The following is a 71,547-nucleotide window of genomic DNA, read 5'->3' on the forward strand; positions in this document are numbered from 1 at the left end:
AAAAAGCTGAAAGTCGTGTGGTTCAAACTGCTGTGAGTTGTCGATTGTGAAAAGGTTATATATTGTCTTTATGCAAATTGACAATATACAATATTTCTTTGTGATGACCAAATTCTGTTTCCTTTAAATATTTATTTTTATATATATATGAAAATATTTGGAGTTAACTTTTTTATTTTTTTATTTTTATTTTCCTATATATGAAAAATTTTATTTTCTTATATATAAAAAAGAATTGAAAGGGTATATACGTGACCAATAGTAGGTGTTTAGTTTTCACAAATTCGAAAAAGCTGCAAAAGCAGGGTACAATCTGTTTTTAAATTTATCCTACAGAAAATCAGTTTTTTCAAAACAGCTACAGAAAAACTGAACCCCTTTGGTTCAGCTTCTACTTTCTGAAAGCAGAAGCAGTTTCCCAAAAAATTATTCTTAAGAGTTTTTTAAGATAACAGAAATTGTGCATGGTGTTCTTTGCTTAATATTTCAGTCTTCATGCACATTGATCATCTCACGAAGAGTAAAGATAAAGAAAATTATAGAGCATGTAACCTAGGCATTCGGATTGCTTAGCTATCATAATAGGAAGAGAAAATGCCACTACCACTCCATCCTATGAACTGCAAAATACAATGAAAATGATAGAAATTTCCAAGTAATAATATCCTTAGTTGCCTCGAGGAAAAAAACAAGCTTATTCTAGTCGTAGTAGTAGTGGCAGCTATGATGGTAAGCTAGTTAGAAAAGCTAAGGCATAAAATCAACAGCGTCACCGACAGCCCTAAATGGCCTCAAAAAAGAAGCAAACAACAATGGAAAATACACAAGTAAAAAATAGAAAAAAAGAAGACGAGACCCGCATCATCAGCCACGGCACTTTTGAGAGGGATACAGACGCAAGGTACGTTCCAGTCCGGCGTCCCTGTCACTCGCTGATGGTTGTGCCGCGGGTACATTGAAATAGAAAAGGGGCGAGGGAGAGAGAGGAGGGAATCAAATGATCATTGTCTGAATAGGAACTTAGGAAGCAAGCGGCTCCAAGGCCCTCCCTTTGGGGTCATCCGCGCTGTGTGAGGCGCTGGGATTTGGGCCTGGATACGCTGACAGCTTCGCCTCCGTCCTCTCTCCACTCGCTCGCCACTGGGACTGAAGGTGAAAGGTCCACTGGCGCAGATTCCTTGTCATGGTGAAATGAATTTCAACCGCTTGATTTGGACTCCGGAACCGTGTTGTTCGCGGACAAATATGGCAATGTCATGCAGCCCATCATTAGTTGGACTACTAAGAGTTTAAACAGAGATATTTCCAGAGTTTAAACCGTTTGCCAACATGGCGAGGCGAAGAATCAAATTCATACTGATTGCTAGATTTAAACCGCTAACTTATTCGGAAGTGTCAACCAAGACGAAGAACCAAATTCATACTGATTGCTCTAAACTAGCGAGACAGAAAAGAGAACTGTACGTATGATATTTTGTTAGGAACACACTGGCACACACACCTATGCGTGGAGTATATATGATTGGTGAGAGGAAGGAAGCAGGCGGGAGTAGCAGGTTGGTGGATGGCGGGCGGGGTGGCGGCAAACGTGGGCGATCCTCCATTTCTCATTCGGCGAGGGGCGCAATCCGCAGGCGCGCGCCATGATTGGCCCCTCGGACTCTCTCTTTTTGGACGCTTGCATCTGGTGGCCAGGCCGATCCACACCGCCGGTCCCCTCGCCTCGCGCCGCGTCGCTCTCCGACGTGAACCCGCCTGGCCGGCCGGCCGACCTTTCGGCCAGCCCCAGCAGCCACCAGCCAGGCGCGCCCGGTAAAAGTCTCACTGCAGCCCGTTTACTTTGTACTGCGTTGCTCTCCTAGCTGTGACCGTGAGCCTGTGAAGCTGTGATGGCTTGTGTGACCGGCGGTGCAGCGGTGACTTCTGTGGCCCAGGCGAACATCCTAATCCAGCTTCGACTACTACTGTGATCTGCTGACCACATATTGCGACGTTTTCTTTTTTTTTCTTCGTTTCCCTTTCACTACACCGAGCAGCTAGCTACTATTGACGCAAAAGCACTCCCCGGTTTTCTTCTTCTTTGAGTCTTTGAATTTAATAAGGGGACAAGCGGATGACCCAGTTGTTGTATGGAGGCAATGGAGCACCAGCTAGCCTCTGTGCTTTCTAGCTGACCGGAAGCCTAGGATAGGATGATTCCGAGGGCATTCGTGATTTTTCAGCACCATTAGATGTAGTGTTGCCGTGATGCTTATTACTAACACGGGATTTTTTCACAAATCTTGCCACTTATACATAGGAGTTTTAAGTTCACGACGAGAAGAGGGAACCGTGCAGTTTGCCCTCCCTATAATAATCTGAAAAACAGAAACGAAGTTAACCCGATTCATACTATAATCGTCTCAATATGAGATGCTGCGATCTGTAGCATTATTAGCTACAAAGGACACTGACAATTGTAGCAAAACAATGTGATATATATAGATTGCTTGTTGTCATTGTGAATATGGATTTTTAGCATCTTTCAGTAAAGATTAGCTATAATTAATTTAAAGACCTCCGGAAGAGTTGATATACAGTTCTAAACGGATCCGTAACTACTCATTTTATCAGTGGGAATTGAGCATGTGAACAATACATTTCAAGCACCAACTTACCACATGACCGCCCTTAACATAACCTATCCTGGCGATAATGGTTTTATCTCTGGAACTTTTTGGAAGCTCACGACAAGAACACAAGTAACCTATCCGATCATACTCAGAGGAAGTTCCTCTGCACTGCCCCAGATGCAAAACGGGAAGACAGTCCTTGTGACATGTTCTCCGGATCTAACGCAACCTTTTGCCTCCCAGCAGAGAGATCCTTCTCACGGTCCCATGGCTTCCAAGGGTGGTTTCCCTCCCATTCTTCTTTCTCGTGCTGCTTTTGTTTCTTTTTCTCCTTTTTGCTATCTCGGTGCTTCTGCACAAGAGACACTGATCTTTTGGAGGTATTGTATTTATCTACGATTGAAGCATCCAAGTTTTTGCTCTTTACATCATCTCCTTCTGCAATGGCCTTTGTTTTATTGTAGGCTTCTAAATAGCTGCATCAGACAGAGTAATCCATTAGCCCATGTACAGTTATATAAAGAAGCAATGAGGACGAGAAGTACCAACTTCAAAAAAATGGAAATGTCAGCAATATAGTGCTACTATTTTATGCCTTAATAGCAAAGGAAACAAAGGACTTAATTATAGTAGTTACCAGGTTTCCATGTTGTGTGCCAGCCAGCCCTTGGTAAGGCACATCAAAACATGATTGCCAAGTGTAAAACAGATGGTAATTGTTCTAGGAAAAAAAACAGTAGGCAATCATATCTGGTTTACATCAAGTTTGTGACATCCAAGTATCTATGACATTACATTTTCATCTTACTAAGAGCAAAATACATTATCTCATTATCCATGCCCTTAAATTTCTATACTTTGTGAGCCATTGATGAGTTTATAACTAAAAGCACTGCTGCATGCCTGTAATACTGTTAGAGCCATATACACATTCTAATGTGTTACTGGTTCAAACTATATGTAATGGTATACACACAGGATATAACACATACAGAATTTTCGACCTTGCTCACACGGTTACAATGATCAAATAAAATTTTGTTTTACAAAACAGATGATTTCATTTCTTTACTCATGAGTTATTAAAATTATTTTCTAGAATTTAGGCCAATCATAGTGGGAGGTTTCATTTTGCGTTTCCAAGAATGCCACATAAGTGTACATGTATTTGGTTGATGGTTGAAATAGTGCACTACAATGTATTCTTTAATTTTGTTGTTTCATAGGTAAAACATGAAAGAGGGTAAATGTGTTGGAAAGAGTGCCCATGTGGTCTCATCAAGATGAAACCCCTCTTTTCTCTCTTCATTATTTCTTTCAGCATCACAAATGCTGACATGGCAATGAAACTCCATTGGGAGTATCCTAGAAGAACTACTAGCATGTATACTGACACGACAATGTGCAATAATTGTGTGTGACATAATTATCTATGCAAAACAATGTTCAACATGATCTTGTAACGTGCGTGCCTGGTGTTAGCCGGCAGGGGAAAACTCTTCATAGTTCAAATTTCCAACAACACTTTAGCTAGTTCCAGAGGATGAACCAGTCCAAAAGAAAAGATAGTGCCAGCCTACACAGGTCGTTCAGAGACTGCAACCATATCATCCAGCGAAGCCACTATTTTTGCCTCGTGATTGCGTACAGTGATGCAAGTCCAACACACCCAAATAATCACCCAGTGCCTATTTGCTGCATTCATTTGCTTGGTAGTTCGCAATTTCATCATTTCTAAGAGCGAACATGATTTAGGCAACTTCTATATGGTGTAAAAGCATCTCTCTCATTGATTTATTTTTTGCAGCACCCAGCCTTAAGAATTTTAATATTACTTCGCGTGGTGGTTCTACATGTTGGTTGCAACACACAAATCGAACTATGCTATATGGGTTCTTTTGTCCTGTACTATGGACATGATGCCAATTAATTCCACCAGATACGAAGAATGTCAAACAAGCGATCATAGTCACAACTAAATACTATCATAATACTGACCTTTGTTGTGCTTTCTGTGCTCTATCAAGAGGAGTATCAGTCCAGACACTTGTGTCTCCTCGTCCTTCTTTACCATTCATACTAAATGATGTAGTAGAGTGCATAGGCATTCCTGCCTGTGCGAAGAAAATAATTTGTTTATACATGTAAGATAACACATAACATAAACATACATTGGTGAATTGTAAAACAATTGAACAGGTTATTATTTTTATCATTTACTTTTCTCTCAGGTGGCAACGTGGTCATCCATTCATCTCTCTTAGGTGCCTGTGCCTCTTTAGGACCTGCTAAAAGTTCCTCATCACCAGCAAGTGATATACCTGCAAGCAAAAAGATGCAATATGTCATCACATTTACCCCTGTTATTCAATGTCTTTACAATTACCAGCTGTGCCAAATTTGAACAAAACTAATTGACAAAATCAGAAGTCACTAGATCCAAGCGTGCACACGAACTCTCATAAAAAACAAGATGTTACAACATTCTTATGGTGGGTAAAGTGCATTAGGGCACAGGGCTACAGGCCATCAATCACTGCAGGTATCAAGTGAAGGGACTACCAAGTAGCACATCTAAAGTTTACAGTACTACAGTAAACGTCATCAAAGTATGTGCACAGGAGGGTAGTATGTGAAATCTCCTTATCTTACAGTTCAAGCTTGTGTAGAAGCCAATGGTCAAGTCAACAATATTTGATTTGGAAGCTAGTATGTATTTAGAGATTAAAGTCACTTTTATTATTATGTTGCTTAATTTGATAATATATGTGTTGTTTGCCTAAGTAAACCCCGAACAGGACTTCATAGCAAGCAATTGAGCCCCCTTCAAAGTCCAAACGTTGATTGAAATTTGGAAAAAAGAACATCAAGTTAATTCCACAAAACTACAACCATTCGCAATAACATAACAAGGAACTACATCGTCTAGTGACCATTTCAAGAAAACCACACTACTTCGGCCCCCAATAACAAGGAACCACGACTAAAAAAATTGGACATGGCCCACTTGTAAGATGGGGCCCAAAGTTGTTTTGTGAAATGGTCCCTATATGTTGCAGTTGCTAGAATGTCACACAGTAGAAACTTTTCAAAACTAACTCTTTTTTTTGCTACATTGCTACAATACATAGCATCAATTTTGTCTAAATTAATTTTTCGGAATATTTGTTCTAGATATAATATTACAACAGCTTACCTTGTAATCGTCTCCATTCGGCAGCCTCACGCATTGCTTTAAGCTCAATCTAAACAGTACAGGAATGCAATAATCAGCATAAAATACTTATCTGTTTGGCATCACTAATCATGCAACTAAGAGCAGTGGTGCCAAATAGGTAATCTTGAATAAACATTCTACAGAACAGAAGAAGTTTTTACCTCAAATTGTTCCATCTCATCTTTCTTCTTTATCTTCTCATCTATTGCACCTCTCTGCAAAGAAGAAAATACAAGTAACTAAAATTTAAGCTAGAAGGAGGGGAGGGGAGTTTATTAATCAACAAGTGTGACATGAATTATCAACTAAACCCAAGTAGAAGCAAGCTTCATCACACAAAGATGAACTCTACTCATAATAATATCTTATTTAGTTACCACATTATAAAAGCACCATTTTCTCCATAATACCCAAAAGAGGTTATTTTCTTACTAATCAAAATTCTGTCAATGAAACTTTGTCAGAATGATGAACCTAGATGCAGCTTATGAAAAGAGTGAAATTTCCAATTCGTATACCTTATCAGGGTCCTGTAAGTCTTTGAAGGCATTGTTCAATTTCACAAACGCCTCTTGTGCTGAAGGATGAGGACATTTGTCTGGGTGCACTAAAAGAGACAACTTCCAATACCTACAGTGTAAGATAGGAGGATTTATCACTCAAGCAGAAAAAAGATAAAAATAATTAATGTGACATTGTGTGACAAGTGTTCAAAATTGTTTATTAACATGGAGCCACAATTTTCATGGGCACAATAGTGAAAAGATACTGCAACAACTTTTTGTCATCTGTGTCAAAAATAGTCCCAACAACCCTTCTTAATGCAATGACACAGTTCTGTGTGATAGTCCCAACAACCTACAGAATAAATACTAAATGAAGACCTCAAGGTATTATTAATCTTGAATTATGTTACCACACCAAATTATTGAGGTAATAGAAAGAATTAGATGAACAGGTTCGTTGATATCACTGTTCCAAAACCGGCTGTTTAATCAGCAATTAACACTGTGCACCACGCCCCACCAGAGGCCTAGCACCTAGAGATTTTTAAATAACAGATAGAAATCAATTAGAACAGGTTTCAGAAACCCTCGAAGCACAACAGGTCTTGATAAGTTCGTGTCAGAATAAAATTTTAATCTACATCAGACAAACACCTAGCCCAAACTATTATGAGGTCAAAACAGTAGAGAAGATAAATTGGAAGTGAAACAGCAACAGATTAAAATGTTTGATTCCAACCGTTTCCATATTGTTAAGTTGAACATAGTAGTTCATTAGGTCTTAAATAGTTCAAATTTTTTGATATAGTGCTGACAAGAATTAATAAGTTTAATATATCATGAATCTCATATCTATCAACAGGCTTTAAATTTTTAGCTTGCTCTGCATTATGACATGCAATATGAGTGTGTACAAATACCACTCCACCCCAAAATAAAACGGCTTAGCCATTTTTGAGAGAACATTTTTATCATCCAAGCATGTTAGTATCAAGTCGCCACCTTTTCTTCATGTTATCAGTTGACATCTTCCAATTTACCCCCAGAACATCATATGGTGAATTTGTATCAGCTGCCAATATTCGAGTAACCTACAAACAAACAACCAAAAGAAAGGTCAACAAATTGACTTGAGCACATTGGAAAAAAAAACAGATATGTAGTTGCAATCATCATGCCATGCAGTTTGAAGTATAAGAAACGGCTTCTAGAACAACCAAATGGAAAGTTTCCCATTCAATAACAGATGCCCAAAGGCAAAGAAGAATTATACAAAGTATTTCTTGACTGCTTATAAGCATAACAATCACTTCTCTGTATGGATGCTCTCAGAGAAAGGAAAATAGGATTCAGATAATAACCATATGTTACTCAAAATGTTTACTTTAAGCCGCCGACACAAACTAGGATAAAAGAAGATCATGTTCTCAATAAAGAATCGAAGGAGTGTTCGAGAGGAAAATATTGTTGGATCGTAATCCCAACAGGCCCTAAAAGCCATTTAGCATGTTGATCAGATTTATAAGCAAACTGACTAACAAATATTGCTGCATGGTTTGTGCCAAGTATTAAATATTAAAATATATCCGATATTATCCAGAATAACAAACTAACCCATAAGACCTCATTTGGCACGGCTGCGGCTCCTCCAAAAACAGCTCCGGCTCCGGCTTCTCTTGTGGAGCGGCTTCTTTGGTGGAGTTGAAGCCGTTTTGATAAACGTTTGGCAAAACAGCTCCTTCAACTGTCAAATGTCCACAATACCCTTTTTCTCTATTTTTTTCTTTTTTTCCTAGTTTCTCTACTCATTTTTCTTTTCTTCATTCTCTCCCTTCCTTATCTACTCTTCTCGCAGCTCACCGCTCACGCCTGCTCCGCGTGTCTGCTGCTCGCCCTCCGCGTGTGCCCCGGCCTTCGCGCCACTCGCCCTCCGCTCGTTCCCCGGCTTTCACGACCCTACCGCTCGCGCTTGCCATGGACGCACCTCCGCGGCCGCACCGCCGTCATGCCTCTACGCGCACGCCACCGCTCGCTCTTGCTATCGTTGTACCTCCACGCCCGTTGCCGTCGCGCCTGCCGTCGTTGTGCCTCCGCCCCCGTCGCCGTCGCGCCACCGCTCGCGCCTGCCGTCGTCGTGCCTCCGCGCCCATCACCGTCGCGCCGCCGCTCGCGCTTGCCGCCGCAGTACCTCCGCGCACTGCCGCCTCCATCCCCGTCGCCGGCCACCTCGTGCTCCTCCCCGCCCGTCACTGTCCGCGAGGCCATCGCCGGCGACCTCGCGCCCCATCACTGTCCCCCGCATCTCGTCCCTGCTCACGCTCGCGCCTCTAGTCATCGGCCATCTCGTGCTCATGCCAGCTTCCGTCCCACCTCGCGCTCCTCGCCACCGGCCACCTTCGCCCTCACCCCCCTGCTCTCGCTGACCCTCGTCGTCCGGCCACCTTCACCCCCACCTCGCCGCTCTCACCGTTTCCCACGCCACCGTGGAGGGCAAAGAGGGAAGCGATGTGGAGGAGCTGCGGGGAGCCACATTTTTCAGCTCCAGCTGCACCGAATGGCTCCTATCAGCGTGATTTCGGGGGCTTCTCCGCTGGAGTCGTTTGCCTCTACCCCGTTTGGCAGGGCTCCAACAGGAGCTGCTGAGAAAGCCGGAGCTGGAGCCCTCCCAAAGAGGGCCTAAGTAGCTGAGAGTTGCTTATTGCAAGGTAAATAAACCAAAGCACAGAATTGTTGAGGACAGAAACTTTCCATTATTCTGTTTTTAGCACGTAATCGGAAAGGATTAGCGAAGACAATATACTTAATGGCAGGGTACTGCTAACATACAGAACTGATGCGAAATTACAAATAAGATGACGTGAGATATGTGCACAGAAAAAGCATGCAACAAGATGAAGCAAGAAGTAATCTAGACCCAATTTTGAAAACATTTGACTTGACTTCAAAATTATAGTTACTCGGGCCTGCATTGCTCCAAAATTATCAAGAGTAAACAAACATATCATGACTGACAATGTAACCATGTACCTCTTCAAATCGCTCAGCTTCATTTGCAGATGCAGCTTCTGCAACTACTGCAGGTGGTGGGGGCCCTATGAGCAAATCATCATCAGCTTCCAGTTCAGCATCCCTAGAGAAGGAACATTAAAGATATGCTCAATGACAAATCATGGGTTAACACATAACTCTGCTAAATATATCAGACTGCAAAGAACAAATCATTACCGGCACCTAAGAGCCTCTGTCATTTCAGCTGCTGCAGCCAGTAATTCACGAGATGGCATTGCAGGGCCAATTATCCTGCGCATAGCAAAACATTATATTGGGTAATAAGTTGGGTGTTGATCAGATAAAAAAGAATCTTATTATGTAGGGTAACGACATGAGAAGGAAATGAGCATTCCGTAATAATATTCCACCACATTAGGCAGCATAATGCCGAACATACTGATAAAAAACGTTGTAACTCAGAATTATTTTTTTTTGAAACAAACTCAGAATTATTATGTCAAGAGAAAAGACAACAGTCACAGGCATCTTGACTGCATGCAGAGAAGAACTGATAGCCACCACCACACTATACCTATAAGGAAATGAACCCTGCATTGCCCTTTGTACTGACTGACTGATACCTATAATCATTGTCAATGGTATGGACATGAGACATCATTCTAATGCTAAAATGAAATATGACAAATCAAGCTACTACATAGAGTGTCTGTCGCTGTTGCTTGCAGGGATGCCAATATACCATCAAAACCTATAGACAATGATTATAAAGGATGATAAATTTGTCATTTATCAGTCTGAAACAAAAGGGGCTGGCAACCATAGATGGTTTTTGACTAAAAGATGCTCATGCTATTTGTTATTATTAAGCTAATAGTGTTTGAACACCAGCATCAAGAAGATATGCAATCTGTGGGATAATCTGACATTATAGTCAAGCTAACACTAGCATTCAGTTCTTTAAACACACATACACTATTGTTAGCCTAAAGTAAATGAATGGAGGACACATCCACTAAAACTGATTAACCAATCAATATATTAATCTAAGTATATAGCAAGAATACTTGTAGCATATTAACAGGTATGTAGTGAAAATTGTATGGAAATATTTGCAGCAAGACAACTTGTGACACACAAGTGTTACCTTCTTTTAGGAGGTTCCTCTTCTACCCCAACAATTTTCAGCCCTGCAGCCATACTATCATCTTTATCTTTATTTTGCACGTCAAAGTTAGATGATGGTAATTCTTCTCTATTAGGTGATACTGACTTCCCATTTTTGTCGTCTGTAAGTTTAGAACTTGCTAACAATAATGGTCCAACAATATCAAGTGTAGGAACATTTTTTGGGGGCAGCAAGTAAGCCCCACTTGCACTTTCTTTCAGTCTCAGAGATCTGAAAAGTTTCTTCAAGCACTTCACCAATGGCTTGTCAGAGATTCCAGAAATATCAATGCCTTCACCACTGTCTATCATTTGGAGAAGCTGAAAGTTTAACAAATGTCATGAGAAATCTTGTGGACATAGAACATAAAGTTACTCTCAAAAGTGCATGTGGGACAGAAACACAAGTTAAATACATTCAGACCAAAAGAAGAAGGTATATTATTACTGCAAAATACACTGCAGTAATGTAACTTTGGACAAATGAAGCCACCACAGAAAATAAAGAGTGTAAAGATTATTGCTAGAATAATGTCAGTAGCTTTATTTTTAATGTAATCCTAAAAACTTGAACATAGTTAAGTAGCTTTATTCAACATTATATCCGAAGTTAAAAATCCAATAATTTTGGACAAATGAAGCCACCACAGAAACTAAAGAGTGTAAAGATTATTGCTAGAATAATGGTATCATTTCATATAACCTATTTTATACAGGTCTTACATATCATGCTATTATGTAACTGGAAGATGGGAACTAAATAACCATAACCAGTGCACAATTCATTTGTATGTTCCATGAGAAGGTGGCCAAACATTGGCCCAGCTCAGTTAGGGCGCGGTAAAGCCGCGCCAGAGTTTCTAGTTAGATGTCTAAAAAGGGTAGTATAAATATAATGGTTGCTAGAACTTTCAAAGACACAGCTCGATGGAAGATAAAAATATGTGCAACTTGGACATGCAAATTTATCAGAAGGACAAAGGATATCTCCGCAAGCCAAGTTGTTGATTTTCAGCATGATAACTGCTGATAGAAATGGACAAAGTTCAATAACTTCAACAGTGAAAGTTGGCCCTCATATAATTTCAGGAGACAAATGGTTAATTAACATGGATTAAGTTTACGATTAAAAAAATTGGATTAAGTTTACTTCCATAGTTCACCAGTGCCTGTGGTAACTCCAAGATGTTGATTTCCATTACATCTTGCTAGTGCATTCATAAGCAAGCAGCGTATGAACGCTGTAATTTTGTGGAACTCTAGTTAATATAGTTACCTGAAACAGTACCAGTAGTAGTTGGGTTCATATGTATAAATATGCATCACCGTATCGAATAAAGAGTGCCCAGAGTTGTGAACTAGAACTCCATGTAATCTACGTGAGTTAGCCCCAGAGAGTGTGTTGTGCTCACTGCTTGCTTGTGCATTTGAGAGTGCGTGAGTTTAGAGTTTGCTCTGGTTCTGGGTGTAACTTGTGTGTATGTTTAGTGGTGAGGATTGAGAGGCAATATTTCCAACAGAAATCAGTTCAGACTCATATCTCTCCCATTCCCCTAGAGTGAAACATCCGATTCTCCTTCACCCGATAGCTCATGCATGCTTTCACACCGACCCATCCCCCCACCTCTCTCTCCCCCCCAACCATATTCTTACAGGTAGTATTGTAGGTTATTTATGGCAGAGTAGCTGATTATAAATTTTTCTTGCACTTCAATTGACTTCAATTGTGGAGGTCTAGCCTTCGACGGTCGCTCATCTATCCTATAATGTAAACTGTCTCTGCACAATTTTATATTATAAAAAAAGAGACAAAAATGATAAGAAACCCTACCTGACGGAGCTCTCCGGCGACGGCGGGAAATTCCCCGAGGATATCACGGACGATCTCCCGCGCCTCCTCCGCGGCCGCCGCCCTATCCTCCTCCTCCTCGGAGCCCGAGCCGGAGGACCCCTCATCGCCCCCGCGCCGCCTACGCTCCTCGTCCCGCCTTCTCCGACGCCGCCGCCTGCGCTCCTCGTCGCGGGAGCTCCGCGAACGGCCGCTGCTCTTGCGGCTGTGGCGGTGGCGGTGCGACGATGAGGAGGAGGACCTCTTCCGCTTGCTGCTTCGGCTGCGGCGCTCGGGGCTGCTGCTCGGGGAGGAAGCGGAGGAAGGCGAATCGGAGGAGTCGAAGTCCGAGGAGGGGGAGGCGTCGCGGGATCTCTTGCGGCTGCGGCGCCTGGTCTCCTTCCCGTCTCTTCCCATCTCTTTTCTCCCTTCTCGTTCCTTTTCTCCGGTGGGATGCTGGGATTCCGGGAGCGGAGGTGCGCGAGTTTGAGGCCAAAACGGTGGGGGGAGCCCGGCGGGGAGTGAGGCGACCGGCGGGGAGGCCCAGGGCCAGGCGGCGGTGTGTGTACCGTGTACGTGGTCGTGGGACAGGGATGGCAGTGACGAAACTGATCTGCACTGTTGGACTACATTCACGAAAATGGTGACATTTGTATGTGAGATTTATATCACCGACTTTTTGTTTCATAATAAGGAACCAAATATTTTTATTAAGAAAATAGCAACTGTTCCTGGTTAACGGAATGCATATCTCAAAAAAAGTTAATATTTGAACCGTTTCTTTTGGGTTATATTTTGCTATATTTAAAGGTGTGTAGAAGCAAATATTAATATAAGCCCACAATACAATCTAAACCATCCATGCATGATCCATTGTACCAAGCGAAACAAATTCATATGTGTTATCATCTCGGACAAAAAGACCATTTATCTATCAACAATGCTTCCTCTACTCCTTTTATTTCTTTCTACGGTACGGTGGTCTTAACCATTGGTTTTAGTCAGTTTCCTTTTCCTTTGGTTCATATTAGTTTTATGAAAATGGATCCAAATTTCTTGGACTTTGTGGCATATTCTCTCGGTTTGCACCAAAAAGAAATGAAAAGATAAACTTTTGGCACAAAGTTTGGACTCAAAATCCTCACATTGAGTTAAATGTGGGAAAGGAAAATTTCTTAGCTTCCAGTTCATAGTTGGATTTTGAGGGTACATATTTATGTATTCAAAGTTGTAATAATCTGTTAGTGGTTCAATTTGAAATCAATGATAGAGGCTGCACTCGTGGTAATAGGATAGCTGCGGATCAAGTTCTCTTGTTTTATATGTGTTACTTTTTTTTCTCATTCCTAATTCCCGTTGCTTTCTAACATGGTATTGTGTATTGCGCAAGGCAATAAAAATAGTATAGTTCTTCACCGTGTTAGGCACTTCAAAGGATAAGGTTTGTGTTGAAGCTAAGCTAAATCGTTAGATGAAGATCAATTTAAAGCACTGTTAGAAGACAAATAAACACTACACAGAACATAATATTATATCACCATCAATTCGAACCGAATCAGCGGTGATGCAATTACCACCCTAGATATTTTCTTGTCACTGCTCTCCCTTTTATTATTCTCCCGGATCTTCTCTCCCCTCCCCTCCTTGCGCTCGCCGCTGCCCCCTCCCCTCCCCCGCCCCTCCTCCTCTGCCGCCTCCCCTCCTCTCCCCCACAGCCACCTCCCCTCCGCGTCGGCATCGAGCAGGCCTATTTTTTTGTTTTGAAAATGGCATCGCCGCCGGTTCTAAACCTAGTGGTGATGGCTCTCTGTACAGTAGTGATATGATGTGGTAAATTTTGGACGCAAGATATAAAGTTAAGCAGCTTAGACATAAAACTTTCCTCCAATCCAAAATGCCATTTATCTTGGATTCCTGTAGGTTTTCCCGTTGTGCTTCATCCCATCCCTGCGTTTTCAATTCTTATGTTCCACTTCCAAACATGCCCTCATTGGCTGGTTCAGATATGTTTCCTCAATGAGCAGGGACTTTCCCTTCCGGGTTTACAAGGATGATGCACATGTGAGAAGCTAATTAGTTCAAATGTACGATGTTTAATTAATACAGGCAATTTAAATCCTAAACGTCATATGAGACACATATCTATACACAAACTCACGGATATAACACACATACCGGAAGGTGCACAGTAGCCACACCTCACGCTTACAAATTAACACCGCAGTCACTTGCATGTATAAAACATTAAAACTTGGGCCTCCGAACGTGAATCTTTGCAACATGGAGCAGATGTTATCAACTCTAGCGTCATACTTTAAAGATCTGGTCCCCTAATTACTAGGCTCTCTTCCGGCTCTTCGCGTCGATGCTTCAACGCATGCATGGCTGTTATTCAAGACTCTTATCAACATTCTTGGAACGGTTTTGTGTGATTAATTGCCACAGAACAGCATTCTGAACATCCAGACAATCCTCAAAAGACAGAACACTCGCCAAGTACAACAATCTGCTCCTTAGCCATGTTCTCTTTCTCGGTATCCTTTAAAACAGCAGTACAGCTACAGCATTAAAGAGGCTATGCATGTTTAGCTCTACTGTTTCCTACAGGGATACAAAAAATCGATCCCCATGAACACAACCACTAGAAGCAGAAAACTATTCATCCCCAGATCTTCCACACGGGGTAGAAGGTATAGAGACGGCGTGAGTATCCTATTCACAAACTTACATACAACATACCCTCAACCTGCACTCCACATCAGGCAGTACGTCGAGATAGTTCATCCGCTTCCTCCTTGGCTCTACATTCCACATCCTCCTCGATTTCTGACTGAATTTTCTTCGGCTTCCTGAGGCGCAAACTGGTCTGCTTGATGCGGGCTTTACCTGGATCTGTTACTAAGAGTAGGCGGGACATAACATAGGACAAAAGCTCCTCCCTATGTGAGAATGTGAAATCCAAGTGAGCATACTCAAATTCATTATATGAGACCTCCACTCCAGATTTCCGCATCAGCTTGTAGTGCTTCTTTACCATGGATGGTGAGATAACTCTGTCCCTCTGTCCAGCGACCAAATCCACAGGGATGTCAATGAGACCATAGTGAGTTCCCAGGTCCAATGGCTCTGGGGTTCCATATGCTTCAATATTTGCTGCAGGGCTGCCATAGTCATACATTTGGAACTTCTTTGCCCTCTTTATCTGAGCAAGGTGAAGCGCAACATGAAATGATACACCAGGCATGTCATCCATGTTGTAGTGGGGCAGACCGAGTACTCCCACCCAATTTGAACTGTCACCACCAACAACATAGCCCATAAGGGTTTGGACGAGTCCACCCAAAGCTGGATAGTTGTGGAAATCCCTAGCTAATTTGTTCAGAAGCATCCTAAAGAATCGAGTAGGTATGTAAAGCCCAGGTATTAGTGGTGCAAGTACTGGACCAACAAACAGAATTAGCTTCTCCACCATACTGAACACCACATTTGAATCCTCATGGAAACCTGCAGGAGATAGCAGGACCAGTCTGGACAACCTATGGGGCTTCTGTGCGATCCTTGAAGTCACCACATACATCAACATAACTGCACCTCCCAAGCTGTGGCATACAGCACAAAGCTTGTAAGGTTGATCTTCTGCACTGTCTTCCTGCGAAGCGTGTACTTCCAAATTTTTTATCTTATCATTTTGATCTTCAGTCTCCTGTCCTGACAAAGGCCGACTTGTGCCAAGTTCTGAAGTTTTAATCTTGTGGATTTCCTCAATTATTGCAGGCATATCTTTTGTTCCATGCTCGTTAACAGAATACTTCCAGTATCTGACAAAGGTTCAGGAATAATGAACATGCACAATTAACAAAATAACTATTCACAGGATAGATTGATTCCTGATTGTGATAAAACCAGATACACACAGGCCTACTTAGTACTTACTTGTAAGAAGAAATACTTTTATCTATATGCTCTCTTGAGACCAAGCCTCGGAGATTTCCAAGAAAAACATCATAACCTACATTCAGGAAAAAAACATATGAGCACTTACTGCACAGCACAATAATGCACTACAACCAGTCTTATTTCTGACCTTGATCATAAGCTGCAAATGCTGGCGAGCCAACAACACCATTTGACACCCAACTGCACGGTAAATAACACGACATCAGATGAGGCTCAAATAGCATCAACAAGAATATCATATGCATCAGATAAACTGCTTCCACATAAAACTTAAACAGGTTTAACTAAATTCTTTTCCTAATCGCCACATATTACCCAATCATCTCAGCAAAACCTTTTTATTAGGAGCCTATATTCAGTAGCATAAAAAAAATTAAATATAAAAAATAGTTTTGGCATTACGATGTCCTGAATGTCTGTAGGAAAAACACCTGACACGCAAATTCAGTTATAAACAAAAGTTTAGAACAGCAAACATGAAAAAAAAATAGATCATTGATGCCCATATCTATCTTTAATAAATCATGTTACGAAACCAAACACCCATGGTTCTACGTCACCAGAGTGAGTGACAAAAAAGAACTATTTTACAAGTATAACTCTTGGTTAAGAATAGTTATCAAAATACTAGTTTCTGCAGTGGAAATCACCACTATTGATTAACAACGATTATAATACCACTGTCAGCTTAGAGATCAGAAGTGCTGCATGGTAATGCCCAGGGATGTTTTAAGACAAGGGTGGAGGCATGACAACACAACACTTTTGATTAATCAATGTGCTGATTTCAACTAAAAATCTACTCACCACCTAATGTCTTTAGCTACGTCCCACTCACAATGGAAGAACATGGAAACAACTGTATTATCCGCTCATTTCTGTAGATGATCTTGCAATTTGTTTAAATTCCCACACCGTCCAAAAGGTTCAAACAACTCAAACCAAGTACAACTTTCTTTTCTGAAAGACTTGATGATGTGAAGTGGCAAAACTGTTCAGGTTGTAAAGATGCAAACAAAGGATACAACGAAAATCAGAAAAAATATAAAACTAATGAAGAAAATACGATTTCATAAAGCATGACTGGTGAATGACCTAAGCTGTACGGAATGTCAATAACATCGCCAATAGTGATTTGGTCGGTACTCACCCCATAGACGAGTCCAGTATTCCATGTTGTAACAAGACAACCTTCCGTGAATCACGCCTAAAAAGGTAATTTATCAAATTTCAAGCCGCAAACACCAGGAAAGACAACAACATGAGACAGTTAATGTTTTCACCTTGGAATTCTCTCCAATAACAGAACATACCCATCTGAAGTAACAACCTTTATAGCCTCAAATGGGTAACTGAAAAAAAGGCCAACAAAAAAGAAAGACATCAACCGCTGATACATATAATAGCCAATGAGAAATAAGTTAGATTAAAGAAACTCCTGAGTTCTTTATATTCAATGAAGTTAGCTATATCAATTACCTACTATATGACAACAGTGCTATATGTAGCATATTTTAGCACATATACAGGAAATAACCTACAGCAGTACCAGAAGCCACAGCATACATGTCAATGATACTATTGCTATGCCAAATCTCGGCTTTAAACATTTGCACAAACATAAGGGATAGAGGTGCTCACCCAAGCTCAGTAATAACATCCTCACATGTTCGGGAATCTGTATTCAAAGAATGACGATACACAGTTTTCCTCTCAGTTGGAACTGGATTATCACTGCCAACATTAGCTGTTGGTACATCAACAACAGGGCTATTGTCACGGCCGCTTCCATGAATCCAGCAAAATAACTTCTGCCACACTTCTGAAGGAGAGAGAACATAATGTGCTCCTTTGTGAACAATGTCAAAGACTGATTCAATGAAAATCTCAATTGCCAGATGGAGATCCTAAAAGAAGTAACCAAGTAGGTGGATGAATACTAGATGTGTGTAGAAGAATTTGAACGAGGGTTCAAATCATCATAACTTGACAAAATAAATAAACTGACAAACAGAAATTCAAATACTACCTCAAAAACTCCACGCCTCCTATCAGTTGTGCGTTGGAGAAACTGATCCCTTATATGAAATGATCTTTTTGCAGGACTATTTCTTGAAAGATGAGGGCTTTCTGCACTTTTAGCAGACGATCTTACAATCCGAAACTTGATGGCATTGAACAGTATAAGTAACAAAGATATGAAGAATCTCAATGGCCAAAGAATCCAGGAAACTGCATATATGATATGCCTCCTCAATCGACGATCACGTCTACTGAAGCTGCTCGCATGTGATAGTCGTGAACTTTGGGACAATGGAGAGGGAGGACAAACAAACTCTTCATTGTCATCATCTCCAGTGATAGAGTCATCAACTGATTCAGTATCAGAATCAACAGATAGTTCATGGATGAACTCATTAAACGAAGAGACCCCACTGAGCTAAAAAATAATGAAGTCATCAGAAAAGAGTAAAACTATGTTCCAAAAGAAAAGAGGAATACACATACTACATTGCAATAGTTAAAGTAAACAGGAATATGCATACTATGGTATATATCACCAGGCTAAAGAGTTGGTATTTATAGTTCTCATAGAAATTAAGACAAAGTGGACCGTATCATTTATAATTACATGACACAGAATCTATCCAGCAACCCAAGTCACCAAACATAGGTCTCAATGGGCAGAGGCACTGCTTCATATAGCCGGTTTAAAATATACATAATAGAAAGTAACAGGTTATCGAGATTCAAGTTGCTCATACAGAAGTTAGGATTACAGAACAGTTATGGATTCAATCAATACTTGCTATTTTCCTACTGAGTGCTAAGAATAGCATGTTCCTCATAATCCCAGCCAAATAGGAGTACATCATAACATCATATATCAAAAATCATAAAATTCGACTATAATTTAAGTCATATATGAAGAGTGTTAACATTACCTTTCCATCCAACGAGGGAGACGTGGCCCACGGAGAGCTGGCTTAAGTTCCCAGCCACTGATCCCTTCTAAAATGTTGCCTTTTCCAGGTAATAGAGTCAATAAGAGTGCTGATATTCCATTTATGAACCTTGCGATGTTGTTCAGTGACTCATATGTGAATGTCTTCACAGATCTGCCCATATAAGTGCCAGAAGTAAAATACTGCATGCTGTATTTACTGAAGGACTAAGGAAAAGGTCAACTAAATGGCACTTTATGTTCCTTGTATTAAGAATTGTATACAAATGAAATCAATAATTTTTGAAGTCTCAAAATACCATGGAGCACATATGTCAAATCCGGATCAGAGGCTTAAGCAGAATTCTGCAGCAGAGCTAAAACAAGTAAAGTAGTAAACATAACTGACACTTTTCCATTCCTGGTCTAAAAAGCAGCATGCAGATGAGTCCAAGAATTTTAAATGAAATCAATTAGTTTAGTTCAAGTTCCTGGAATTGTCCCACAGAGATACAAATAAGCTGTATGGAAAGAGAGCCCTTCGCAACAAAAAAAAAATTCAAGTCAGAAAGCATAGTTCTCGACGAGAAGGTCAAATAAGTATTTGGTTCGTTAAGGTCATATGTTACAATCCACGAGTTTATCAAATGTCAGAAATACTTATAGTCCCATCTTACACTTCATCAACAGCTTTGCAAAGGAGATTCAAAAACTCCACCCTGTAGCCTGGATAGATGGCTGGTTATTCATACTAGAAACCCTCCCCAGTTACAAGTATTACAAAAAATGGTAGTTGACAGGTTCGGCGGGCTGATGTAACTGCATGAGCTACCATATACAAGGCTCTATGACTGGTTCAGCGGCACAAGAATGGAGCTTGGCCACTTGGCCCATTAGTGCTAACCATCCATGTTATGACTTTATCTTTTATCCTTCTACAAGCCGTTGTTGAGGATTACTTATATATACATCAGATAGAACTATAGAAGCATTGCATGCTCACGCTTTATGTTCTCACATGGATTTAGCGCTAGCCCCTACAATTCTAGGCTTGTGCTAGGGCACACTTGCATTCATCCTGGTGCGTTAATCTACCAGTGTAATCTCAGGTGGGGAAAACTACTTTCATGGATATCAATGGGCAAATATATTTGAAATTCAGTATCCTTGTATAGAAGTTCAGTATCCTTGTACCAAATCAATAACATCATCTATTTAGGATTAGATGTGGCAACCTCGCCCTGTTTCTTTTTTTTAATTTATTTGGACCAACCATGCCCTGTGTTTGCCCATCCCCCTTTAAGCTACTTCTGTTAGGAAACCTTCAGAAACCAGCTTCATAATCAGGAGCTGCGACAATCACTTGCTATTCTTACAAGTACACATTCTCATCAACGCTAATCCTACTGCAACCGTGTATTATCACAATCATCACTAGCCACTAGGGAGGCTAACATCCTACAAGATCACCAAGGATAAACGTTAACCCAACTCGGAATTCGTCACTAGCAACACGCAGCTCGTCGCCCCAAATCTCTTCAGCAAACAACGCAACCCTCAACCCAACCGTACCATCCCGTCCGGGACAAACGAACCCTCCGAGCTCGACGGCTCCCCGCGCCCTGACGAACCATTCGCTAGCACATCACGCCACCGGCACAGGAACACACATCCAGCGAAATCGCGCAGTCGGGATGGGGGCAAGGCGGGCTGCTTACTCCTTGGTGACGGCGATGACGTTGTCGACGAACTCCTGAAGCATTGCTGAACGCGGATTGGCGCGGCGAGCCGCGGATTGGAGGCCAGCCACCACCAGCTCCTTCTGGAAACCACGCAGAGGCGACGGGAGGGAACAGGGAAGACGCGACGCGAGCGAGGCAACGAATACAGAGGGCAGAAAAGAGAGATTGGGGAGAGAACGGAAAGGAGGACAAAGGCGGTTGTGCTCCTATTTTGGTACAGTACTTGGATTTTCCGTGTCAATTCTTTTCGATATAATAATTAATTGGCGGGGAATTACCTGGTCCACATGTATCAGCCGCGCGATTGGGCGGAAGGTCTTGTTTGGTCATGACATGTGGACCATGTGGGGAAATGTTGGCCCACCTGTCGGCTATTATTCGGGGAAGGGATAGAGTTATCGGCCGGTCGTGTTTCGGTCATTGCGTGGCGTGGCCGGATAAACAGTTTTATCTAGGGGGATCATTTTCGACCGTGTAGGCAAAGGTAGAGGCCGGTGTCCCTGACGGTTGGGTCCGCCTGGATGCTGGCCAAATGTCAGTGTCAGAAGATGCAAGGAGGCAGCGTCGGGTGATCGGGTCTGTGGAACGGGAAAGCTCGTGAGTTGCGGGTCGTTGTGTGGAAATAATGCGGCGAGGCTGACGTGGCTCTGACGGTATCTCGCGTGACCACGTGCAGGGCGTCGTGTCCGGACTAGAATTGCATGTGGGCCACGTGATGCGCCATCAAGCGCCACGTGTTATCCCACTACACGATAGCGGGTCCTTTACTCGTTGATTGATCTTTAATAATAAAAAGTTTTATTATTATAAATACCGTGGTTACAGATGATATTTCATCTTTGAATAAATCCTGAAATAGTAAGAAAGTATGTATTTTAGCACTAGGCAAAAGAGAAATCATCATTAGGCGCTTCAATTTATTAAGAGGTTTATCTAAAAAATTCGTAATATAACTAGGAGGATCTTTCAAATACCACACATGACTTACTGGATATGATTAGCCCATTTAAATACCTTTGTATCAGAATCAAAAAATTGTACCCCATATTTTTGACAAAATCTTTCATCTTCATTTTTAGCTACGCTCGCTCGAGAATTTCCACAACCACAAATTCCGTTTTTTATGATCCCAAAGATTCTTTTGCAAAATAATCTATCCTTTCCTGGTTTGTCGGTTTTGTAATGAAAAGTGCAGAGCCTTGTGACTTTGCCAACCACTTCCCCATTAGGAAGTAGGATTTTTCAGCCCAAGCTTTTATTTGTTAAGGAGAAATGAGTCCAATTTAAAGTTATTCTGGTCAACTATAAAATAGAAATGAGAAAAGAATTAATATTTATTCCGATCAAACATTCTCTCCATTAACCTCGAAGTTTTTCTCACATATAAGGAAAGGGTCCAGTTCTACGGCTAAATGAACGAGCACTCGGAAAGATTACGAAGGATCCTTGTGATTAGGCACTCTTTTTCCCCAAGATAGTAGCACTAAGTATTTCTTGGCTAGCAATAAGATGATTTAATTTATAGGTATTGTTGGTGTTACTTACAAATCCACAAGCGCACAAAACATTGTTGCAGTATTTCACCCGTGAGTAATCCGGGTCTCATATTTATATTTTCGCAGGGAAGACGGTCATTTAAAGAAGTATTAAGTTTAGGAGAATATTATGATTAAATATCCAAAATCTAAGCAGGATAAATGATAATATAGTAGAGAGGTAGTGTGATACAAGATATATCCGATCAGATATAAAAAACTAGAAGTAGAGAGAAGAGAACATTCAAGGGCGTATTAAGATTTATTACTATCAAGCATAGCTCATACTCTTATAAATATACACATACACATGCTTAGGATCGGGCTCTAGGCTCTCAGGCACTACCGGGAGAACCATACATGACTGGCAGAGGAGCCGCCAACCAATTCGGCTACTTTATGGACCTCCTACAGCCACTACCCGAACAAGGAGGGTTACGCTGGACGAACAGGGCTGTCACCGCCTGCCGCCTACCTCATCTAACCATGGGATAGAACCGCATTCAAATGTAACCATTAACCCAGACACCACTTCTGCATTAAAGATTACCACTCTAGCTGCAAGGACATCCGTCTCGTCTCTCTATTAGGAGCCTTAGTTCTAGAGCACCCAGTTAAAGGGGATGAAACCGTTGCCATGGCCCAGATATCTTACCACGTCTAAACATACAAGGTACAAGTATGAACTATAAAAGGTTCACATACTAACCATAAGTATATGAACCAAATACAAGCTAAGATAAGAAAATAAACTTTATTACTAAACTCAAGTCATTACATAAAAGAGAAGATACAAGATTATACCAAACTTATGAAGACCAGAAGATCTTGAAGAACTATCCTTCACCTACACTCGACAAGCCTACAAAGTTTTGCGAAGGAGAAGAGGATTGGATCTTGGTGTGTTCATTTAGAGGGACCCCCCTTGTATTTATAGGCTTGGAGAGGCAGCTCTCAGCCAGTGAACTCGCACAACTCATGCACAACCGACCTTGGGGAGGCTTTAGGAGATGATACGTGCAAGCTTAAGTCGGTTGGGGGCTAAGCTGGTTCGGCCGAACCATCACTTTGGCCGAACGGGCATTGGGGCAAACCGACTTCATCTTTGGTTGAGTCTTTGACAAGTGGGCCCTTGTGCCTCTGGTTGATGATAGCGCTGAACTTAAGTCGGTTTGCTTCAGTTGTGGGTCCTCTAATCCATATGATGCTTGCATGGCTGCGCGCGATTGGTCGGCGCTTTTCTCCTGGATCAAAGGGGTGTGTTTCTCCTTTGTTTTCAGCTGAATTCCTGCATACATAATTTTCTCCAAGGACACGTGGAATGTAGGGGTTTTATTAGTAGCATGTATATAAGAAATGCAAATTCCTCCTTATGTGTGGTCAAGTTGATGCTTATTTTTGGTCCGTAACGTGGCGGAGTTGGCGTCCGTACAATGGTGCCATTGAGTGGCGTTGTCTATGTATTGGTTGATGATGCCTTGGAATTGTTGTTGCTGATGGTCCATGTCGTTGACCCGGAGGCTGATGTCTCGTATTACCTGGCTGAGCTCATGATAGCCTCAAGCCGAGAATGAGCGATGAGCGGCAAAGAGTGGGGGTGTGACACTTGAACTAGAACCACCACTCTGGCTCCAGTGTGCCTTTTTGGCCTGACCCACTCTGCGCTGCTTGCGCTCTACCATGCCGAACTTCCAGCTTGCTGTTGTTGGGCGGTTTGCTTCCAACCTGGGTGATATCCGGATGTAGACCCGGATGCCTCCCCAGCTGGAGCATACCCTCCAGCGTATCCATGGTACGCATATGGTGGTGTTGGCGGCATGTCCATCGCTACATTCCGCGACATGCTCCGCGTCATCCTTCCTGACCTGCTACTCTTGTGTGCGGCTTCCATTGGTTGCAACTCATAGGTCAAGCTCCAGCACTTATATAAATAATACCCCGGGCTAGGAGGCGGGATTTCATTTACATAGTCTGGGAAAAAGAATACAAGAGTGCCATCTGCAGCATGTTTGAGTGTATGCCCATACACCAAATAATTTTCATCAACCATTAAACGCGGAGAGCTGATATAAGAAATGTTTGCCTAGCTCAAAGCATGCAACTGCGAGGCAATTCGGGTAATCAAGGAAGTGCATTCAATGGCACCCACCATAGTAAAATTTTCTAGCCATTGTTTAATCATGGATTTCACGGGGGAAATCTTGATTTTGTTAACCATGGCAAAAAGAATTCAGAGTTTGTCAATACGAATGGGTTGAACAACATCTCTTGGAAAATATGTTAATGCGAGCCATTTATTCATCAAACCCAAAGTGGGGTTTTGAATGTCATTGCACTGTGGTTTCTCATAGGTGCTCTCCCCCGAAATGGACTGCCAGAAACTTTGCTTTTCGAAATCATGAGTAGCTTTTATAACATCAGTATTGCAGCGGTGATGAAAACCCAAAAGCATGCTGAGTTCCTTCCAAGAAAGGGAGTATTCATTCCCGAAAAGTCAAAAAGATATGCCATCATTTTTCTCAACGAGGGTGCATAAAAACTGGATGGTCAAATATGGAGAACTCAGCTTAGAAACATTCACAAAACCAGTCCACCCCACGGCTTTCCAAACGTTGGCAAAATCGAAGTCCATACCTGTTTTCTACAAGAGGTCAGGGTTGAAGATCCTCGTGTGGCGGAACCGCCAGTCATTCAGCATGTTTTAGCGTTGAAACTCGCGGTCACCTCGGATGTCAAGGTGAGAGTCATCATAGGCTTCTTCCTCCTTCTCGTGCTGCTGCTCTTGGACTTGAGGTTCCGGCTGCTGAGATGATGTTTCTTCGGGCTCTCTCGTGGGGCTTGACACATAGCTGGTGGAGTGGTGTGAGCTGGAGCCACCATGAGAGCGGCTCGATCTCGAGCTCATCGCCTTCTTGAGTGTGCCATGAACTTCTTGCCAAAACCCATCATACCTGAAAATGGAAGCAAAGGGGCATACAAATACAACTTGAAATGGGTTATGTGAGAGTTAGCGAAAATAGGTTAGCCGTCTGAGAGTTAGTAGTCCTTGCGGGGCTTAGTCGCCTCCACAACAAATCATCCTTGTGGGTGATAACACTCCACAAAATTATTCTCGTGCGAGACCGCACCACCAAATCATTCTTGCGGGGTCGTGTTACCACCACAAACACATTCTTGCAGTGGAAACAGAAGAAAACACGAAATGCAAATGAAGGAAGAATGTGGGAAATATTTTTTTCTTTTTCTATTGGATTAAGAGCAAGGACACAAGAACAAGAATAGAGGGAGATGAAAATCGAGTGCTAGTAGGTGCAGCTCAGTTTGGGGCAGCAAGAGCTAGCCCTGTGCACCGGCTTTTATAGAGGGGAGCCACCCCTGGTTCGGCCGAACCAGGTGGTTCGGCCGACCCTATTTTTATGCCAAAATGGCAGGGCTTTCACTGCTGCCTTAATCACCTGCTACAAAGGCCAAAAGCACTTGAATGCATGCAAAACTAGGCCAGTGCAGGTCAAGGTGTGGCCCCAAATAAACTTGAATATGAAAATGAACCACATTCATGCATGCACTAGCTTCCAAAAATGCTCATGGCTGAAAATTTCTGCCCAAAATGCCCTTTGTGTGCTGGTCTAAATCCAATATTTATGAGGGATACGAATGCAAAAGTTGAGGGAATCAAATATTCAAGGGTTTAAATGCAAAAAGATGCAAATGCAAATGCAAAAAATTCAAATCCAAAGTCTGAAAATTCAAACATGCAATGGATGAAATCAAATATGAGATAACTACCTGTCGGTACATACAGATAGGGGTACCTCCCGCTAGGGTGTCCAGGCCTTTGGCTTCTCATAATCCATGCACCCCCTCGCCTCTGGGCCACGTGGCATACGGCCTCCGGGCCTGACAGCTGGGACCGCGGTCTCTGGACCCTCCCCCGAGCTCCATGAGGCCCGGGGTCTCTGCACACCCAGGTGGGCGGGAGAGCTCTCGGGTAGCCCCTGCGGACCCGGCCTCCCCTGGGAGGTCCGGGGCCGCCACGTGTGATGACCGGACCATCACAAGCCAGCCCACTCCGACCGGCCTCGGGGCCCTGGGCCCCCCTTCCCCCGGGAAGGGGTCCGGTGCCGCCAGGTGTTGCCCAGCGGGAGGAGCGGGGCTGGCCCCGCCGCGTGCCTGCGGCCCGAGGCCCCTTGCGGGTCGCCTCCCCACCTACCAGCATTTAATGCGGTAGCTGAGTCGGGCGCGCCAAAGTCAAAAGGTGCGGCCTGCCACTGACACACGGGGCAGGTAAGCTGACACTACGGTAAGCCCGCCTGTTCTGAAGGCGGCGCGTCATATCGCCGTGCACAGTGCGCGGACTGTGTACAGTCCCGTCACGGCGCTGCACGGGTGATGATGGCCTGTAATAGGCGAGCCACGGCGTGCGCTGTAACAGTGCATGCGCGACGGGTCAGCGCTGCTTCACCGCCTGACAGGAGGTTCCATCCCAACAGTGACAGCACGGCTTCACTGTTGGGCAACGCTGCCACCGGACACTGTGCATGACAAGGCTGTACACGGCCATATCCTGGCTGTGGATACACACATCAACTTCTCGATCGAGAGGACTACGGAGAGGAGCTCGAGGAGAAGACCTCCTTATCTCTCGTAGAACGGCCCCTGTTGGCCGGGCCCACCTGTCGGGGTCCCGCACAGTGTAAGCACTCCCCTTGAACTATAAAAGGGAGAGTGCACTCGTTAGAAAGCGGGGGCTCATAAATCAGAAACACACAAGCTTATGCTGCTTTCCATTCAGGCTCACGCAGCCAATACAACACCAAAGTGGACGTAGGGTATTACGCTCCGGCGGCCCGAACCACTCTAAAACCCTTGCGTCTTTCCTGTGTTCATTCGCATACCGATCGAGCGTTCCTTAATCCCCTCCAAACCCATCCTTAACTAGGATTAGGCGGGTGCTTTCCGCCACCCGGCTGGAGAAAACCTCCGACATTTGGCGCGCCAGGTAGGGGGAGAGGTTTGGTTTGCGCTCGGTCAACCTTCGCGACCTCAATGGCGCAGAAAAATGGTCACCATGACCTCTTGATCGGTGAAGAAGTGGCGTCAACGGCTCCACACGCCTCGCGCCATCCCGCCTCCAGAGTGGCCCCGCGTGCTGCTCCACCGTGTGCAGCGGAGCGGGCCTCTGTGGCCCAATCGGTGCTCCCACCGAGCAGGCCCCTCATGGCAGCCAGGGAGTTGCTCTGCAACCCCCCTGGCGAGGCAGCGTCGCCAGACGCGCACAGACAATGGCGTGACGACGTCGACCGTCTCCTCAACCTGGCACAGGCTTCCCCAGGCTCTGCGGGGGGGGGGGGGGTCTGTTTCCAGGCAGCGCCGTCGCCAGGGCGGTGCATCCGGTTCCGTGCACTCACCATCCGTGAGGAGTGCACGGACCGAAGACCTCCGGGCGGAGCTTAACCGCAGGCATGCGGGAGAGGACGCCAGGGTCTCCATCGAGCGGGCGCGCAACCGACGACTCAATATTGAGGGTCGGAACCTTGCGCCCGAGCTCGACGCGGCTGCGGCCAGGTCGCAGGGACTCCCCCAGGCGCCGGTGTCGGGTGTGGGCTGCGCAGCGCTCGCAGACCACCTCCGCGCAGTCGCCTGGCCGTCCAAGTTTCGGCCTCACCTGCCGGAAAAATATGACGGGTCCTCCAATCCGTCAGAGTTCCTGCAGGTCTACATCACCGCTATCACGGCGGCCGGAGGTAACGAAGCCGTCATGGCAAGTTACTTTCATGTAGCCTTGACCGGGCCAGCCCGGACCTGGCTCATGAATCTTACCCCAAGAACCATCCAGTCCTGGGGTGAGCTCTGCGCACAGTTCACTGCGAACTTCGCCAGCGCGTACCAGCAGCATGGCGTGGAGGCCCACCTCCACGCCGTGAGGCAACAACCCGGGGAAACCCTCCGGGCCTTCATCTCCCGCTTCACCAAGGTACGTGGAACTATCCCACGTATCTCCGATGCATCTATTATCACGGCCTTCCGACAGGGGGTCCGAGACGAGAAGATGCTAGAGAAGCTGGCGACCCACCAAGTGGAAACCGTCACCACCCTGTTCGGTTTGGCGGACAAATGCGCCCGGGCTGCAGAAGGCCGTGCATGGCACTCTGCAACCCAGGCAGGTCCCGCTCCGACGAGCGGACCCAGCGTCGCTGCCCCTGGCAGCGGCAAGAAGAAGAACAAGAAGGTCCGTGGCTTCGACAAGTCACGGATTGGGGGTCCGGCCGTTGCAGCTGCGACGACCGGGGGCCAGAACTCCTGTGGCAAGCGCCCGCGACAGCAGCGCACCGACCCCGGGTCGTGCCCTGTTCATCCGGGGGCCCGCCACAGCGCCACCGAGTGCCGCGAGATCCAGAAGCTCGCGGAGCGCCTTAGCAAGAGGCGAGATCAAGCCTCCAAGGAGGGCTCCTCCCCGCCGCGCCGCTTCGGTAAGGAGAAAGCCCCCGATGCCAACGTGGCTGCGACGGAGAGGGAGTTGGGGTATCAAGCCCCCAACAAAGACCTCAAGGGACTTTTTCAGCAGTCCGATTCTGAGTTCGGCGGGGACGAGCGCCGCAAGAAGCTGTACGTTATGTACGGTGGCAGTTCGGAGCTCGTCTCCCGGCGGGACGTCAAGGCCCTTCGCCGGGAGGTCCTCTCGGTGAAGCCAGGGGTGCCGAGGGCGGCGCCCCATCAGCGGTGGAAAGGCACCACCATCTCCTTTGGGCCATCTGATTGCCCAGAGAACATGGCGGGCGCCGGAGTGCTGCCGCTCGTTACAGCACCCACCATCGCTAATGTCCGCCTTCACCATGTGCTGATCGACGGAGGCGCCGGCCTCAGCGTCATCAGCTATGCAGCGTTCAAGCACCTGCAGATCCCGGAGTCCAAGTTGGCTCCATCGCGCCCATTCTCAGGAGTGGGCCCGGATCCCGTATACCCGGTAGGGACCATCACCCTACCGGTTACATTCGGGACAGAGGACAACTTCCGTACTGAGAACGTGCAGTTCGAGGTTGCGGAAGTTAACCTCCCCTTCAACGCCATCATCGGTAGACCGGCTCTGTACCGGTTCATGGCGGCCCACTACGGGTACCTGGTCCTGAAGATGCCTTCTCCGGCAGGCGTCCTCACCGTCCAGAGCGATCGTGCCGCTGCTGTTGTGGCGGTCGAAAAGCTCCATGCGCTGGCCACCGGGCTTGCCCCTGTAGTAGGCGCCCAGGGGTCCGACCCCTCAACCTCGCGTGCCAAGGTTCCGGCCAAGGCACCGAGGGTCTGTCCGTTTGACACGGACAACGTTCCTGTGAAGACCATCCAGGTCGGAGCGGAGACCTCCCAGACCACCCGCATCGGTGGCAACCTGGGAGAGAAATAGGAAAGCGCGCTCATCGCCTTCCTCCGGGCAAATGTTGATGTGTTCGCCTGGGAGCCATCACAAATGCCCGGGATCCCCAGGGAGGTGATTGAGCATCATCTGAAGATCTACCCCGACGCCAGGCCGGTCCGGCAGAAACCACGCAAGCAGTCCATTGAGCGGCAAAACTTCATCCGTGAAGAGGTCCTCAAGCTGTTGCAGGCTGGCTTCATCGAGGAGGTCTACCATCCTGTATGGTTGGCCAACCCGGTGGTGGTCCCAAAGGCCAACGGGAAGCTTCGGATGTGCATCGACTACACCAATCTTAATAAGGTATGTCCAAAAGACCCTTATCCACTCCCGCGTATAGATCAGATTGTAGATTCCACCTCCGGGTGTGATTTGCTGTCCTTCATAGATGCCTATTCTGGTTTTCATCAAATCAAAATGGCTAGAGATGATAGAAAGCATACAGCTTTTGTAACAGTGGATGGTCTCTATTGTTATATAGTGATGCCTTATGGATTGCTCAATGCTCTACCCACCTTTGCTCGTGCAATGAATATCACTCTAGGTGATTTGGTTAGAGATATTGTAGAGGTGTATGTCGATGACATCGTGTCAAGACTAGAGAGTCGTGTTCTCTATTAGAAAATTTAGCTCGAGTCTTTGACAAGTTACGGGCGACCTCCACCAAGCTTAATCCCGAGAAGTGCGTCTTTGGCTTATCGGCGGGGAAACTCCTTGGATTCCTGGTCTCCCACCGGGGGATCGAAGCCAACCCGGATAAGGTCCGGGCAATCGAGGCAATGAGACCCCCTGCGCGCCTCAAGGATGTACAAAGGTTGACGGGGTCCCTGGCAGCTCTCAGCCGCTTCATTTCGAGGCTGGCGGAGAGGGCACTTCCCTTCTTCAAGTTGATGAGGGGGTCCGGCCCATTCACATGGACCGAAGAGGCAGAGTGTGCCTTCCAAGAGATAAAGCAGTACCTTACCTCCTTGCCGGTCCTGGTCGCACCGGACCCAGGTGAGACGCTGTTTCTTTATCTTGCAGCAACGACCGAAGTGATCAGCATGGTGCTGGTCACCGAGAGGTCCGAACCTCTCTCGCAGGGGGCCCCCGCGGACCCCCCTGCAAGAGAAGGAGGTCCGGCCTCCACCACTCCGGAAACCGGCCCTACTTCGGAGGGTCCGGCCGGGTCCCGACCCGGACAAGTGCTAAACAGCCTGGGGGCCGACGGGAACCCAGCTGATGCCGAAGGGCCTAATCCATCTGGCAGAGTCAGGACCATCCAAAAGCCGGTCTACTATGTCAGTGAGGTCCTTCACGAGGGAAAGGCCAGGTATCCTGAGACACATAAGCTTCTTTATGCCATACTCGTTGCGTCCAGGAAACTCCGTCATTATTTTCAGGCCCACAAGATTGTGGTGGTAACCTCCTACCCTTTGAGGGCCATCCTCCACAACTCCAACGCCACAGGCAATGTTGCCAAGTGGGCAGCTGAGCTCGCAGGATTCCAACTCGGCTTCCAGCCGCGCCACGCCGTCAAGAGTCAGGTCCTAGCTGACTTCGTGGCGGAATGGACACCGGCGCCAAGCGCCTCCGGGGGTCCGGACCATGGGACGGACCCCCCACGTCCGGAAGCCAGCGCCCCGGTGTTCACCGGACCCCACTGGACCCTCTTCTTTGACGGGTCCGCCCGCAGCAAGAGGGCCGGGGCTGGCGTGGTCCTCATCGACCCACGAGGCGAGCAATTGAAGTACATGGTGCACCTCGATTTTGAGGCCACCAACAACATGGCGGAGTATGAGGCCTTAATCTTTGGGCTCACGGCGGCTCTGTCCCTGGGGGTCCGGGAGCTCCTGGTCAAAGGGGACTCCCAACTCATCATCAGACAAGTCCGGGGGGAGTGTTGCTGCAACAACCCCCAGCTCGCAGCCTACCTCATCCATGTGAAGAGGCTGGAGAAGGACTTCGATGTGCTGGAACTGCAACACGTTCCACGCGAAGGCAATTCAGCAGCTGATGCCCTCTCCGCAAGCGCATCGACTCAGGCACCCGTGCCTGAGGGCGTCTTTCAGAGGCGTCTGCTGAAGCCTTCCGCCCAGCCTGCCGGTCTGGTAGAGGGGGGTCGGACTAGCACCTCGAAGCTAGCGGTCCCGGCGGTGCTCCATCCGTGGTGCCCGCCAAGGGCCGTGTGCTCCCTTGAGGGTCCCGAAGACCTCAGGGAGCCACGCCCAGTTTCTCAGGAAGGTCCCGACGCATGGATCTCTAAGGTCCGGGACTACCTGAAGGATAATTGCCTTCCTGAAGATCAAGCATCTGCTGAGCGCATTGTCCGGATGGCTAAGCGATACACGGTGGTAGAAGGGGATCTCTATCGCCGTGGCACCAACGGCGTCCTCATGCGGTGCATCACCCAGGAAGAGGGCCGTGACTTGCTCGCGGAGATCCATGGAGGCGAGTGCGGAAGTCATTCTTTATCCCGCACGCTGGTTGGTAAAGCTTTCCGGCATGGTTTTTACTGGCCGACAGCACTCCAGGATGCAGCTGAGTTGGTAAGGACCTGTAAAGCGTGCCAGTTCCACGCAAAGCAGATACACACTCCAGCTCAGGCACTGCAGCTGATTCCTCCCTCTTGGCCCTTTGCGGTATGGGGTTTGGATATCTTGGGACCTTTCCCTAGGGCCGTCGGCGGGTACCGGTACCTCTATGTCGCCATTGACAAGTTCACCAAGTGGCCAGAGGCAACCCCGGTGGTCAACATTACCAAGGCGTCGGCAACTGCTTTCCTCAGGTCAATTGTGTGCCGGTTCGGGGTCCCGAACCGAGTCATCACCGACAATGGGACCCAGTTCATGAGCCAGTACTTCCAGGAGTACTGTGAGGATATGGGCATCCAGCTCTGTTTCGCCTCAGTGGCACATCCCAGGAGCAATGGCCAAGTTGAGCGGGCCAACGCCGAAATCCTCAGAGGGCTCAAGATCCGAACCTACTGTGACCTTGAGAAGCATGGCGCAAGGTGGATTGAAGAGCTTCCGAGTGTGTTATGGGGGAATCGGACCACACCCAGCCGTGCAACAGGGGAAACCCCTTTCTTCCTGGTCTACGGGGCCGAAGCGTGCCTTCCCCCGGAGATCACCATGGGCTCTCTGCGAGTCCGGTCTTTTGATGAGGAAATGCAGGAACAGGAGCGTCGCCAAGACGTGGACCTCGTCGATGAGCGCAGATGGCGAGCAGCAGTCCGAAATGCGCGGTACAACCAAGCGCTCCGGCGCTACCACCAACGGTTCGTGCGAAGTAGGGAGCTCCGGGTCGGGAACCTAGTCCTAAGGCGAATACTGAACCGGGAAGGCATGCACAAGCTCTCCCCCAGCTGGGAGGGGCCCTTCAAGGTGACAAAGGTGTGCCGACCCGGATCTGTTCGCCTGGCTGCGGAAGATGGAATGCAACTACCCAATCCATGGAACATTGAGCACCTCCGTAAGTTTTATCCCTAGGACCTGGTTGAGAGGAAATTTTTTCTTTGTAATTGGTAGCATTGCCGTGCGGATCAGGGCGGTAGAGGTCCGCCCTCATAAACCCGGCCCCTGGCGTACAACGCACAAACTCTTCCGTACCAATTCATTAAGGGAAAATTTGTTCTCAAATGCGTCCTTAAAGTCTATGTGACCCTATATTTTTTCGCTTCTTATTACGCTAACCCCCGCGTGTTCTTCACGTCTGTGCTGTGCCTAAAGCCTCCTCTAAGTTGCTACGCAACGTCTCTGCCTCGGACCTCTGTTTCACAGGAAAAAAGGAACCGGACCCCTGTGAACGGCTTCAGGGAGACGCGCTCGCCCTTTGCTGGGGTCCAGGGTTGTGTAGCCGCTTAGCCTGGTTCCGTACCCTAAGCCTACACGCCCTGCCCTCCTAGGGTGAGCTCCGTCGTACCTCGAACCATGTACCAAGGGACCGGGACCCCTTTTAATCCTCGAATGTAGGTCCTAGTGCTCTGGCTTGGTACGCAACTTAGGCGGCCTTCGCTGGCCAGACTGAGAACCCGTGGGGACGTCTACTAAACGTCGATCCTAAGTCGTGTGCAGGACCTCGGTTTTATGGCAGCTAGTCCCATCCTATCGCGACTACCTCCCAGGGGGCCACGGGACCTTGGTGTGCCCAATAGCACTTTGGCGCTTTGCAGATCGACAACCAGGAAAACAGCTAAGTTTTTCGCAAAAAAAGTAGACATATGGAATACTTAAACGCATTACTGAAAATGTGCACAACAATATAAAGTTATCTTATAATAACAGAAGTTATATTACAAAAGAGATAACTAAAATGATACTGGCACTACTGCCCTGGCGGTCCGGAGGCGCTCCCACCTTCTGCAGGTTCAGGACGGCGCCGGAGGCGTGATGCAACCATTCCCGCTGCCTCCAGGACTCCTTCCCGCGCGGCGGCCGCCGTTGCCCGGATGGGTCCGACTAAAACTGGAGTTAGCTGGATGGAGGGGTCATGGCTCCGGAAGCTGGTGAGGATGTATTCAGCCACTTCCCGAGCAACTATCCGCCCCTCTGTCTCCAGGAGGTCCTGCATCCCTGCCTCCGCGTCCTGAAGCCGCCTGGCAGTGGTGTCCAGCAGTTGGAGTGCGGCACCAAACGGAGAAGGGGCCTCCGGCACTCCGATGGGGTTGGCTCCGAGCTCCTCTAGTAGAGGGTTCACCGCGTTGACCCATCTTGTCAACCGGCCGGTGCCGGCTCGCTGCTCTGCCAAGAGTCCCTCCACCTTGGCCTCCCTCTGCTGGAGCGCGGCCTCGCGTTCTTGGAGCCTCCGGTTCCCGGCTGCCAGCTCCTCCTCCACGGCCTCTTCCCGCTTTTGGAGCTCCTGCAGCCGGGCCACCTCCTCTGCTTCTCGGGCGGCCAGCTCTTCTTCTTTCTTTGTTGCCGCCGCCGCCTGATCCGCGAGGGCGGCCTGTTGCGCCTCGGCCGTGGCAAACGCCTCCCTCGCCGCGTCTGCCAGCTCCCGGGCGGCCCGCTCCCTGTTCGCCGCCGCCTCCTTCAGCCTCTCCACGGCAATCAGCCCCTGGAGAGCCTCTGCTTCCCGCCGTGTGGCCGCCAACTCCCGCTGGCGCGCTGCTGCCTCTCGGTCGCGCGCCTGCTCCAGCTCCTCCCGCAGGAGCTCGCGCCCCGCCACGAGTTTGGCGCGCTCCTCGGCGTAGCGGGCGGAGACCGAGTTGATGCGGCCCCCCAGGCGGACCTCCCAGTCGAAGAGCCGCTGGCGCTCCGCCTCCAGCTTCTCCCACTCCCGGCGCATGCCAGCCTCTAGCTCCTGTTGAGCTAGCTGGCATTTGGCTATGAGCCGGGGGAGTGGGACCTCCGCTGTGCTCGGGAGGAGGCGCCTTCCCAGCACCACCTCCGGTTCCTCCTCCTCTGCCGGTGGGGCGGCGCTGCTGGCAACTTCGGCGACCTCCGGTGCCGCTCTCTCTGCTGGCTCCGGTGCCGCCGCCTCTGCCGCCTCCGTTGCCTCTGGCGCTGCAGCCTCCACCGTGGCAGCGGCCCCCTCTGCTGCTAGCTCAGCAGGGGAGGGCCCGACCTCGACTCCCGGCGCTGTCGCCGGCGCCTCGGTCGTTGCAGCGGACCAGGTGTCCTCCTCCTGGGGGCGGCTTCGGGTTGTGGCGGTGAGGCGGCCTCTGGCTCCGGACCCACGGGTCCGGAGGTTTCTGCAGCTGTTTCAGGCGGGGGCCCTGCTGGGGTCGGCGTCGGGCCTCCCGGCGCTGGCTGTGGGCCGGCTCCCCCAGTTGGTACGTCTGGGGATTGCGGCCTGCCGAATCACCGGTATAGTTAAGAACCAGAATCCAAGAGGGATAGTGAAAAAACTCTAGGGAGGATGCTTACGCGTAGTCGTACCACTCCCACCTGCACCGTGCCGCTCGGGGGAGTTTCCTCCCTATCGAGGACCCCCCGGACCCTTGGTGGGGGTCCCCGCCCTTCGAAGCTTCGGGCGGCGGCGACGGGGACTGTGGCCTGATCTCGGATGGTGGTGGTGGTGTCTCTTCCCGCCATTCTGGCGGTGGAGGTGGAGGAGTTTGTTGTCTCGGGGCAGGCCGGTCTTGCGGTGGAGGAGGAGCAGCCCTGCTCTGCTCCTCCGCTCCCGTGGTCTTCTGGCGCTTGGGCGCCGGCTCCCCGACCAAGGAGCCATCGCCTCGCTGGAGTCTCCGGGATTTGCTCCCTTCGGGTTGGCAGCTCCGGGCCGGTGCTGGCTCCTAGGCCTCACCGCGTCCTTCTGCCGGGGCAGCCCCGGCGTGGCCCTTCTGCCGGTGCTCTGGCACCGGCGCCTTCTCTTTCCCTTTCCCGCTGGGGCCGGACCTCTGGGTCCCGGCCCCCCGGGACTGTCGCTGGAACGTTGCTGGCGGTCCGGCATGGTGCCAGGGATCTGGAGCCCGCGGTTGGGATCGCCCCCCAGTTGCCGGACCGCCAGGCCGCTCTCGTCCAGGGTCGGCATCGATGCCAGGACCGATGACCGCAGTGCCTGGTCCTCGCACAAGGCCTTCACCCCGCTCGGGAGGACCAGGGACTCTGGAACGAACGCCTCGCCGGTCATCGCCCGGATCGCCGCCTCCAGCTCCACCCTGGTGAAGTCGCCGCCGGGCCCGCCGCGATCCTGCAGCAGTCGTTTAGCCCCGTGTACACGTAGGCCATCCGGGATCGCTGTTGCAGGGGGGCGATTCGCCACTTCAGGAAGTCGTCCAGCACCATCATGGAAGTCAGGCCGCTCCTAGCCAGCTTCTTGATCCGGCTCAGTACCGGGTCGAGCTCCACCGGTATCGTTGGCCTGGCCTTCCACGTGCCCGATCGCTCTGGGGACCCCCTGCCGGCAGTTCCAGGCGGTCGTGGGGGTCGGTTACCGCGATGACCCAGCCTTCACGCCAGTCCTCCCACTTGGAGCTGGAGAAGGCGGCGATGTAGGCGCCCGCCATCCCGTGCCGGAGCTGGAAGTAATACGCGCCAATCTCGCCGCGCTTCTTCCCGGTCCCAACCAGGGAGTAGAAGTGTTTGAAGATGGTGGTGCAGGGCCGCACCCCCACGAACATCTCCATGAAGTGGGCGAAGACCACCGCGAGGAGAACGGAGTGGGGGGTGAGATGGTGAAGTTGGAGGCCAAATCCTCCAGGAGCAGGAGGAAGAAGGAGGAGATCGGAGGAACCAACCCGCACATAATGTACGAATTGAAGAGGACGAACTCCCCCGCGGCAAGGTCGCGGAGGGGAATCTCGCCGCCCTGACCTTCCCGGCGTTCGCCGGCGCGGTCCACCCCAGAAGGCGCCGCACCGCGTCCAACTGTTCCTGGCACTGGAAGCGGCGTGGGAAAGGAAGTGAGGCCATGATGATTTTTGGGGTGGATTGCGGAGGAGCAAGGAAGAGAGAAGAGCCGGGCGCAAGGAAGCCGATCGCGAGAAGAGATGCGGAGATGAAGGGGCGCTACGGCGTCTGTTGTTGGCAAGAGCGAAAAGGTAGCCGTTCCCTTCGGCGCGTACCTTAGCGTCCTGCGGCGACCAAGGAGAAGTCGAGCGGTCGCCAGCGCCGCCTTCCCCTTCCCTCACACTCTATGACCAATGGGCTCGGGCCCACCAGTCATTGGCGTGGGTGTTGGAGGTCGTGGAAGGGCAGAATCCGACCCGCCCGAGCCGCGCGACGGGCTCGAATAAGACAAGAATCTGAACCGTCTGTTGCGCATGGTGCGTGCGAAGGACGGGCCCTCGGGGATCCCGCTACGGGCGTAAGGACATCCATGCCCTCGCCCGCGGGAACGAGCTGTCCACCCGGCGCGATGCTGGATTTGGCCCCACCTGCGGGTTCATCCCTCTCCCAAGGTGGGCCCGGGGGCCTCTGTCGGTACATACAGATAGGGGTACCTCCCGCTAGGGTGTCCAGGCCTTAGGCTTCTCATAATCCATGCACCCCCTCGCCTCTGGGCCACGTGGCATACGCCTCCGGGCCTGACAGCTGGGACCGCGGTCTCCGACCTCCCCCGAGCTCCATGAGGCCCGGGGTCTCTGCACGCCCAAGTGGGCGGGAGAGCTCTCAGGTAGCCCCTGCGGACCCGGCCTCCCCTGGGAGGTCGGGGCCGCACGTGTGATGACCGGACCATCACAAGCCAGCCCACTCGACGGGCCTCGGGGCCCTGGGCCCCCCTTCCCCCGGGAAGAGGTCCGGTGCCGCCAGGTGTTGCCAGCGGGAGGAGCGGGGCTGGCCCCGTGCGTGCCTGCGGCCCGTGGCCCGTTGCGGGTCGCCTCCCCACCTACCAGCATTTAATGCGGTAGCTGAGTCGGGCGCGCCAAAGTCAAAAGGTGCGGCCTGCCACTGACACACGGGGCAGGTAAGCTGACACTACGGTAAGCCCGCCTGTTCTGAAGGCGGTGCTCATATCGCCGTGCACAGTGCGCGGACTATGTACAGTCCGTCACGGCGCTGCACAGTGATGATGGCCTGTAATAGGCGAGCCACGGCGTGCGCTGTAACAGTGCATGCGCGACGGGTCAGCGCTGCTTCACCGCCTGACAGGAGGTTCCATCCCAACAGTGACAGCACGGCTTCACTGTTGGGCAACGTGCCACCGGACACTGTGCATGACAAGGCTGTACACGGCCATATCCTGGCTGTGGATACGCACATCAACTTCTCGATCGAGAGGACTACGGAGAGGAGCTCGAGGAGAAGACCTCCTTATCTTCGTAGAAGGCCCCTGTTGGCCGGCCCACCTGTCGGGTCCGCACGTGTAAGCACTTCCTTGAACTATAAAGGGAGAGTGCACTCGTTAGAAACGGGGCTCAGCAATAGAAACACACAAGCTTATGCTGCTTTCTATTCAGGCTCACGCAGCCAATACAACACCAAAGTGGACGTAGGGTATTACGCTCCGGCGGCCCGAACCACTCTAAAACCCTTGCGTCTTTCCTGTGTTCATCGCATACCGATCGAGCGTTCCTTAATCCCCTCCAAACCATCCTTAACTAGGATTAGGCGGGTGCTTTCCGCCACCCGGCTGGAGAAAACCTCCGACACTACCGATTTACCTGTTGGCGAGGGTTCAATATTTTACGTCTTTTGAATGAGACACTTTCATCCATGTTTTGAATTTTGATTGATGGAAAATCTAATTTACGTTTGATGGAGATTTTCTTGACCTACCGTTCATTTTAATTTTCGATGAATCTTACTTCGGAGCGATGTTTCCGGATTTTCGGGGATGTCTTCTTGCTTTTCTTGATCGCACTCAAGAATAATTTTTTTGATGTTGATCATCCCGTACTAGTGACCCTGAGAAATAAATTAACTTCTGTTTATCAAATTTATTGCACCATAGTTGTCGGAGGAATTCTCCAGCCGGGTGGCGGAAAGCACCCGCCTAATCCTAGTTAAGGATGGGTTTGGAGGGGACTTAGGAGCGCTCGATCGGTGGACAGATGAACACAGGAAGGACATGAAGATTTAGAGTGGTTCGGGCCGCCGGAGCGTAATACCCTACGTCCACTTTGGTGTTGTATTGGCTGTGTTTCTGGTCGTTGAACCCTGTATCCTAACGAGCACACTCTCCCTTTTATAGTGCAAGGGGAGTGCTTACACCGTGCGGGACCCCGACAGGTGGGCCCGGCCAACAGGAGCTGTTCTATGAGAGATATGGAGGTCATCTCCTCGAGCTCCTCCCCGTAGTCCTCTCGAGCGAGAAGTTGATGTGCGTATCTACAGCCAGGATATGGCCGTGTACAGCCTTGTCTTGTACAGTGCTTGGTGTCAGCGTTGCCCAACAGTGAAGCCGTGCTGTCACTGTTGGGATGGGACCTCCTGTCAGGGGGCGAGCCGGCGCTGGCTCGTGATATGCGCACTGTTACAGCGCAAGCCTTAGCACGCCTATCACAGACCATCATCACGCGCGCAGCACCGTGACGGGACTGTACACAGTCCGCGCACTGTGCGCGGTGATACGACGCGCCGCCTTCAGATCAGGCGGGCTTACCGTGGTGTCAGCTTACCTGCCCCGTGTGTCAGTGGCAGGCCGCGCCTTTTGACTTTGGCGCACCCGACTCAGCCACCGCATTAAATGCTGGTAGGTGGAGAGGCGACCCGCAAGGGGCCTCCAGCCGCAGGCACGCGGCGTGGCCGGCCCCGCTCCTCCCGCTGGGCTGCACATGGCGGCACCGGACCCCCTCCCGGGGGAAGGGGGCCCCGGGCCCCCATGACCGGTCGGAGCGGGCTGGCCTGTGATGGTCCGGCCATCACACGTGGCGGCCCCGGGCCTCCCACGGGAGACCGGGTCCGCGGGGCTACTCGAGAGCTCTCCCGCCCGCCTGGGTGTGCAGAGGCCCCCGGACCTCATGGAGCTTGGGGAGGGTCCGGAGACCGTGGTCCCAGCTGTCAGGCCCGGAGGCCGCATGCCACGTGGCCCAGAGGCGAGGGGGAGCGTGGATTATGAGAAGTCCCAGGGCCTGGACACCCTAGCAGGAGGTACCCCTGTCTGTATGTACCGACAGAGGCCCCCGGGCCCACCTCGGGAGAGGGATGAACCCGCAGGTGGGGCCAACTCCCAACATCGCGCCGGGTGTACAGCTCGTTCCCGCCAGGCGAGGGCACGGATGTCCTTTCGCCCGTAGCGGGATCCCCGAGGGACCCGTCTTCCGCGCGCACCGTGCGCGTCAGACGGTTCAGATTCTTGTCTCATTCGAGCCCGCCGCGCGGCTCGGGCGGTTCGGATTCCGCCCTTCCCACGATCCTCCAGCGCCCACGCCAATGACTGGTGGACCCGAGCCCACCGGTCATTGAGTGCGAGGGTAGGGGAAGGCGGTGCTGGCGACCGCTCGGCTTCCCCTCGGTCGCCGCGGGACGCAAAGGGAGGAGCAGTCTTTTGCATAAAAGGTATGCGCCGAAGGGAACGGCTACCTTTTCGCTCTCGCCAACAACAGACGCCGTAGCGCCCCTTCGTCTCCGCGTCCTTTCTCGCGATCAGCTTCCTTGCGCCCAGCACCTCTCTCTTCCTTGCACCTTCGCGATCCACCCCAACAATTTCCATGGCTTCACTTCCTTTCCCGCGCCGCTTCCAGACCCAGGATCAGCTGGACGCGGTGCGGCGCCTTCTAGGGTGGACCGCGTCGGCGAATGCCGGGAAGGTCAAGGCCGGCGAGGTCCCCCTCCGCGAGCTTTCCGCGGGGGAGTTCGTCCTCTTCAACTCGTACATTATGTGCGGGTTGGTTCCTCCGATCTCCTCCTGCTCCTGGAGGAGTTCGGCCTCCAACTTCATCATCTCACTCCCCACTCCGTTCTCCTCGCGGCGGTCTTCGCCCATTTCATGGAGATGTTCGTGGGGGTGCGCCCCTGCACCACCATCTTCAAGCACTTCTACTCCCTGGTCGGGACCGGGAAGAAGCGCGGCGAGATCGGCGCTTACTACTTCCAACTCCGGCACGGGATGTCGGGCGCCTACATCGCCGCCTTCTCCAGCTCCAAGTGGGAGGACTGGCGTGAAGGCTGGGTCATTGCGGTGACGGACCCCCACGACCGCCTAGAACTGCCGGAAGGGGGCCCCCAGAGCGACCGGAGCACCTGGAAGGCCAGGCCGTCAATTCCGGCAGAGCTCGACCCAGTCCTGAACCGGATCAAGAAGCTGGCAAGGAGCGGCCTGACTTCTATGATGGTGCTGGGCGACTTCCTGAAGCGACGAATCGCCCCCCTGCAGCATCGGTCCCGGATGGCCTATGTGTACACGGGGCTAAACGACTGCTGCAGGATCGCGCGGGGGCCCGGCGGCGACTTCACCCGGGCGGAGCTGGAGGCGGCGATCCGGGCGATGACCGGCGAGGCGTTCGTTCCAGATTCCCTGGTCCTCCCGAGCGGGGTGAAGGCCCTGTGCGAGGACCAGGCTCTGCGGTCAACGGTCCTGGCGTCGATGCCGACCCTGGACGAGGGCGGCCTGGCGGTCCGGCAACTGGGGGGGACCCCAACCGCGGGCTCCAGATCCCTGGCGCCACACCGGACCGCCAGCAACGCCCCAGCGGAGGTGCCGGGGAGCCGGGACCCAGAGGTCCGGCCCCCGGCGGGAAGGGAAAAGAGAAAGCGCCGGTGCCAGAGCACCGGCAGAAAGACTGTGCGGGTGCTGCCCCGGCTCAAAGGAGCGGCGAGGCTCAGGGGGCGGCACCCGAGCGGCGCAGCCAAGCCGAAGGGAGCAAGTCCCGGAGGCTCCAGCGAGGCGATGGCTCCTTGGTGGGGGAGCCGGCGCCCAAGCGCCAGAAGACAACGGGGGTGGAGAAACAGAGCGGAGCTGCTCCACCTCCACCACAGTACCGGCCTCCGTCCGAGACCAGACCACCGTCCCCAACGCCGCCGCCAGGAGGCTCAAAGGTCGGGGACGGCCCCCAGAGGTCCGGGGGGTCCTCGGCAGGGAGGAAAGTCCCCCCGGCCGCCCGGGGCAGATGGGAGTGGTTCGACTTCCCGTAAGTGGTTTTATCAAGGTTTTTTATTTTCTTCCTCAGCTTCTGGTGCTTAACCAAACAGGTGGTACGGCAGGCCACAACCTTCAAACGCTCCAACTGGGGGACCCGGCCCCCAGCCAGCGCCGGAGTCCTCGGCATCGGCCCCAGCAGGGCCTCCGCCAGGAGCAGCCCCAGAAGCCTCCGGTCCCAGTGGTCCGGAGCTGGAGGCTACCATGCCGCCATGTCCAGAAGCCGCCCCCCAGGAGGAGGCGATCAGGCCCACTGCGACGGCAGATGCCCCGGCCACAGCGCCGGGCGCCGAGGTCGGGCCTTCCCCAGCCGAACCGGCAGCTGAGGGGGTTGCTGCTACGGCGGAGGCTGCTAGGCCAGAGGCAGCGGCGACGGCGGCACCGGAGGCAGCGGAGGTGGCGGCTCCGGAGGCAGCAGAGGTGGCGGCTCCGGAGGCAGCAGAGGCTGCGGCTCCGGAGGCCGCCGAAGTCGCCAGTAGCGCCGCCCCACCAGCGGAGGAGGAGGAGGAACCGGAGGTGGTGCTGGGGAGGCCTCTCCTCCCGAGCACAGCGGAGGTCCCACTCCCCCGGCTCATAGCCAAATGCCAACAAGCTCAACTGGAGCTAGAGACTGGCATGCGACGGGAGTGGGAGAAGCTGGAGGCGGAGCGCCAGCGGCTCTCCGACTGGGAGGTCCGCCTGGGGAACCGCATCAACACTGTCTCCGCCCGCTATGCCGAAGAGCGCGCCAAGCTCGCACAGGGACGCGAGCTCCTGCAGGAGGAGCTGGAGCAGGCGCGCTATCGAGAGGCAGCAGCGCTCGAGCGGGAGAAAGCAGCCAACCGGCGGGAAAAGGAGGCCCTCGAGGCGCAAATCGTCGCGGAGAAGCTGAAGGAGGCGGCGACGGCCAGGGAGCGGGCCGCCCGGGAGCTGGCGGAGGCGGCGAGGGAGGCGTTTACAACGGCCGAGGCGCAACAGGCCTCCCTCGCAGAACAGGTGGCGGCGGCAGCGAAGAAAGAACAAGAGCTGGCCGCCCGAGAGGCAGAGGAGGTGGTCCGGCTGCAGGAGCTCCAGAAGCGGGAAGAGGCCGTAGAGAAGGAGGTGGCAGCCGGGCACCAGAGGTTCCAGGAGCGCGAGGCAGCGCTCCAGGAGAGGGAGGCCAAGGTGGAGGGGCTCCTGGCAGAGCAGCGCGCCGGCATCAACCGATTAACAAGATGGGTTGATGCGGTGAACCCTCTGCTAGAAGCGCTCGGGGCCAACCCAATCTGGGTACCAGAGGCCCCTTCACCATTCGGCGCCGCCCTCCTGCTGCTGGACTCCACCGCCAGGCGGCTACAAGATGCAGAGGCCGGCCTGCAGGGCCTCCTGGAGGCAGAGGGACGAGTGGTTGCCCGGGGGATGGCGGAGTACATCCTCACCAGCCTTCGGAGCCATGATCCTGCCGTCCAGCTGACTCCCGTCCTGGTCGGACCCCTCCAGGCAACGGCAGCCGCTGCGCGGGAAGGAGTCCAGGAGGCAGTGGACCTGGTCGCGGCCCGCCTCCGGCGACGTCCTGAACCTGCAGAGAGTGGGAGTGCCTCCGGACCACCAGAGCAGTAGTGCTAGTATCTTTTTGTTATTTCTTTTGTAATATAACTTTTGTTATTGTAAGATAATTTTATAATATTATGCACATTTTTGCAAAAAACTTAGCTGTTTTCCTGGTTGTCGATCGGCAAAGTGCTCTCGAGTACACCTTGGTCCCCTGGCCCCCTGGGAGGTAGTCTCGATAAGTCGGGACTAGCTGCCATAGAACCGAGGTCCTGCACATGACTTAGGATCGACGTTTAGTAGACGTCCCCACAGGTTCCCGGTCTGGCCAGCAGAGGCCTCCTAAGTTGCGTAGCAAGTCAGAGCTCTAGGACCCATGTTTAAGGGCTAAAAAAGGGGTCCCGGTCCCCTGGTAAATGGTTCGAGGTGCAACGGCGCTCACCCTAGGAGGGCAAGGCGTGTAGGCTTAGGGTACGGAACCAGGCTAAGCGGCTACACAACCCTGGACCCCAGCAAAGTGCGAGCGCGTTTCCCTGAAGCCAGTTAACAGGAGTCCGGTTCCTTTTTTTTTTTTTGAAACAGAGGTCCAGGGTAGGGACGTAGCTACACAACTTAAGAAAAGCCTTGGTTATGACACAGACGCGGAGAACATGTGGGGGGTTAGTGTAATCAAGAAGCGAAAAAATGTAGACTCCAAGGACGCATTCGAGAACAAACTTTCCCTTAATGAATTGGTACAGGAGCGTTGTGCGATGTATGCCAGGGACCGGGTTTACGAGGGCAGACCTCCACCGCCCTGGTCCGCACGTTGATGCTACCAATTACAAAGGAAAATTTTTTCCTCGATCGGGTCCTAGGGATAGAACTTACGGAGGTGCTCAATGTTCCACGGATTGGGTAGTTGCATTCCATCCTCCGCAGCCAAACGAACAGATCCGGGTCGGCACACCTTCGTCACCTTGAAAGGCCCCTCCCAGCTGGGGGAGAGCTTGTGCATACCCTCTCGGTTCAGGATCCGCCTTAGGACTAGGTCCCCGACCCGGAGCTCCCTACTGCGCACAAACCGTTGGTGGTAGCGCCGGAGCGCTTGGTTGTACCGTGCGTTTCGGACTGCTGCTCGCCATCTGCGCTCGTCGACGAGGTCCACATCTTGGCGACGCTCCTGTTCCTGCATTTCCTCATCAAAGGATCGGACTCGCAGAGAGCCCATGGTGATCTCCGGGGGAAGGCACGCTTCGGCCCCGTAAACCAAGAAGAAAGGGGTCTCCCCTGTCGCCCGGCTGGGTGTGGTCCGGTTCCCCCATAGTACACTTGGAAGCTCTTCAATCCACCTTGCGCCATGCTTCTCAAGGTCACAGTAGGTCCGGATCTTGAGCCCTCTGAGGATCTCAGCGTTGGCACGCTCAGCTTGGCCATTGCTCCTGGGGTGCGCCACTGAGGCGAAACAGAGCTGAATGCCCATATCCTCACAGTACTCCTGGAAGTACTAGCTCGTGAACTGGGTCCCATTGTCAGTGATGACCCGGTTCGGGACCCCGAACCGACACACGATTGACCTGAGGAAAGCAGTTGCTGACGCCTTGGTAATGTTGACCACTAGGGTTGCCTCCGGCCACTTAGTGAATTTGTCAATGGCAACATAGAGGTACCGGTACCCACCAACGGCCCTAGGGAAAGGTCCCAAGATATCCAACCCCCATACCGCAAAGGGCCAAGAGGGAGGAATCATCTGCAGAGCCTGAGCTGGAGTGTGTATTTGCTTTGCGTGGAACTGACACGCTTTGCAGGACCTTGCCAACTCAGCTGCATCCTGGAGTGCTGTCGGCCAGTAAAAGCCATGCCGGAAAGCTTTACCAACCAGCGTGCGGGATGAAGAATGACTTCCGCACTCACCTCCATGGATCTCCGCAAGTAAGTCGCGGCCCTCTTCCTAGGTGATGCACCGCATGAGGACGCCGTTGGCGCCACGGCGGTAGAGATCCCCTTCTACCACTGTGTATCGTTTAGCCATCCGGACAATGCGCTCAGCAGATGCTTGATCTTCAGGAAGGTAATTATCTTTCAGGTAGCCCCGGACCTTAGAGATCCATGCATCAGGACCTTCCTGAGGAACCGGGCGTGGCTCCCTGAGGTCTTCGGGACCCTCAAGGGAGCACACAACCCTTGGCGGGCTCCACGGATGGAGCGCTGCCGGGACCGCCAGCTTCGAGGTGCTAGTCCGACCCCCGTCGCCCAGATCGGCAGGCTGGGCGGAAGGCTTCAGCAGGCGTCTCTGGAAAACGCCCTCAGGCACGGGTGCCTGGGCTGATGCATTCGCGGAGAGTGCATCAGCTGCTGTGTTGCCCTCGCGTGGAACATGTTGCAGTTCCAGCACATCAAAGTCCTTTTCCAACCTCTTCACATGAATGAGGTAGGCTGCAAGCTGGGGGTTGTTGCAGCAACACTCCCCCGGACCTGCCTGATGATGAGCTGGGAGTCCCCTTTGACCAGGAGCTCCCGGACCCCCAGGGACAGAGCCGCCATGAGACCAAAGATCAAGGCCTCATACTCCGCCATGTTGTTGGTGGCTTCAAATTCGAGGCGCACCATGTACTTTAACTGCTCGCCACGTGGGTCGATGAGGACCACGCCAGCGCCGGCCCCCTTGCTGCGGGCGGACCCGTCAAAGAAGAGGGTCCAGTGAGGTCCGGTGAAGACCGGAGCCCTGACCTCCAGTCGTGGGGGGTCCGTCCCTTGGTCCGGACCCCCGGAGGCGCCTGGTGCAGGCGTCCATTCCGCGATGAAGTCAGCAAGGATCTGGCTCTTGATGGCGTGACGCGGCTGGAAGTCAAGCTGGAACCCAGCGAGCTCTGCTGCCCATTTGGCGATGTTGCCAGAAGCATTGGAGTTGTGGAGGATGGCCCTCAATGGGTAGGAGGTCACCACCACGATCTTATGGGCCTGAAAGTAATGGCGGAGCTTCCTGGACGCAACAAGTATAGCATAAAGGAGCTTATGCGTCTCAGGATACCTGGCCTTTGACTCATGAAGGACCTCACTGACGTAGTAGACCGGCTTCTGGACGGTCCTGACTCTGCGAAGTGGGCTGGATCCTTCAACTTGAGCTGGGGACCCGTCGGCTCCCAAGCTGTTTAGCCCTTCTCTGGGTCGGAACCCAGCCGGACCCTCCGAAGTAGGGCCGGTTGCTGGAGCGGGGGAGACCGGACCTCCTTCACTTGCAGGGGGGTCCAGGGGGGCCCCCTGCGAGTGAAACTCGGACCTCTCGGTGACCAGCACCATGCTGATCACTTCGGTCGTTGCTGCAAGATAAAGAAACAGCGTCTCACCTGGGTCTGGTGCGACCAGGACTGGCAAGGAGGTAAGGTACTGCTTCATCTCTTGGAAAGCACGTTCTGCTTCTTCGGTCCATGCAAATGGGCCGGACCCCCTCATCAACTTGAAGAAGGGAAGCGCCCTCTCCGCCAGTTTCGAAATGAAGCGGCTGAGGGCAGCAAGGGACCCCGTCAGCCTCTGTACATCCTTGAGGCGCGCCGGGGGTCTCATTGCTTCAACCGCCCGGACCTTATCCGGGTTGGCTTCAATCCCCCGATGGGAGACGAGGAAACCAAGGAGCTTTCCCGCCGACACGCCGAAGACGCACTTCTCGGGGTTAAGCTTGGTGGAGGTCGCCCGTAACTTGTCGAAGACTTGAGCTAGATTTTCTAAGAGGGAATTTGACTCTCTAGTCTTGACAACAATGTCATCAACATACACCTCGACTATATTTCTAACCAAATCACCTAGAGTGATGTTCATTGCACGAGCAAAGGTGGGTAGCGCATTAAGCAATCCATAAGGCATGACTATGTAACAATAAAGACCATCCACTGTTACAAAAGCTGTGTGCTTCCTATCATCACTAGCCATTTTGATTTGGTGGAAACCAGAATAGGCATCTATGAAGGACAGCAAATCACACCCGGAGGTGGAGTCTACAATCTGATCTATTCGCGGGAGTGGATAAGGGTCTTTTGGACATGCCTTGTTAAGATTGGTGTAGTCGATGCACATCCGAAGCTTCCCATTAGCCTTTGGGACCACGACCGGGTTGGCCAACCATACAGGATGGTAGACCTCCTCGATGAAGCCAGCCTGCAGCAGCCTGCGGACCTCTTCTCGGATGAAGTTTTGCCGCTCAATGGACTGCTTGCGTGGCTTCTGCCGAACCGGCCTGGCGTCGGGGTGGATCTTCAGATGATGCTCAATCACCTCCCTAGGGATCCCGGGCATCTGTGACGGTTCCCAGGCGAACACGTCAACATTTGCCCGGAGGAAGGCGATGAGCGCGCTTTCCTATTTCTCTCCCAGGTTGCCTCCGATGCGGGTGGTCTGGGAGGCCTCCGCTCCGACCTGGACGGTCTTCACGGGGACATCGTCCGTGTCAGACGGACGGACCTTCGGTGCCTTGGCCAGAGCCTTGGCACGGGAGGTCGAGGGGTCGGACCCCTGGGCGCCAGCTGCAGGGGAAAGGCCCGTGGCCAGCGCATGGAGCTTTTCGACCGCCACAACGGCCGCGGCACGGTCACTCTGGACAGTGAGGACGCCTGCCGGAGAAGGCATCTTCAGGACCAGGTACCCGTAGTGGGCGACGGCCATGAACCGGTACAGGGCCGGTCTGCCGATGATGGCGTTGAAAGGGAGGTTAACTTCCGCAACCTCGAACTGGACGTTCTCGGTGCGGAAATTGTCCTCTGTCCCGAATGTAACCGGCAGGGTGATGGTCCCCACCGGGTATACGGGATCCGGGCCCACTCCTGAGAATGGGCGCGATGGAGCCAGCTTGGACTCCGGGATTTGCAGGTGCTTGAACGCTGCATAGCTGATGACGCTTAGGCCGGCGCCTCCGTCGATCAGCACATGGTGAAGGCGAACATTGGCAATGGTGGGTGCTGTAATGAGCGGCAGCACTCCAGCGCCCGCCATGTTTTCTGGGCAATCAGATGGCCCAAAGGAGATGGTAGTGCCCTTCCACCGCTGATGGGGCGCCGCCTTCGGCACCCCTGGCTTCACCGAGAGGACCTCCCGGCGAAGGGCCTTGACGTCCCACCGGGAGACGAGCTCCGAGCTGCCGCCGTACATAACGTACAGCTTCTTGCGGCGCTCATCCCCGCCGGACTCGGAATCGGACTGCTGGAACAGTCCCTTGAGGTCTTTATTGGGGGTTTGATACCCCAACTCCCTCTCAGTCGCAGCAGCGTCGGCATCAGAAGCCTTCTCCTTACCGGACCGCCGCGGAGGGGAGGAGCCTTCCTTGGAGGCTTGGTCACGCCTCTTGTTGAGGCGTTCCGCGAGCTTCTGGATCTCGCGGCACTCAGCGGCGCTGTGGCGAGCCCCAGGATGAACAGGGCACGACCCGGGGTCGGTGCGCTGCTGTCGTGGGCGCTTGCCGCGGGAGTTCTGGCCCCCGGTCGTTGCAGCCGCAACGGCCGGACCTCCGATCCGTGACTTGTCGAAGCCACGGTTTTTCTTGTTCTTCTTCTTGCCGCTGCCAGGGGCAGCGACACTGGGCCCACTCGTTTGAGTAGGTCCCGCATAGGTTGCAGAATGCCACGCACGGCCTTCTGCAGCCCGGGCACACTTGTCCGCCAGAGCGAACAAGGTGGTGACTGCTTCCACCTGGTGGGTCGCCAGCTTTTCTAGCATCTTCTCGTCTCGGACCCCCTGACGGAAAGCCGTGATAATAGATGCATCGGAGATACGCGGGATAGTTCCACGCACCTTGGTGAAACGGGAGATGAAGGCCCGGAGGGTTTCCCCGGGTTGTTGCCTCACGGCGTGGAGGTGGGCCTCCACGCCATGCTGCTAGTACGCGCTGGCGAAGTTCGCAGTGAACTGTGCGCAGAGCTCACCCCAGGACTGGATGGATCTCGGGGTAAGGTTCATGAGCCAGGTCCGGGCTGGCCCGGTCAAGGCTACATGAAAGTAACTTGCCATGACGGCTTCGTTACCTCCAGCCGCCATGATGGCGGTGATATAGACCTGTAGGAATTCTGACGGGTTGGAGGACCCATCGTACTTTTCCGGCAGGTGCGGCCGAAACTTGGATGGCCAGGCGACCGCGCGGAGGTGGTCCGCGAGCGCCGCGCAGCCCACTCCCGACACCGGTGCCTGGGCGAGTTCCTGCGGCCTGGTCGCAGCCGCATCGAGCTCGGGCGCAAGAACCCGACCCTCAACGTTGAGCCGTCGGTTGCGTGCTCGCTCGATGGAGATCCTGGCGTCCTCTCCCGCATGCCTGCGGTTGAGCTCTGCCCGGAGGTCTTCGGTCCGTGCACTCCTCACTGATGGTGAGTGCACAGAACCGGATGCGCCGCCCTGGCGACGGCGCTGCCTGGACACAGACCCCCCCGCTGAGCCCGGGGAAGCCTGTGCCAGGTTGAGGAGGCGGTCGACGTCGTCGCGCCATTGTCTGTGCGCGTCTGGCGACGCCGCCTCACCAGGGGGGTTGCGGAGCAACTCCCTGGCTGCCATGAGGGGCCCGCTCGGTGGGAGCACCGATTGGGCCACGGAGTCCCGCTCCGCTGCGCGTGGTGGAGCAGCACGCAGAGCCACCCTGGAGGCGGGATGGCGCGAGGCGCGTGGCGCCGTTGACGCCACTTCTTCACCGGTCAGGAGGTCATGGTGACCATTTTCTTGCGCCATCGAGGTCGTGAAGGTCGACCGAGCGTAAACCAAACCTAAGACCCCTACCTGGCGCGCCAAATGTCGGAGGAATTCTCCAGCCGGGTGGCGGAAAGCACCCGCCTAATCCTAGTTAAGGATGGGTTTGGAGGGGACTTAGGAGCGCTCGATCGGTGGACAGATGAACACAGGAAGGACACGAAGATTTAGAGTGGTTCGGGCCGCCGGAGCGTAATACCCTACGTCCACTTTGGTGTTGTATTGGCTGTGTTTCTGGTCGTTGAACCCTGTATCCTAACGAGCACACTCTCCCTTTTATAGTGCAAGGGGAGTGCTTACACCGTGCGGGACCCCGACAGGTGGGCCCGGCCAACAGGAGCTGTTCTATGAGAGATATGGAGGTCATCTCCTCGAGCTCCTCCCCGTAGTCCTCTCGAGCGAGAAGTTGATGTGCGTATCTACAGCCAGGATATGGCCGTGTACAGCCTTGTCTTGTACAGTGCTTGGTGTCAGCGTTGCCCAACAGTGAAGCCGTGCTGTCACTGTTGGGATGGGACCTCCTGTCAGGGGGCGAGCCGGCGCTGGCTCGTGATATGCGCACTGTTACAGCGCAAGCCTTAGCACGCCTATCACAGACCATCATCACGCGCGCAGCACCGTGACGGGACTGTACACAGTCCGCGCACTGTGCGCGGTGATATGACGCGCCGCCTTCAGATCAGGCGGGCTTACCGTGGTGTCAGCTTACCTGCCCCGTGTGTCAGTGGTAGGCCGCGCCTTTTGACTTTGGCGCACCCGACTCAGCCACCGCATTAAATGCTGGTAGGTGGAGAGGCGACCCGCAAGGGGCCTCCAGCCGCAGGCACGCGGCGTGGCCGGCCCCGCTCCTCCCGCTGGGCTGCACATGGCGGCACCGGACCCCCTCCTGGGGGAAGGGGGCCCCGGGCCCCCATGACCGGTCGGAGCGGGCTGGCCTGTGATGGTCCGGCCATCACACGTGGCGGCCCCGGGCCTCCCAGGGGAGACCGGGTCCGCGGGGCTACTCGAGAGCTCTCCCGCCCGCCTGGGTGTGCAGAGGCCCCCGGACCTCATGGAGCTTGGGGAGGGTCCGGAGACCGTGGTCCCAGCTGTCAGGCCCGGAGGCCGCATGCCACGTGGCCCAGAGGCGAGGGGGAGCGTGGATTATGAGAAGTCCTAGGGCCTGGACACCCTAGCAGGAGGTACCCCTGTCTGTATGTACCGACAATAGTGATGTAGCTAGATTGTTCGGTCAATATAATCCCTCCTGTCAGTGGTGATCAAGCAAGAGCAGCAGAAATTAATTTGAAGAAAAATCTGAGCCATAGAATTAAGCTTGATGATGCAATTTGGATTGATTTGATTGCTGAGAGTTGAGCTTTTGAAAATGATGACACACTGTCACACTTTTCTTGAAGATTGACTCTCATTCGTCATGAATTCACCAGCAGATTAGAATAAATAGAAGACTACCCTCTCTCCACAATAAGAGAAAATAGCAAGGTTGTCCTGCTAAAACATTTGCTACAAATCATAGATAAAATCTAGAATATTAATAAATATTTTAACCTGTGCCTTCCCCGGCAACGGCGCCAAAAATGCTTGTTGCTAGTTCTTACATCACAGATAAATCCGCAAGAGCACGGAACACTGTTGTAGCATTTTACCCATGAGTAATCTCGGTTGTCGTATTTATATTTCCATAGGAAAGGCGGTGGTTTAAAGAAGTATTAAGTTTAGGAGAATATCGTGATTAAATATCCAAAATCTAAGCAGGGGTAAATGATAATATAGTTGAGATGTAGTGTGACACAAGATATATCCACTCAGATATAAGAAACTAGGAGTAGAGAGAGAGAAGAGAGCATTCAAGGGCATATTAAGATTTATGCCTATCTAAGCAAGCATAGCTCATACACTTATACATAAACACATACACATGTTTAGGATCGGGCTCTAGGCTCCTAGGCACTATCGAGAGAATCGCACATGACTGGCAGAGGAGCTGTGGCAGAACCAACCTGAATTACAACGGCTCAAGTGCACTGATCCTTTCTCGGAAGTCAGTAAAGGCTCAACTGCACTTCAAACAGTATAATCCCGTGGTCTGTCGGGTAAAGTCCCGATAAAACCACCTAACGCAGGATCAAAACAAGGCACCTCGCACGAAGGCGAGTCCAGAGATACAAGTGCCAACAATTTTTACATCACAAGCATAATATTACATTAGTATTCCAGCATATAAAGTAGCGAAACTTATCTAGTACGAATTTATACAAACTGTTCACAGTTTGAGTATCTACAGCGGAATTTAAAATGCGACATTACTAGACGTCGCGAAATGGATATTAAGCTAAACCCAAGCTCAATATCACTCAGAGGGTCCTGTGTTGGCAGGGGACGGATCCCACTCCACGATCCAACCATCGGGAAGAGCATAGGGCCATGGTATAGGCAGAGCAGAGTCCTCAGGGGGATTACCTGAACAAAAGTTACATTACAAGACTGAGTATTCTAATACTCAGCAAGACTTACCTGTTTCATGGTATACTTAGCCATGTAACTAGACTATGAAGGCTTGTAATGGTTCTGGGTTTAATTTCAGCTGAAAAGCAAAAAAGAGTAGGTCCTTAAATTCAACTTTTAGTTTTCAAGTTCTAATTGATTATCCATTCTAAGTAAGCAGCTATAGCTACCCAAGCATGGTAGAACTTTTTAAAGCAAACATTATCTTGATCATCATTAGATTGCTCTTTTTTACTCTATGTGGCAAAGGGATCAAGTAGTCTCAATCTCTGCGAGAAACGGACGATTCTGAATCAAATTTCAAAACCTTGCAAGGCAAACCTAACTCACGCGCTTGGAATATCCAATGATTATTCCGAAGCAACCGTTTGCCTTTCATTCCGACTTGTGGATCAGTGCCACCACAAGCAACTATAGGACCATACGGACACCAATGTGCAGGACATACGTCTGTAGTGCGACTACATGACCGTACTCCTATCCGCTATGTGGAACGTACTCCCACACGTTGGTGCGTGTGAAAAACCAAATTACGAGTGGTGGGGGGTATGTCCACTCCTCGGGCTGATCGGTTACTAGGCTTACCGCTTACCATATTTCGCGGTATGTGGCTAGTACTTTCAAACGCTTAACCACCGCTACCACACACTGCGACCTTATCAAATTTTCATCAACACAGACGGGGTTCTTACCATCGTCATGAATCATAACCCCACCCGTCATCGTTATGGTGGTTACAGGAATGTAAACAATGCAACTCCTATAAAGCTCGCGAGTGACAGGGAATCACTCGACTTCTACCAGTCCTATTAGCTTAGCAGCTAGTCGGACTCAAGTTCTATTATTCAGTACATAGGTTTCTAGGAATATGCAACTAGGGTTTCAATATAATTCGTAGAAACTTAAATGCACCAGTAGATATATATGAATATATAATTTGTAGTGTAATAAACTAGCGTTTTATGTCCGGGGCTTGCCTTCACTGGTGGGGTTGGGGTTAGGGATGTCAAAAACTTCCGAACCTTAGTTCGGGGCTTCAGTTAATTTATCGGCGACATTCACTTGGTCTTCAGAAAATCTTTGCTCGTGTTCCGGGACTAGTTCATAGTCCCCGTCGTTGAGTGTCGTTGACTCTACATGATATGCAATGATTTGAATTAGCTGGTTCTTGAGTTAAGAATTTTACTTCATGATAAAGTTGCAATCTAGCAATGGATGAATACAACTTCATAATACAAGAAATTTGAATTCAACCCTACTATTGGTATTTTAATTCAATTATCATAATTAATTGAATTAATTGAATTAGGTTAACAAGTTTGATTTTTATTTTGAAATCCACAAAGGCTATGGCCCTGAATTTTTGTGGGTAAGCTTACTTCTAGCAGATAAGCTTACTATGAATTTTTCATAATTTTCTGAAAATATAAACTAAAGCATTTGAATTAAGTTCAAATTTCAAGTTTAAAATCAAACCTTAGACAAAATAGTGCCATAAATTCTTGAAAGATTTACTATGAATTACTGAATTACAGAACATGCCATAGTAAAAAGATCTAAGCATGAAAACCTTAGTAATAGGCTTGAATAAATTTAAACCATTTCAAGCTTGATTTCCATAAGTTTAAATTAGTTCAAGTTAGGGTTCAGTACTGTAAGTGAAATTCTCACATAAGCTCACTCATACTCTAAACAGGTTACATACCAAAAATCACAAGCAATAGAGCTAGCATGCAAAAGTTACACATAAGGTACCCTTTTGCTAAACTTTAAAATAGCTCAACAAGTATTTGGTTTCACATTAAACTTTAGTAACAAAAGTTGTAGAATTTAATTTAAGGATTCAAACAAAACTGGTTTGACATTTTTCTGAGTTTCCTATGAATTTCTACAAATTTCTAAAGATCACTGATTTTGAATTGAGGGGAGGGACTAGAATCTTGCAGCCAGACCCTTAGAAAGATTTAGATCAAAGCAATTGGGTCCTTGGCTCATCGGGGAAGGAAGCCGAGAATTGCCGGCCAAATTCCGACGATGGTGGTTGCCGGCGGCGAGGGGGAACTGGCCAGGGAGGACCAGGAGGCTTGCGCGGGTCTAGCTGGGGTGATGTAATGGTCGGGGTTGACCGGAGGGGGTGGAACGGCGGTGAACCGAGGCGGCGGCGATGGAGCTCAACCACGGCGATGGTGTTCCGACGTAGCGGCTCACCGACGGTGGACCAGAGGTAGGGGAAAAGCTCCAGGGAAGCAAGATGGTTCGATTGATCACCTTGGCGAGGGTCGAGGTGGTCGGGAGGATAGATCTCCCTGGCAGACCGAGGCGGCGTCGGAGAGGTTGATGATGATGGCGGTGATCCGGTGATCAACAGCGGCAAAAGTCCTGCGCACGAGCATCAGTGAGCCATGAGTGACGCACTGCGGCATTCAATTGGGGCTAACAGCTACGGGACGGGGGTGACTGACGGCGACCGTGACGACGGCGGAAGAGAAGATCACCGGCGAGCGTCGGGAAGGCTAAATTGGAGCTCAAGGAAGTCAATTGAAGTGATGGGTGAGCTTCACAGGAGCACGGTGAAGCTGCAGGAGGTGATGGTGTGGCTTGAGAATGGGTGGGGCGAGCTGTCCACGGTGAGCAGGACTGCGGCGGAGTGGTCCGGCGGGTGTCGAGGGGAGAGGAAGCCGAAGAAGTGAAATACAACTACACGAGTGAGTAGAAGTAGTTGAAAGGGGGCTCCTGGTGATGCTGTGGGACTAAGAAGAGGCACGGCGAGCGGTAGCCGCTGCTGGCGGCCGACGGCGGCGTGGCGACGGCCGGATACGGCTCGGCAGAGGCAGGGTGACGTGGAGCGCGTGGGAGAAGGCCAGAAGGGAGGAGCTAGAGCGGCGGCCGGCCTGGAGGCGATGCGTGTGAGCTACCAGAGTAGAAAATGGTGCCGAAAGAGCTGCAGCGACGGTGAGCTACGGCGGCAACGGCAAGCAGCTGTTGGCGGCTCGGGCGGCGGCTTGGCGAGCTCAGGGAAGGCCAGCAGGAGGGAGGTGAGGCAGTGGGCGGGCTCGGGGGCGACGCTTGGGGGTCAGGGGAGGCAGGTGGGAGCCTCGGGCGGCGCGGCACGACGGCCTGCGGCGGCGCTGCGGTGCGGCAGAGGGGAAGCAGAGGAGGAAGAAGGAGGGGGGGGGGGGCAGGGACTAAGTTGTGAACTTCTAAAACTCGAGGGACCTCACTGTAAAACCAAATTTCCCACTTTTCTAAAGCTCAAATGAGAATATGGTCAAAATAAAAGTTGTAGAACTTTTCAAACCCTACAACTTCTATTTAGGGTTCAAGACCAAAAACCCCAAAGGATGGAACTTTATTTAAAAACTTTGGACTCAATTCAAACTTTTCAAAGTTTTTGTCCTTAGTTAGGTAAATTTCCATATACTTTTGGACTGAATTGCAAGTTTAGGTAATGTAATGATGACTAACACTTTTACATTTTGACCCCTAGTGAAATTTAAGAGTTACCTTTGTAATTCAAACATTTTACACAAAAGGACTCATATTTTTGAAATAATTACACGCAAGTCCTTATTTTCACACATCCACACAATTGCACTCAATTCAATACCTACATCACACATTCTTTCCTAGTGTGTTACAATTTTGACACCTAGGGTGTCACAACCTTCCCCACTAAAAGGAATCTTGTCCAGAGATTACAGGAATGATACAATGGAAGATGGATACCTAAGGAGTTTTAAGAAAATCGGGGAAATTTTTCTGAAGATAGTCTTCAGTTTCCCAGGTGGCTTCTTCTGTAGTATGGTGGTCCCACAAGATCTTATACATTTTAATCTTCTTTCTTCTAGTGCTTCTCTCTTTGGTATCGAGAATTTGAAGGGGGTTGTTCGATATAAGATAGATCAGGCTCGATCCCGATGGCTTGTTGTTCAATGACTTCAGTAGGCACTTTGATACATTTCTTCAGTTGAGATATATGAAAAACATCATGAATGGCAGCCAACTGAGTAGGAAGACAAAGTCTGTAAGCTACTGGGCCACAGGCTTCGGTGATTTCAAAAGGTCCGATGTATCGAGGTGCTACTTTTCCCTTTAGGCCGAAACGTTGAACACCTTTAGTAGGAGATACCCGAAGATAGATATAATCTCCTACTTGGAATTGTAATGGTTTTCTTCTTTGGTCCGCATAACTTTTCTATCTAGACTGGGCGGCCTTAAGATTGGCTTGGATAAGCTTGACCTTATCTTCGGCTTCGGTAACTAAGTCTGGTCTGAAGATTTGGCGTTCACCGGTCTCAGACCAACTCAAAGGAGTTCGACATCTTCGACCGTACAACACCTCAAAGGGGGCTATTTGAAGACTGGATTGATAGCTGTTGTTATACGAAAATTCGGCCAAGGCTTGACATTTGTCCCAGTTCATACCATAGTGAATGATACAAGCTCGAAGCATGTCTTCAAGGATTTGATTAACTCGCTCAGTCTGTCCATTAGTTTGTGGATGGTATGCAGAGCTTCGAATTAACTTGGTTCCGAGAGAAGATTGTAATTGCTCCTAGAAGCGTGCAATGAAATGCGCCCCTCGATCAGAAATGATTGTCTTAGGGACACCATGTAAACAAATAATCTGATCAAGATAAACTTCGGCATACTTCTTAGCAGTATAAGTTGTATGTACGGGAAGAAAATATGCTACTTTGGTGAGTCTATCAATGATTACCCAGATGGAATCATGCTTCTGAGATGTGTTGGGAAGACCAACGATGAAATCCATACTAATGTCTTCCCACTTCCACGATGGAATAGGCAGGGGTTGGAGTGTACCTGATACCTTTAAATGACTGGCTTTGATTCTCTGACAAGTATCACATTCAGATACATACTTGGCAATTTTCCTTTTCATACTGGTCCACCAAAAGTTTTGCCTAAGGTCTTGATACATTTTAGTACTACCAGGATGAATAGAAAACTTGGACAGATGTGCTTCATCAAGGATTTATTTATGGAGTTGATGATTCTTAGGTACAACAATACGATTGTTGAACCATAGAACTCCTTGATGATCAGTGTTGAAACACCTATATTTTGCTTCTCCTTGAGATAGTTTCTGTTTGATAATTTTGATACCTTCACCATGCAATTGTGACATGATGATTCTATCTTGAAGAGTAGATTTGATAGATATGAGATTCAGACTACCTTGAGGAATAATTTCCAGATTGAGTTTTCTCATCTGATGCAAAGAGTTTCACTGAAAACTTCTATAGATAGGCAGTGGCAATGTGCCTTGTGGCTAAGTGCATCCGCAACCACATTAGCCTTGCCGGGATGGTAGTGTAAGTGGCAGAACCAACCTGAATTACACCGGCTCAATTACGCAAGTCCTCTCTCAAGGGATCCAATCGTACTTCAAACGGTGTAACCCCTTGGCCTGTCGGGTAACGTCCCGATAAACCACTGAAAGCAGGATCAACCAGGTACCTCGCACGAAGGCGAGTCGAGAGATACAATCGCCATCATATTTTACATCACAGGCATTTATATTACAAGAGTTTCCAAAAGTAGCCTAAGTTCCAAACTGATAGAAATTATTACGAACCAGTTTAAAGTTTCAAGTTCACGGCAGCGGAATTTAAAATACGACAACTATACACGTCACCAGTACGGACATCATGCTAAGCCCTTGCATGACATCACTCGGTATGATCAGTGTTGGCTGGGGACGGGTCCCATTCCACGGACCAACCATCGGGAAGAGCATAAGGCCATGGCACAGGCAGAGTAGAGTCCTCAGGGGGATTACTTGGAACAAAAGTCACAATGCAAGGCTGAGTATCCTAATACTCAGTAAGGCTTACCCGTTTCATGGTATACTTAGCCATGTAACTAGATTATGAAGGCTTTAAATTGTTCTGGGTTTAGTTTTCAGCTGAAAAGCAACAAAGAGTAGATCCTTACTTTCAAATTTTAGCTTTCAGATTCTAGTTGATTATCTATTCTAGGTAAGCAACTATGACTATTCAAGCATGGTAGAATCTTTTCAACAAACATCATCTTTGATAACCATACGGTTGCTCTTGTTACTCTATGTGGCAAAGGGATCAAGCAGTCTCAATCTCCGCGAGAAACGGATGATTCTGAATCAAATTTCATAACCTTGCAAGGGCAAACCTAACTCACACGCTTGGAACATCCAACGATTGTTCCGAAGCAGCCGTTTGCCTTTCATTCCGACTCGTGGATCAGATCCACCACAAGCGACTGCAGGACCATACACACATCCAATGTGCAGGACGTACGTCTGTAGCGCGACTACATGACCGTACTCCTGGTTGCCCTGCAACATGTATTCCCGCACGTCGAAGCGAGTATCCGGAAAAACCAAATACGAGTGGTGGGAGGTATGTCCACTTGCCGGGCCGATTGGTTACTAGGCTTACCGCTTACCATATTTCATGGCATGTGGCTAGTACTTTCAAACGCTTAACCACCGCTACCACACACTGCGACCTTAGCCAAATTCATCAACACAGATGGGGTATCATCTCAACCATGATACTTCACATAAATCCCGTCCGTCATCCTTATAGTGATTACAGGAATGTAAACACTACAATTCCTATAAAGCTCGCGAGTGACAAGCAATCACTCGACTTCTACCGGTCCTATTAGCATAGCAGCTATTCGGACTCAAGTTTTAGTATTCAATACATTGGTTCCTAGGAATATGCAACTAGGGTTTTCAGACAACTCCTAAGAACTTAATGCACAAGTATATATATATATAAATGTAGATTGCAATGTAAATAAAGTAGCGGGTTTATGTCCAGGGCTTAACTTCTTGAGTGGGGCTGAGGGCAGGAGTGTCAAAGTTTTTCGAACTTTGGTTCGGAGCTTCAGTTAGATTTCCGACGACGTTCCCGGGGTCTTCAGAATAACCTCCTTCTGGTTCCGGGATCAATTCGTAGTCTCCGTCGGCGAGAGTGGTTGAGTCTTTATAATATGCAAAGATGTGGTTTAATGGATGCATACACTTTCATTTCACTTCATGATAAAGTTGCAATCGAAAGAAATTAACATTACATACTAACAAACAACACAATTTCCCTTTACTGGGCAGTCATTTATTGGGTATTTACTAAACTACCTAGTTACATTAAGTAACATGGTTGCTTACCCTAAATATTTAAATTAACTATATTAGGTAGCTTGTTTGGTTATATTAAATAATTAAACTAATTACACTTAACAACTTTAATTATTTGATTAACTAATTACTTTTAATAACCTGAGGTTATTACTTAATTATGGACTTACTTTGATTAATTAAACAAACCCTAAGTTAGGAATATAACATTACTATATCAAGTTCTATTTATTCTGGCTGTTCTACACATGATTATAGGTTGAAAATTTGTGGGCATGCCATACTACTCAAAGGAATCATTCTACTTTATTTTCATAATTGTTCATGAACTAAAACTATTGTTCATGAATTTCCTTTGAATCTAAGCTTAAATTCATTACTAAAGCTACATTAGGGTGTTGACTCTCAAACTTTTATCTTGGATTATATATACTGAAACAAAGCTAAAGTAAAATTTTCAGTTATAAACATGAAGAGGTGCATTTGGAATTAAATCATGAAACTTTTACCAACATAAAGCAAAGTTATCTAAACATCATAGCTAGAGGGCTATTCTGAGCCTCCAAAATTTACACATAACTACTTATAGCATACACATCTCATGTTTCAATTTTGAGCCTCAGCCCTGCTATGGATCAAAAGATCTACTTAAAGTACCCATTAACTACTAATTAAATCACAGCACAAATTACACATATTCATCTCATGATCATAATACAAAAGTTGTAGTATTTAACACAGTGATTCAAACCCAACTAGTTTGATATTTTTCTGAATTTTCTAGAATTTTCTACACATTTTAGAAGTTCACTGATTTGAATTTGGGGAAGGGACTGGAAATTTACAGACAGAACCCTAGAAAGATTGAAATCAGAGCAATTGGGTCCTTGCTCGTCAGGGAAGAAAGGGCAGGGACATCGCCGGCCAAATTCCGGCGAGGGGCGGTGTCGGGGGTGGAGTAGGACTGGCTCACGAGCATCAGGAGCTCAAGGCGTGTCTAGGGGTGAGCTTGGGAGGAAGAGGAGGTGACTGGAGGTGGGGTTCCCACGGCGGACCGAAGCGGCGGCGGAGAGGAGCTCGTGAGCGAGAGGTTTCCCGGTGAGGAGGGCGGTCAAGTTCTAGTCCAGCAGCTGCAGCAGGAGGAGAGGAAGCTACTGGGGGGGGAGGGTTTGGATCGGTCGGAGGAGGGGCGGAGGGATGAGTTCGACGCGAACAGAAACTCACCGGCGAGGAGGTAGTGACGGCGAGGTGGTTCCGGTGGGGGTCCGGCCGCGAGGAGTGGCTTGGAAGTATCAGTGGGGTGAGGGGAAGCTCCCCAGGGGGTTGTAGTGGTGCGGGGAGGGCTGGAGTGAGCTGCCCACGGCGAACAGGGAGTCGCCGGAGTGGAGGAAGGGGGCGGCGGTGGCGCTCGGGGCTCGGGGCGTTGGGCGGGAGGAAGGAAATGCAGAATGGGATGGTCACGAGTTGGAGAAGCTCAAGAGCAGGGGAATGGAGGCCCGGAGGGGGGGTGCTCGGCGCACATGCCACGGCGATGGCGAGTTGTCGGCCGGGCGGCGTTCGGGTCGGCGTGGCGTGCGCGGGAAAGGGCCAGCAGGGGCGAGCTGGAGCGGCGGCCTGCGTCCAAGTGACGCGTGGGGTCTGCCTGAGCAGGAGGTGGCGCCGGGGAGGAGCTAGAGCGGCGGTGGGCGGCGCTAACAGCCGGCGGCAGAGGGGCGCCGGAGGAAGAAGAAGAGAGAGAGGGGGGAGGGGGGGGGTCCGAGGGACTCGTTTGCAAAAATAGAAAGTCTAGGGATCTAACTGTAAAGTAAGATTTCCCACTGATCCAAAACCCTAATAAGAAAATGACCAAAATAGAAGTTGTAGAATTTTTCAAACCCTACAACATTACTTTAGGGTTCAAGTTCAAAAACCCAAAGTACAAAGCTTTAATTTTAATCTTTGAACTAAATTTAAACTTAATAAGGTTTTGTCCTTATTAAGGTAAATTTTATGTAGTTTTGGACATAATTGCAAGTATTCATGTAATGTCATGATGACTTGCATTCTTACACTTTGGCCCTAAGTAAACTTTGAAAGTTACTTTTGTACTTCAAATATTTTGCATAAAAGGACTCATATTTTTGCCAAAATTACACATAAGTCCTTATTTTCACATAAGCACCCAAATTTCATATAATTCAACATATCTATTACAATTCCTTCCCTAGTGTGATACAAATTTGACACCTAGGGTGTCACAGTGTACCTCAAAATCGTAGTCTTTAATCAATTCTAACCAACGCCTTTGCCTCATATTTAGGTCAACTTGGGTGATTATATATTTGAGGCTCTTATGGTCAGTGTAAATGTTACACTTGGCACCCATAAGATGATGTCTCCAAATCTTGAGAGCCTGTATAACAGCTGCTAACTCAAGATCATGGGTTGGATAATTTTGTTCATGATTCTGGAGTGCTTTGGAAGCATAAGCAATAACCCGGTTGTTTTGCATAAGCAATATCACTAGGTTTAATTTTGATCTGATGGTAACCAGAGTGTAGATCAATCTTAGAGAAAACTTTGGCTCCAGCTAATTGGTCAAATAAGATGTTAATGCGGGGAAGAGGGTACTTATTTTTGATAGTAACCGTATTGAGTGGATGATAATCGACACATAGCCTTAAGCTATTATCCTTTTTCTTTACAAAGAGAGCAGGGCATCCCCAAGGTGAAGCACTTGGGCGTATGAAACCCTTGTCAAGAAGATATTGCAGTTGGATCTTTAGCTCGGCCAATTCATTGGGCGGCATTCGGTATGGCCTTTTGGAAATAGGAGCTGTGCCAGGTTGGAGTTCAATAATGAACTCGATATCCCGATCTGGTGGCATTCCAGGCAAATCATCTGGAAAGACATCGGGATACTCACAGACTATAGGCATATCTTCTAATTTGATATCTGTGATTGCAGAAACACAAGAGTAGCAGTACTCTTGTTGGGGCAGATAGAGGGTAGTGGCTCCATTATGTGGTGAGTCAATCTCAATAACTCGGGAAGAGGTATCTAACAATACCTTATGTTTGGTCATCCAATCCATCCCAAGTATGATATCCATACCTTCTAAAAGGAGCAAAACCAAATCGGTTTTTATTTCCTTACTACCCAACTGTATTGGCACACATCTAATTAGTTGATTGGAACCAATCTTCCCCCAGGGGTGGAGATCATGTATGACCCTTTGGTTTGACAAGAATCAAGTCCCACTTGGGCAACACATTTGTCACTTATGAAGCTATGAGTTGCACCGGAATTGGATAAGATAATAACGGGTTTATAGTAATAGAAAATGTACCCATCATTATGGGGGCTCCTTCTGGAAGTTCTGCAAGGGTGGTGAAGTTGACTTGCCCTTGCCGGACTTGCATTACTCGCTTCTTTCCCTTGCCCTAATTGTTCTGATTCGAACTCTACCCTTGAGGAGGCTTCCTAGGTCGAGGACAATCCTTGATGAAGTGATCCGCACTCCCGCAGTTGAAACAGTGATTAGTGCTGCTCCTCTGCTAAAACTGTTGATTATTTGGCCGTGGGCCAAACTGTTGCGGCTGTTGCAGAGGCACTGGAGGTCTATACCCTCCTTGCTGTTGGGGTGGGCGGAAAACGAATCTGCCAGGTGGGGCATTCCGCTGCGGCACTCTGATCTATGTATTGGGAACAACAGGATACCTCGGTGACTGAGCACTCGAGGGTCCAGTAGGGGTCTTCAGTTTCTTCTCGGCACGATGTGCCTTGATGCAATCCTCCTAGGTTAGAGCCATATTAACCAACTCACTGAAAGTATTAGCCTTGACAAGATTCAGACGTTCCTTGAGCTTGGTATTGAGGCCACGACGGAAACGATCCTGTTTCTTGACATCATTGTCCGCATGATAACCTGCATATTGGCACAGATGATTGAAAGTCTGTGCATACTGCAGTACCGTACGGGTGCCTTGGGTGAGGGCCAGGAATTCATTCAACTTCCACTCCATCAGTCCTTCAGGAATATAATGTGCCCAGAAGGCAGTTCGAAATTCTTCCCAAGAAATAACATGTCTAGCAGGCTACATGGCGCAAAAATTATCCCACCAAATGCGAGAAGCACCATGAAGTAGCTGGGCGGCAAAGTGAGCTTTACTTAAGTCCGCACAAGGTATAGTAAGAAGGGAAAAATTCGATTCGATGGTATGAAGCCAGGCGTCGGCATCCAGGGGTTCTTCAGCTTTACTGAAAAATGGGGGCTGAGTATTGAGGAAATCCTGATAACTTGCCACTTGGGGGTTGAGGTCATCACGACCTCCTCGTGATTGCTGGCGATGCTGGTTCTGTTGGGCCTGTACTAACAGATTGAGAAGCTCAGTCTGTCGTGCCGTAACCTCTGCTAGATTTGGAGGTGGTGGTGGTGGTTGTTGGGAACCGCAAGCTTGGTCTGGCCTGAAACCTTCAGGAGTTCCAGGCATAGCGCCAACCATCTGAAAAACATGGAAGATGTCCATTACATGAGGTTATCCTAGCTTCCATTTTCAGAATATACCACACCAAAAGGAACATGAAAAGATAGCACAACAGATTGACAGATCGATAGATGACCGAACAGGAACTTAAGTTATAGATTACAACTGGTGGTCTGTATATTACATCTTGGTGATCTACCGATTACCATTCAACCATACCTACTCTTGCCACATATAATAAAACAGGTGGCCCTTAGGTCAAGTTAGATTACACACTCCCTATGTCACACCATTCTACACTAAACACATCTAGGATATCGACGACAAGGATGAATTAGAAGTCGTCGAGATTGCCCACAGAAGACTGACTGCTGGAAGAAGAATGATTGGGCTGAGGATTAGGTTCTGGATCTCCATGTTCCGAATCTATCTCAGACACGCCTTCAATTTCTTCGGGTTCTTCTTCTTCTTCTTCTAGCTCATTTGGCACAAGAGGAGGCATTTGTTGTTCTTGGAGCATCTCAATATGTCCAAGGGCATCACCTAACTCCTGGTTCAAGTCATGGACTTGTTCCTGCAAGAAATCAATTACGGTGTTGCGCTGGAGAATTTGAGCATCACCCTCCAAGGTCTGCACCTCCAAATGTCCAATGGTAGTATCTCTCCCGGCAATTTCTTGACCAAGCGAATGAATCTGGTCATCTTTCAAGGTAAGACTCCTATGAAAATCCTGGGCCAGATTCACCATATCATCCATACATTTTTGCTTAAGTGACTGTAAACAATACTGAGCGTTCATATACCTGATCACTGTCCTAAGGGTTTCTTCAGCGAGACTTCCAACTAAATGTCCGAAATGGTTTGTTCTGTAGTTCCACTCAGCATCATGTGCAAAAACTGCTAGAAATAGTCCAATAGGATACGCTGCTATTTCCTCCGGATGTTGTTCACAAAAAGTAGTGATAGCCTTAAGGGCTGCTGCCTCAAAAGCATCCACGAGACGATATCCGACAACCTCTATCTCAATAGATTGCCACTCAAGGATAGAATGTTGGGGAACAGTGATAGTAGCACGACATCGAGGGACTCCGACCTCAGTAAACTCATGACCCTTATACTAGGGTGGGTACCGATAGTGAAATCTACAAAGTGTATCCCACAAGATTTTCAAAAACCCTTCCCAATGTAGACAAGCAGTGTGAGCATATCCCTCAGCATCCCAATAAATCCTCTGAACATCTGCCATCTGAATCAAAAGGATTCAAATGTTAGATTGGATAGAAATTCCTTAGAGTTGTAAGAAGGCTGTGGAAAAATGTGAGTTAACTCAAGAAAATGTTGGAATGCACCAAGATATACATCCAACTAAGAACTCACAAGGTAAATGGAACAAGATATTTGATTCTAGTCACAACAAGGACTGGAGATTAGATAGTTATGATAGATTTGGCGGATGAAACAAAGATACTGAGATACTAAACCCTATAGCTGTCTGGGCGACCATTTCCAGGTTGCACCTATGGATAACCATATTCTAGGTATCCCCATAACAACATAAGCACAAGTTCTGATTTACAATCAATTCAAAGATGCATGCATGCACTAATGTTCTCACAAACCAAAATAACTGCCAAATATCTTTGGACTTAGGTTCTTAGTTATGGTGGCATAATATAGATACATCTCTCCCTATAGTATCTAGTCGACAAATCCTAACCGTTCAAAACCTACCGATTCGTGGTTAGCGTACCTGCAGAACACCATAATAGATATCTCCAATGAACCTTTCATGCCAGCATATCATGAAAGCATTCCCAATCATTACTGTTTACTATAGAAACAGCATCTGAACAATTACCGTCGTACAGACAACGTTAACATACGTTATCGAAACAACGTATTCACGGAGTACCGCAAAATGCGGGGGTATGAACAGCGATCGCCATACCCTGCGCCTAACCATATACTCCCAATATAATCAACTAAAGTTGATATATTGGCAGCATCTCAAGTAGGCCACTGCTTGAGAAACAGCATTCGGTTCGCATCACTGACGGGAAGGCTAACTCCCTAGTTAGCTGAGGATCCTTACCTTCTTACCTCATCGTCGAAGGTGTCGTTACAAAATGTAAAGTTGATTGTGCATGAATTTAAGTTTTAACAGGAAGGTAATACTGGAAGTTAGAATTATATATATATATACTATAGCCACCGCTAATTCCCTTAAATATCACCCTAGGGCTTTACGTACTAAGAACAATCCTTAACGAAACCAACGTAGTTTTGCAAAATACGTTGTTGGTCCAATTTTTATACTAAAAGCATTTTTAAGGCAATTTATATATCCAGGATACACTTGTTCGCTCTGATACCAGCTGTGGCAGAACCAACCTGAATTACACCGGCTCAAGTGCACTGATCCTTTCTTGGAAGTCAGTAAAGACTCAACTGCACTTCAAACAGTATAATCCCGTGGTCTGTCAAGTAAAGTCCCGATAAAACCACCTAACGCAGGATCAAAACAAGGTACCTCGCACGAAGGCGAGTCCAGAGATACAAGTGCTGACAATTTTTACATCACAAGCATAATATTACATTAGTATTCCAGCATATAAAGTAGCGAAACCTATCTAGTACGAATTTATACAAACTGTTCACAGTTTGAGTATCTGCAGCGGAATTTAAAACGCGACATTACTAGACGTTGTGAAATGGATATTGAGCTAATCCCAAGCTCAATATCACTCGGAGGGTCCTGTGTTGGCTGGGGACGGATCCCACTCCACGGTCCAACCATCGGGAAGAGCATAGGGCCATGGTACAGGTAGAGCAGAGTCCTCAGGGGGATTACCTGAACAAAAGCTACATTGCAAGACTGAGTATTCTAATACTCAGCAAGACTTACCCGTTTCATGGTATATTTAGCCATGTAACTAGACTATGAAGATTTGTAATGGTTCTTGGTTTAATTTCAGCTGAAAAGCAACAAAGAGTAGGTCCTTAAATTCAACTTTTAGTTTTCAGGTTCTAGTTGATTATCCATTCTAAGTAAGCAACTATAGCTACCCAAGCATGGTAGAACTTTTTAAAGCAAACATCATCTTTGATCATCATTAGATTGCTCTTTTTACTCTATGTGGCAAAGGGATCAAGCAGTCTCAATCTCCACGAGAAACAGACGATTCTGAATCGAATTTCAAAACCTTGCAAGGCAAACCTAACTCACACACTTGGAATATCCAATGATTATTCCGAAGCAATGATTTGCCTTTCATTCCGACTCGTGGATCAGTGCCACCACAAGCGACTGTAGGACCATACGCACACCAATGTGCAGGACATACGTCTGTAGTGCAACTACATGACCGTACTCCTATCCGTTGTGCGGAACGTACTCCCTGTGACACTCAGGTAATTAGTATTGTCACACCCTAAATTTTAGTATGATGTTGTGTGCAAAATGTGGTGAAAGTTTGTTTAAAAATTTAAATGCTAAGGAAAAACGGTTGTTTTAATAATTCTAAATTAATAAAGGTCCTTTAATGTTAAAAGGGTGAACATGGGAGGTTGAATTTAAAAGCATGAGGGTTGTTTTGTAAAAGTTAAGAACTTGTGTTTAAATCGCAAATGTAGGTGAAACTACACATGGGATGTAAATGTAGTGTAATTTTTAAATAGGATTTATGTAAAGTTTAGAAACTTTGTAAGTTTTATATTAACTTCAAATCTTTAGCTCTTCTGTGAATGCGCCTTAAAGAAAAGTTGTACATTTTGAAAAACGCTGCATTTTTGCTTTTGGACCCATCTCCAATTGAGCACTGGTTTGAAAGTTACTAGAGCATTACAGTGGGGTCCCTACACTTTTGAGATTTTGCAAATCTGCCCTCGTCTTCTTCCTCAGGTCCCCGATCTCCTCTGTCTCTGCCGCGCGCGTGTGATCCATCGCCGTCGGCCGCTTCCCGAGCCGCTGCAGGCTTGCGCCGCCCTCCTCTCGCCCACATGTCGTCTTGCTGCCTCTCCCACCGCCCGTGCCACCTCCGCTGGCCTCCCTTCATTCTGCCACGTCGGGCCGCCGGACCCGAGCGGCCGCCACGCACCCGAAGGGCATGCCGGTGCCGCCCGTCGACCTGACCCCAGCCCTGTGCCTGCTCTCCCTCTCCCTCTCTTCTACCGAGCAGTACTCTCCTATAAAGCCCGACCCGAACCCCATTTCCTCACTTGATTTCCTCTTCTTCCCCCTCACGACCACCGAGCCAACCGCCGAGCTCCTCGCCGGATTCCTCCACGGCTGCTCCACCCCGCCCAAATTCCAGCCCTCCAGCGCTCCTCACCTCCTCCGCTAGCTCCCCGACCTGCTCTGGTCGAGCTTCCGGCCTTCCCTAGCCGGAATTGCCCCGACCCCGTGCCGCTCCTCGCTGGAGATGCCTGAGGACCGCCTCACCATCGACGACCCTCTTCCACCACTTCCGCGGCCAATTTGAGTACGAGAATCGCCCCCTTACCTCTTCCCGGTGCTTATGCGCGCCTTTGTTGCCCATGTTTGCCGGCCCCTCGCCGGGAACGCCAGCACGCTGTCGCGGCCACCGCCCCTCCTCGCCGCCGGCCATGATCCACCCCCACTCACCGAGCACATCACCTCCCAAATAAAACCCCGTGTTCCGTAGGTCATATTGAGCCACCCCATCCTCGCCGGGGACCTTGCCGCCGGTGGGAACGTGCCGGAGCAGATCGGCCGGTCGCCATCGGGAGCTGGCAGGGGCATTTATGCGAATATTTTTCCTGTTCTAGGGACCTATGTGCAAGAAACTAAGGACCCCCCTCTAAACGTTTTGTTATTTCATGTGAGCAAGGCTGCCGGCTTGTAAAATCGGTAGAAAATTCTAGGAAAATCAAAAAATTACCAAACTAGTTTTGTTGGAAACTAGAATTCAAACTCTACAACTTTTATTAATGAAGTTTGCTTTGAAACTAAATACTTTTGAATCTATTTTAAATTTAAGGTAAAAGGGTATATTATGCATAACTTCTGCATACTAGCTTATTTTCTTGTGATTTTTGGTATGTAGCTTCTTTAGGTCATGTGTAAGCTAGTGTAAAAATTTCATGCTCAGTGCTGTTTTGTAGTTTAAGTTCTTTTGAACTTGTGCAAATCAAATTTAAAAGGGTTTGAATTTAGTTAAGCATGTTCCTAAAGCTTATTTATTTAGATCTTTTTACCATAATCTAATATATTGATAATTAGTTCATAATTAGATTTTCAAGACTTTATAATCCTATTTACCTAAGATTTGAATTTAAACTTGAAGTTTGAATTCAAATTCAAATGTTTTAGTTTCTATTTTCAGTAATTCTAGTACTATAACCCTAACTTAAGTATAAACAATAACTTGAGATTAAACCCCCTTATTTCATGAGTTCATGTGTGTTAATTATTGGATTGCAACTTTATCGTGAAATAAAATCTTTAATTCAAGCACCATCTCACTTAAATCATTGCATACCATGTAGAATCGACGACGCTCGACGACGAAGACTACGAGCTAGTCTTGGAACAAGACCAAGGGTTTTCTGAAGACCCAATAAACGTTGCCGAGACTCTAACTGAAGCCCCGAACCAAAGTTCGGAAGTCTCTGACACTCCTGCCCCCAACCCCACTCAAGAAGGCAAGCCCCGATGCATACCCCAGTATTTCAATTTATTACCATTTTACTTATATATTATATATGTTGCATTACGTCTAGGAGTTGAAATGAAACCCTAGTTGCATAAATCCTAGGAATCCAATGTATTGTACCCGAGTCCTTATCGCATAGACGCTCTGCTAAATAGGATCGGTAAAAGTCGAGTGATTTTCTGTCACTCGCGCGATATAGGAGTTGCATGTTTACTATTCTGCAATCACTATAAGGATAATGGATAGGGTCATGTGCAGTATCATGACCTGGAGGTTTACCCCGTCTATTTTGATAAAAGTTGTTAAGGTCGCAGTGTGTGGTAGTGGTGGCTAAGCGTTTGAAAGTACTAGCCACATACCGCGAAATATGGTAAAGCGGTAAGCCTAGTACCTGATTGGCCCGGCAAATGGACAAGTCTCCACCACTCGACTTTTATTTTATGTTTACACGCACCGACGTGTGGGAGTGCGTTCTGCAAAACAGACGGGAATACGGTCATGTAGTCGCGCTACAGATGTATGTCCTACACAATTGGTGTGTGTACGGTCCTGCAGTCGCTTGTGGTGGCCCTGATCCATAACCCGGAATATGAGGGAAATGGTTGCTTCGGAATGATCTTTCGATATTCCAAGCGTGTGAGTTAGGTTTACCTTGCAAGGGTGAAATTCGATTCAAAATCATCCGTCTCTCGTAGAGATTGAGATTCCTTATTCCTTCTGCCATATAGAGTAAGAAGTGTAACTCTTGATGGAATAATCTTGTTGAATGTTAATCTCTACCTTGCTTGTCTAGTGTAGGTGCTTACCTAGAATGGTTAATCAAGTAGAATTTGAAAGCTAAAATTTGAAAGTAGATCATACTCTTTGTTGCTTTTCAGTTGAAATTAAACCTAGAACCTTCTCAATGCCTTCATGAGTCTAGTTACCTGGCTAAGTATACCACGAAGCGGGTAAGTCTTGCTGAGTATTAGTATACTCAGTCTTGCTAGTCTATCTTTTAGGTATGACATTCAAGAACCCCACGGATAGTTCTGCATGGCCAACTTCTGTTTCGTATGGCTGGTCTGTGGAATGGGATCCGTCCTCGGCTGGCAGTGACCCTCCTCAGTGACACCAAGCTTTGAGCTAAGCATGGTGTCAACCTTCGCGACGTGTGTAGTCTCATGTTTATTCTCCTTCCGC

At 49.4% G+C, this 71,547-nt stretch overlaps 2 protein-coding genes across 2 annotated transcripts; both read right to left on the reverse strand.

Moving 5' to 3' along the window:
* Nucleotides 1-2,522: 2,522 nt before the first annotated feature.
* Nucleotides 2,523-12,937, reverse strand: LOC112893517. Its single transcript, XM_025960891.1, has 11 exons — nucleotides 12,343-12,937; nucleotides 10,492-10,832; nucleotides 9,561-9,635; nucleotides 9,363-9,465; nucleotides 7,338-7,426; nucleotides 6,348-6,459; nucleotides 5,991-6,044; nucleotides 5,809-5,857; nucleotides 4,833-4,933; nucleotides 4,611-4,726; nucleotides 2,523-3,088 (listed from the first exon to the last, which is right to left on the reverse strand). The coding sequence occupies exons 1-11, from the start codon at nucleotides 12,754-12,756 to the stop codon at nucleotides 2,761-2,763; spliced, it is 1,782 nt and encodes a 593-aa protein (XP_025816676.1). The 5' UTR covers nucleotides 12,757-12,937; the 3' UTR covers nucleotides 2,523-2,760.
* A 1,812-nt stretch (nucleotides 12,938-14,749) lies between these two features.
* On the reverse strand, nucleotides 14,750-21,174 carry LOC112893292. Its single transcript, XM_025960536.1, has 9 exons — nucleotides 20,959-21,174; nucleotides 19,242-19,415; nucleotides 18,326-18,731; nucleotides 17,938-18,203; nucleotides 17,580-17,648; nucleotides 17,447-17,503; nucleotides 16,424-16,476; nucleotides 16,273-16,348; nucleotides 14,750-16,157 (listed from the first exon to the last, which is right to left on the reverse strand). Exons 1-9 carry the CDS (start codon nucleotides 21,000-21,002, stop codon nucleotides 15,098-15,100), a joined length of 2,205 nt encoding a protein of 734 aa, XP_025816321.1. The 5' UTR covers nucleotides 21,003-21,174; the 3' UTR covers nucleotides 14,750-15,097.
* Between the last annotated feature and the right edge of the window lie 50,373 nt (nucleotides 21,175-71,547).

The sequence above is a fragment of the Panicum hallii genome, chromosome 5, assembly GCF_002211085.1.
Source record: "Panicum hallii strain FIL2 chromosome 5, PHallii_v3.1, whole genome shotgun sequence".
NCBI classification, from domain to species: Eukaryota; Viridiplantae; Streptophyta; class Magnoliopsida; order Poales; family Poaceae; genus Panicum; species Panicum hallii.

What these genes read in the sequence shown, in the direction of transcription:
- LOC112893517 (XM_025960891.1), bottom strand. Translation starts at nt 12,756, where the DNA reads ATGGGAAGAGACGGGAAGGAGACCAGGCGCCGCAGCCGCAAGAGATCC. An exon ending in ATGAGATGGAACAATTTGAG is followed by an intron (nt 5,858 to 5,990) that starts GTAAAAACTTCT and finishes TGTACTGTTTAG; the next exon opens with ATTGAGCTTAAAGCAATGCG. An exon ending in GCACAGAAAGCACAACAAAG is followed by an intron (nt 3,089 to 4,610) that starts GTCAGTATTATG and finishes TGTCTGATGCAG; the next exon opens with CTATTTAGAAGCCTACAATA.
- LOC112893292 (XM_025960536.1), bottom strand. Translation starts at nt 21,002, where the DNA reads ATGCTTCAGGAGTTCGTCGACAACGTCATCGCCGTCACCAAGGA. An exon ending in GTCATCGCCGTCACCAAGGA is followed by an intron (nt 19,416 to 20,958) that starts GTAAGCAGCCCG and finishes TTATATGGGCAG; the next exon opens with ATCTGTGAAGACATTCACAT. An exon ending in AAAAGTATTTCTTCTTACAA is followed by an intron (nt 16,158 to 16,272) that starts GTAAGTACTAAG and finishes AACCTTTGTCAG; the next exon opens with ATACTGGAAGTATTCTGTTA.